General features: G+C 42.4%; 2 protein-coding genes and 1 long non-coding RNA gene across 30 annotated transcripts in view; 1 reads left to right on the top strand and 2 right to left on the bottom strand.

Moving 5' to 3' along the window:
• The window catches only part of BICD1 (BICD cargo adaptor 1), a 251762-nt gene extending 237278 nt beyond the window's left edge, over nucleotides 1–14484 (bottom strand). For all 10 annotated transcript variants that reach the window (XM_039707899.1, XM_039707891.1, XM_039707897.1 and 7 more), the window contains exon 1: nucleotides 14272–14484. In XM_039707899.1, coding sequence (XP_039563833.1) covers nucleotides 14272–14484 — 213 coding nt within the window. The remainder of the gene's footprint in view (nucleotides 1–14271) is intronic.
• A 16557-nt stretch (nucleotides 14485–31041) lies between these two features.
• RESF1 (retroelement silencing factor 1) lies at nucleotides 31042–67574 on the bottom strand. Of its 19 annotated transcripts, none has more exons than XM_039708272.1 (9): nucleotides 67224–67574; nucleotides 66879–66988; nucleotides 66605–66714; nucleotides 66287–66408; nucleotides 58726–58903; nucleotides 52554–52642; nucleotides 42560–47852; nucleotides 41736–41810; nucleotides 39408–40589 (listed from the first exon to the last, which is right to left on the bottom strand). In XM_039708272.1, the coding sequence occupies exons 7-9, from the start codon at nucleotides 47811–47813 to the stop codon at nucleotides 40447–40449; spliced, it is 5472 nt and encodes a 1823-aa protein (XP_039564206.1). In that variant the 5' UTR covers nucleotides 47814–47852; nucleotides 52554–52642; nucleotides 58726–58903; nucleotides 66287–66408; nucleotides 66605–66714; nucleotides 66879–66988; nucleotides 67224–67574; the 3' UTR covers nucleotides 39408–40446. The 19 variants fall into 19 exon arrangements, 17 of the variants coding, with proteins under 17 accessions (XP_039564206.1, XP_039564207.1, XP_039564216.1 ...); XM_039708273.1 differs by having other exon boundaries at nucleotides 66879–66968; XM_039708282.1 differs by lacking the exon at nucleotides 58726–58903.
• LOC120501688 lies at nucleotides 37280–40250 on the top strand. The gene is made up of 2 exons (XR_005627375.1): nucleotides 37280–38196; nucleotides 38244–40250. It is a non-coding gene; the product is annotated as an uncharacterized LOC120501688 (long non-coding RNA).
• Nucleotides 67575–72089: the final 4515 nt, after the last annotated feature.

The following is a 72089-nucleotide window of genomic DNA, read 5'->3' as shown; positions in this document are numbered from 1 at the left end:
GATTTAAATGAAGATTTCCCACGTGTTCCCATTGTAAAGGTCATCCCACATGCTGGATGTCACCACAGTAAAGCCTGTCACTTAACTTTTCCCCATGCAGCAATAGGAACAAGGGGTACTTTGTCGGGTGAGGCTACCCACAGACAGCAGGCACAGATGCATTCCTTGCAGGGAGAGGTGGCTGGAATTTAGTTTCTCCCACCAGCAATAGGTGTATGGAAAGAGCAAAGGAAAAGAAAAAATCCCAGCTGCTGGGATTAGTAAATGCTGATGTGAAAATCTCAGTCCCAGAAGAGAAGAGTTGTGGTTCAGGAAGAGATAAGTGGGAAGCAGTAGGAAGACAGTAACAAACTGTGAGATGGCAGCCAGGAGCAGTCAGCTTCCAAAGGGGGAAAGAGCAAAGCAGAAAGGGCAGCTCAGGGTGAGAGATGGGGACGTACTCCAGGACCCCACAGGGAATGGGATGCTCTGATGAGGTGCTGATGATCTCCAAGGGCTTTTGCCACTGAAACACTTCCAAATAATGAACTGAGAAACCGAAGAGGTTTATCTGAGTTTTTTTCATCCTCCTTTTTCCTTTAGCTTTGATTGTGATAAAGTAGCAAAACTACCATAACACCATTCCTAAATGGCCTTACTGGTCACCCTGGTACCAGTGGGAGACATTGCCAGTGCACAGCCTGGGCAGTGAGCACAGGGCACTTGATTGCCCTTGCTTGCTGTTTGACCAGCTTTTTTAAATGGAAGGATTTGGAAGATAAATTATTGGACTGAATCTGAGAAAAATCCATGCTTTCCTTGTGATTTAGTCACAGATTTCCTTTGAAATTATGGCTGAATAACCTATCCCACCACAGCTTCTGGACCTCTCTATTACTTATCTGTAAATCCCCCTTATTATTCCTTAATACCAAATCCCTGACAAAGTCCTGCTTCCACAGTAAAATCTCTATTCTTCTATTTATATACCTGCAACTCCTTGTGCCAGGCATTGCAGAATCCCCAGGTGTTACTGTCATGCAATAAATAACAATTTATCCCACCCTGCTGGGACTCAGCATGCCAAATGCTGCTCACTGAAGGAGCAGCGCTCTGAATTTTCAGCCTGTTTCCATTTTCCTGGAGTGCAGCCTGTGCTGTCACAGGGTAACAAAGAACTAGACCTGCTTACCAACAAAACCACCTTTGAACAACTACAACTGGCTTAAGTTGATGGTTTTCTGCACACTACTCTGTGTGCAAGTGACGCTTTTCAGACACACAGAAGTAGTGGTTAATTGTTGCAGCAGGTCTGATTTCACCAGTCTCCTTCCACTAAAGACCCCAACCAATGCCAGTGCCCCTGGAGGGCTGGATGTGATACTCTGGCAGCAGCCAAGGTCATGCTGACTCACTCCCTCTGGCTTTTCCCCGCGTCCATCCAGTGCCAGTGCTCTGGTAAGTGCCTGACTATTCATTACACTGCCACTTCCAAAGCTGCAATTCCTTCCTCCACAGACAGCACAAACCATCGGACTGCAGGCTCCTGAAAGTGTTGCTTATCAGATTTTGGACGCCTTTTCAAGGGGTAGATTACTTTCTGCAACAAAAATAACTGATGGCAGGAGAAGAATCTCTGCTGCTGGGTTTTGGGGCAGAATTCAGGATCCCCTTTCCCAAACCCGCTCCTTCCGACTGGAATATGTGACAAGCCCGTCCCTGAGTGATGGCAACAAAACAGCAGCTCTCAGTACCCAGCCCAGCATCAGCTGAGGGTGCCTACCTCAGGCTCTCACTTGTTCAGAAACCAGGGCCCACACTTCAAGAAACATCTTGCAACTGAGAAACCTTTATGGAATAAAAAGTGAGCACAGCATGCTCTCCACCTGCAACTCTGCCTGTTATACCCAGGAAAATGGTTATGTATACCCAAAACAAGGCTCATTTTAGGTTTAAATGTCTTCTCATCAGTCTAATCTGCTAGAAAAGCAAATTCAACAACCATAAAAACACGGGCATGACTCTGAGTGTCTCTAACATCAGCCCAGGAACCTGTGAGTCAAGTACTTTTCAAACACAAGTGCTAAAACTATAATCAAGGTAGCATTGCATTTTCTGTTCTTGAATAAATATCTCTCCTCAAGCAATTAGACAGAAAATACTTTAAATTATAAAACATGATGCAGTATTAAATAACTACAGCAAAAATATTTAAAGCCAGGAGCCTATGTATCACAACAATTACTCAGGTATGTGATTTGTAATTTCAAAGTATGTGGGCAAAAAGAAGTCTAGAAATATAGGTTTCAGTGCAAAGCTGCTCAGCCTGCTTCACAAAGCAAACCTAATGTTTTCCAATACAAATGAAATACAGACTTTGGGGACAAATTTCCAAATCTGGTCTAAACTTGATAATTCAGTTCTGTTACTTTAGTGTGGATTTTATTTTGTGAATACAAAGCATCTAAGAATCTACAGCACCACTGTAACATTAAATTCAGCACATTTGGAAAAAATGTTGTCCCTCAACTGTGTTGTTCCAGATTTGCTACTATTTTTACACAGCTGAGCTTACAGCATCTTAAGTGAAAGTTTTGTTATTACCAGATGGCAACCATCAGGCCTTATCTGGCAGAGAAATGAAAAGCTTACCTAATGCCCAAGAAATGGAATTACCTAATGCCCAAAGTAATGTACTCCTAACAATGCCATGAGACTCCATCTCCCTTATTGGTATACACAGACAATTACATTCCATCTAAATTCTGCTTCTCTTCTCTAATGTTATATATCATACACTTTATTTCACAGAGGAGTCCTTGGTACCATATCCTTACAATTTACTTTAAAATTTGTCACCAAGCACCCAGATTTATGACCAAGATTTTATGGATTAGTAATTGATCTAGTGCACATTTTTAGCTTACTGCAGATGGAAGATCCATGTCAGCTGAAAACTCCTTCCTTCAGATTTCTGCTGTGTTCTGTGTTTGGCTGTGGGTTTTTTTCACCTTGTTCTTACACTTTGGGGCTGGTCAAATGCATGCACATGAGCAGTCACAGAAGCTCAGCAGAGTTATGACAACTCATTTATCTACAAGAACAAAGATCATATGCTTGAGACACAATAATTATAATTATCCAAGTTATTCCCACTTTGGTGGGAAGAAATCTGAATTCTCAGTTTGTAACACATTTTATCCCTTGCATCTTGATGACAGTGTTGTTTGCCAATGTGTGGTAGGCAGAGATGCAACAATAAATCATTGCTTCCTTTTATCTTTGACTTACCCATGGAGACAGGTCTTCAGCATTGGTCTTGGAGCATTGGTCTGCTATAAATGAATTTTAGGCACAGCCCTGAATAGAAGGTATATTGTTAGAGGTAGCATTCTTCACATGGGATGCTTAAATCCAACCTTTCCGAACTGTTTGTAGGTGGGAATTACAAGCAGTTATCAAAGAGAGAAAGAACAATGCAAATGTTGCCTTCAACTAAACTCAGGTGAGATCTGCATGTTTCCCATTGCTGTGCAGTCATCTGGAATTATCCAGAACCAAGCAAGCATTTAATGCCTTGCAAAAACTCTATGATGCATTCAGGGTATGAGCAAAACTTTTCCTATTCACCAAAAAAAAAAAAAAAGCCCCACAAGCTTGTCTTTATTAATACTATTTATTATAGGAACTACAAGCTCCTGAGAGCCCATATTTAATAAAAAGAATCACAGATTCAAGCTGGACAATGCAGTTGTTAAGTGTCTTAGCCACCAAATTGAGAACCAGAGGCAATGACTACACAGGCACTTTAACCCAATTGTGAACTCTCCATCTGCCTCTAGACCAAAAGCTCCAATTCTCTTAACACTCAAATGCCAAAAGGTTGAGAGTTCTACCTTTCTGGGCAAGGCCAGGATTCAGTGCAGTTTGGCATCCTGCACCTTGCCTTGTGGGTGTGACTAGACAACACTCCAGTCCTGAGAAGACAAAATCCAAATCATGCTGTGTTCATGTTTGGCCAACAGCCAAGCTTTTATAAATTAATTGTTTCACCAAGGCACCTGTTCCCTTTGCCTGACCCAAATTCCTATCTTTATCCTTAAAAGTCTGCTTTTGTCTTCCTATCTGAGCTTTACAACTACTAGGAATTGGGTTTCCCCTTCTAAGTGTCCAAAACAGAAGTTAAAACTGCAGCTGCTAGCAGCTGATTCCGTGGGAATCAGTCATTAGCCAGTGATGACAAACAGCACTGTGCAGCTCATTCTCAGTACACTGACATTTAAATCCATCCAGAGTGACTAAGGCATCCAAGGAAAGCCTGTTTGGTGCTGACAGTCTTCCCAGAGTACAAATCAAATGCACAGCACTGCCCTTGCTACCTGTGAGTTCTGAGAGACCACAGAATTAAAAACAAACAAACACAGACGAAAAAACCCAAACCACCAGGAAGGAAAGTTTATATAATTTAGCTGAAACATCCCCAGAGGTGATTGACTGAAGTGAAAGATGACCAGCTCTGCTAACTGAGGATGTCTTTGATGCTTCCTGGCTCAGCACAGTTCCATCTCTATCAGCTGGAGAACTATTGGCTGTGTAGATGGGCTGAAGACAGTGCAGAGGAAACTGAGGTGTGATTCAGGGGAGCAAGGGTGTGGAGAAGGTATGGCAGCACCACGTGGATAATGAGCCCCATTCCCAGTACTAATCAAAAGGTCTGAGTGCATTATCTAACCTCACTGGGCATCAGCTGTCTTGTAATGGGCTTAAACAAATAATTCCAGAAACCATACTTTTTTTTTTTTTTTTAAGGGGGTTGAGTTTCCTAAAGCCCTATGGAAAGGTGTTCTTCCTTTGCACCCACACAGCCAACCTGATTTTGAAGCTGCCCTAAAAGTGATCTCTGCAAGGATGATTTTAATGGTGAGGCTGCTGCAAAGCAGAGTGGACAAATCCTTGGTTGTTTCATTTTCAGTCCATGCTGAAACAACATTTCAAAGCACTTTGAAACATTTCTAGGAGTCCCTCATGTCCTTACAATATCTGAGCATAGTATGGAAGGTCTAATTCTGCCAAAAATGGCCAGAATTTTTACATTCACACAATGACAAAAAGGCTCTTTAATATAAAAAATTCAGATCCACATCTTAGAGAGCAGCAAATGAACACCAAGTAGGATATAGGGCAAAGATTGAAAAAAATGTAAAAGTACATAAACCATCATGAGCAGGAGACAAGCACTGTACAAGAATAAGAATCAGGCTGCCGACAGAGAGGGAGGAACCCCAAGAGAGATGAAGAAAATGGGATTGGACACATTTCAGTCTTAGTGAAAGCCTTTTGGTGTCTCATAGGTCTGTCCCAAAACCATAGATTTAGGACAGTGGCCTGCTCCTTCTTTTAACTACCAAGTTAATTAAACTTTGATTGTGAAAGAAATTCAGAAGCATAAATATTATAATCCCAAAATTATTTTTAATACTACTGTCTGCAGAGAAGTAGAGACATCTACAAAACACTGATCTGTAACCAGGCTTAATTTCTACCTGCCAACCTCAGCTTCAGGTTCCTGCCCTTGCTCAGGCACATTTTTCACGTTCTGACCAGTCCCAAGTACTTCCATCTGTAGCTGGTCTGTATTCAGACTGCATTCACAGTACAGTACAAAAAATTGCTGGTTTCTCCTCATAATTATCTGCTGTGAGAGATGCAAGTGATAAAGGGACAAAGGGCATATTCATGTCTCTACATGCTATATCAATTCCTCTAAATTAGGCAAATACTCTCTCTCCTCCCACATAAAATGAGTGTTTTTGATTTCTCAAGGAAATGAGGAAAGAAGAAGGCTATGAAAATCACAATGAATGTAAGACAGTTCGGCAGGAATGAATGCATGCTTTTCAGTCTCTGCCATTATAATTTTAAATCATCCCTTCCCCCCCCCCCAAAAAAAAAAGTACAGTATAGAATTGTACTGAATTAAACATTACCCCCTCTGGTATGAGACAAAGAGGGAAGGGAAATCTATAACAGAGGCAAAAGGGAAGCAGGAGCAAGTGGTGATTTGAATTTTAATCTCATTGTCCGTATGGAGAAAACACTGATGCAGAAACATAAGAGGTACTGAAGAAAAACCACATTTAATCTCAAGAAGAAAGCTCTTCTTCTAGAAGCTCTCAATACAGCCAGAAAAACACATGATCTTGCATGTATTTTCCTCCAACTGCCAACTGCATAAGGTACACAAAAGTTGCCCAGGTGCAAATTCACTCTATCTGACTTTGAGAAAGCTCCTCATTTTACCATGATGAATGCTCACAAATTACTGTTTTAAGCCAAATGTTATTTTCTCCACCATTGTTTTGCCCCTCTTGCACTTTCAATGAAGCCAGGTGTTCGCCCTGAATGCTGTTGTGCACACAGACTGCACAGACATACCCTGAAAAATAAAATCCACTAGGCAACACAGAGGGGGAGGAAAAAGTATTTCACCTAAAGGAAGGTCAAAAGATGGTAGCAAATTATTTCTTTTCCAATCCACTATAAAAATACCTAATTCCGAACAGATGGGGACCTTCAGATTAAAATCTCTCCTGTGACCCCTAATTTTACATTTGTAAGCCTTACACAGGAAGTAGTTCATAATCATAATGTGTGGCTCACCCATTAACACCTCAATCAGTCATATTAGATTTGGTACTAATCCGATATTTACTAGCAAATCTATGGAAAATTTACTTTTCCATAGATTTGACATAAAATCTAGTTGTAACTTCCATTTATCTCTGAGGAGTTCAACCCAGATAACTGATTCAATCAGAATTGCTCAGATTATAAAGAGATTTATTTGATGAAAGAATAAAATGAAAAAAATAATTTAACTATTGGGAGAAAACAAACTGGAGATTTGGATTTATTTTGTGAAGATGTCAGCCCCCAGTGTTGAAGGCTGACCATCCCTGCTAAAGGGCTGGCTATCATAGGAGGACTAATATTGCATGTTCATCTGTACTGGCTGCTAAGGATAAAACACGATTACTGAGAGCAATTGGGAATACAGGTTCCTGGAAAAAAACCCAAAAGCTTCATCTGCATTTTTCTTTGCGTGCTGCCAAAGCTACAACAATAGTTCTAATTTCCCTTAACATGATTTCAGCTGCTTATGTTTTCTGTAGGCTAATGTACAGGATTCATTTCCTCTTGGAGGAAGCAATCCTGATGTAATTTGATGAGCATCTCTCTTAACATCAGTATCCCCCTCTTCCCTCTGCATTCACTCCTCTCCTCGTGCTGACTTTTAGGCAAAGGTAAAACAGCTCCCTGGGAGGTATTGTGAATCAGATGATGAAACCAATCTGGGTTACAGACAGCAAGAACCCCTCCTCAGTTATTTTTAACTGAGGCTAGATTCCTACCCTGCTGTGCCAGTATGAACAGTTGCACAGCTGAGAGCCAGAACAGGGGCAGGAATGGCAGAGGGAGATGCAGGATTGTCTTGCTGAGAGATGAGCACATCAAACCCCACCCTTAGTAACCCCAGGTCACTGCAGACTTAATAACAAGCAAGAGAAAATGAAATTCAAGCACAAAGTGAGGCTGTGAGCCTGCTGACAGTCACTGTTTCCAGGTAGGACATGACTGTGTACAGGGTAACTCACAGCAACACGCCACCAAATTTAATTGTGCACAGTGGGCACCCTTAAGAGACTTTGCCCCTTGCTGTCTGCCCCCTTTCTCCCCTAGTGCAACCTCCTCTCACAGCAGGACCAGCCCTGCACTCAGACCACGTTCCTGAGGGCTGTATGCAGCTGGGGCTTGAAAAGTTCCACGGAAAGAGACTGCATGGCCTCTCTGGGTAACCTGTGGGACTGCCCAAACAGATCTACCTTAAATTCAGTCTGAACCTGTGCAGTTTCAATTTATGTCAGTTATCTCTTGTCTTCCCACCCTTCACAAAATCACAGAATGGCTGCAGTTGGAAGGGACCACTGGAGGTCAGCTACTCCAACCTTCCTTCCTCCAGGGAAGGAGATTCCACAGCCATTCTGGGCAACCTCTTCCAGTGCTCAGCCACCTGTACAGCAAAATTCTCTCACATGTTAAGGTGGAACTTGCTGTGCAACAATTTCTGCCCATTGCCTCTTGTCCTGCTGTGCAATAATTTCTGCCCATTGCCTCTTGTCCTATTGCTCAGGACCCACCAGGAAGAACCTGGTCCATCCTCTTGACACCCTCCCTTTAGATACTACTGACACTGATAAGGTCCCCTCTCCTTTGTCTCTTCTCGAGGCTGAACAGACCCAGCTCTCTCAGCCCATCCTTGTAAGGATGCTCCAGTCCCTTCACCTTTGTCACCCTCTGCTGCACCCACTCCAGGAGTTCTGTCTTGTCCTGAGGATCCCAGAACCGGACACTGCACTCCAGATGAGCCTCACCAGGGCTGAGTAGAGGGGCAGGATTCCCCCCTCAACCTGCTGGCAATGCTCTTCCCAATGCACCCCAGGACACCACTGGCCTTTCTTGCCACAAGGACAGTATTCTGGCTCATGGACAGCTTGCTGTCCAGCAGGACCCCCAGGTCCTTCTCTACAGAGCTGCTTCCCTCTGCTGCAGGTCAGCACCCAGCCAGGTGCTTGGGGTTATCCCTCCCCAGGTAAATGATCCTTCACTTGCCTTTTCTGAATTTCAGGAGGTTCTCCTGTGCCCATCTTTCCCATCTCTGTCGAGGTCCTTCTGAAGGGCTCACAGCCCTCTGGTGGGGTATCAGCCACTCCTCCCAGGTTTGTGTCAGCAGTGAACTTGCTGAGGAGGCATCTGCCCCTCCATCTGAGTCACTGATGAGTAAATTAAAACAATCCTGGACCCAGTACCAACCCTTGACCTAGTGACAGGCCTCCAACTAGAGGTACAGGGCACTTCCACAAAACTCCTAACTCTGACCTCTCAATACACTTTGTGTCCATGGACAGGCTGGGTCCCTCACACCACTCTCCTTCCCAGGCTGAAGAAGCTCAGGCTCCTCAGCCTCTCCTCACAGGGCAAGTGCTTCAGCTCTTGACCATCTTGGTGGTCCTTTGCTGAATGCAGTCCAGTTTATCCGTGTCTTTCTTGGATTAAGGGCACCCAAACTGGAAGCTGTTTTCTGGATGTGGTTTAACAACTGCCCACTTGAAAGTGACAACCACTTCTCTCAACTTACCAGCTCTGCTTCTGCTACTAAAGGTCCAGGATGCTGATAGAATTCCCAGTGTCAGGACACACCACTGTCCAGCATTCAGCTACTGTCCTCGAGGACTCCCAAATCCTGTGCCACAGACCTGACCCCCAGTCAGTCAGTCAGTCCCCAGCCTGTAATAACTGAATGTCCTCATCTCTGAGCTGGGTGCTGGGCAGCACTGCCTTTCTGAGCGACACAACGTGAGCAGGCACCAAGGACAAAGTGGTGAGATCAGGATGAGATGCCGAAAATGTTTTGCCTCATCCAACACAAGCCCACAGACACTGCCACTGGAAGGAGGTGTAAAGATATACTGAGATGGCAGCAGTTCACAGCTCCCAAGTTCCACATTTGGAACACATTCAGCTTTGGGGAGAATTTAGAACATCTCAGTGTGATTTATGAGCTGCTTCACACTTTCCTAAGCATCCTGTGATGTAGACAGGCGTGTATAAGAACCCACATTTAAGAGGGCTGTATTTGGGATGCTTTTTGAGAGGAGCCTCCCTATCCTGCAGCCTTTTTGGATCCAGAGAAGTACCACCAAATTTACACTTCAAAGATGGAAGAGGCAGAGGTGATTCAAGCAGCAGGAGGGCAAGAGGTTTTGGAGAACAGTGGGGGAGCTGGAGGGGCAGCATCACTTCAGAAGAGGAGAGATGGAGATTGAGTCACCTGTGCTGAAATAGTGCGAGGAAGAGCAGAGCAGAAAATAAGCTGTCAGAGAGACCTTCAGCGCTACTCCTCAAAAAACTCCTCTCCTTCACACACAGACCAAGAATTACTCCTGGAAGCCCTATTAGTAAACTGAGTAAGCACTTCATAATCATTGATACAACATTTCTGTGAGGTACAGAAAACAAACACCTGCCAAGGACAGGGCTGCTCACCACTAGTCTCGTTTCCAAGTATTCACCATGGATAATTTGCTTTTAAATAAAGCAAGCACCAAACTGCCTGGAAATCAGATAGCCAGTGCCCTGTGCAAGCCAGAAGAGTTTGTCTCCACAGAATGAAATACATAAAAGCCAAGAAGCCAAGTGGGATATTGCCTAAATTAGTCAGTCAGACAGGGAGTCAAGGAGAGGAACAGCTGCCATGTTCATGATTTGATTCCCAAAGAAAAACCTCTGCTAGGATTTCCCAGGCCTAATTCTTGCAGAGTTGGACACCACAGCCTTCCATCCCCATTTAATTATGAGCAGATATGACTAATATTTCTCTGCTTTAAAAACTTTATGGAGCACCATAAAGTGTCCAGTAGCTGATCAGAGAATCATGGAATGGCTGAGGTTGGAAGGGACACCCATGCTAAAGCAGGGACAGCTACAGTAAACAGGCAAGATCATCAATATGAAGCCATTTTACACTTACATTAAAAGAAACAGAACTAACAACACACATTATTCTTACAGCAAATGCAATGTGAACATGTAAGACCAGATATAATAAAACCACTGGAAGATGCTTTACATAAAAGATGATGGCAATTAAACTCCCAACTCAGCAAGACAATGAAAACAAGCTACCTTCAATCCCATGGCTAACAGCAGCAAATCCTAGTCTCTGAATTTTTATGGACTGTAGATTAAAAGGCACATTTGCTAAAGTAACACTCATAACAGGGGCCCTAAAATGATAGTGTTTCACCAAAGATCCAAAATTCTACTAGACTGAGATGTAATTGACAGAGAAATATTGTTTTCACAATATTGAGAAGAAAAATAAGAAAAATAAGAAATATTGAGAAGAAAAAAAAGAAAAAAAAACCCCCAAACCTTATGAAAATTAATACAGCTTTAAATAATAACAGTGGTTTTGCAACATAAATTTCTCATGGCCCAAAACATCAAAATCTTGGGCTAAAGCAGAGACTTCTGAACACAGCAGAAGAAACATCAGAGGTTACCAAAATAATTCATATTGCAGGGTGGATAGCATATATCCTGTATACAAGTATTAATATTTAATGTAATATATTGTAATTTGCTTTTACTTCAACATCCTATAATGGCCTTAGTTTCCCATTTCACTCTCCAATGATGGAAATTACTGTATAGCAGAGGTATTGCCATTTATATGGAAAAGGACTGCTGAAGTCCAGTGGAGTTTTGGATTGCCAAGGAGGATGGGAGAAGACTTCAGATCCCAGTCTGCCAAACCACGGCTGAGTAAAGTTAAAGATAGGCAGCTCTTCAACTGAGTAATAAATGCAATGAGATCCTAACAACAGAACACAAGCAATCAATAGTAAAACTGTTAAAAAATTAAGACTTGTCTCAAAAAAAAGTCAAGCTCAGTAACTGAATCTATTCAGAGAAGGTCTGCAGAAGGAGAGGTAATTGTCCTAACATAATCCTGGCCACCCTCTTGCACCTACCATTCCTCAGGAATGGACAACTGTTTATTCTAGCACGTAACTGAATCTATTCAGAGAAGGTCTGCAGGAGAGGTAATTGTCCTAACAAAATCCTGGCCACCCTCTTGCACCTGCTATTCCTCAGGAATGGACAAACTGTTTATTCTAGCACAAATCTGAGGCCTAGATTCTATGCCCCAAGATGGCTTCAAAGAGGATGCAAATGCAGTGAAGGAGGAGCACAGCACAGATTCCTGAGTCAGTCAGTCAGTCTTGGCATTCAATGTCCTGCCATTGGGCAGAATGTTCTTTCAAGGGCCTGCCGGAAGAAAGACACAACAATTCTCCTCCACACATTTTGGATGGTGCTTTACTAAACCAAAAATGTGGTTTTGGACCTCTCTGCCCCCTTAAGAGCTTTCAGACAGAACCTTACAGCCCCACATCTACACTCCACAGGACAATTTGCCTGAACTACCTGAACTCTGCCTCACTGGTGTTGTCAGAGGCACCATTTGCTCATGCCTCACCATTACAGGTCTGACTTGTGCTGAGGGAACTATCATAATGAGGTGCTAGCACAGAAGTAGAAAACAGATTACAGCATGCCTCACCATTACAGGTCTGACTTGTGCTGAGGGAACTGTCCAATGAGGTGCTAACACAGAAGTAGAAAACAGATTACAGGAAGGGCTAAGAGAAAATTCTCCACTGCAGAGTGCATATGCAGTAAGAATCAGTGTAGTTTCTGCTATAAAGGTTAAAAGCAAGAAAACAATTGCTTGCAGCCTAGGTGGGGGATGGAAATGCCCTACCTGCTGCTAAGGAGAGCTTTGGAATTGAGAACCCTGGGTCTGGATTGGAAACTGGAGAAGCACCACTCCTGTTTGGCATCAGGCAAGCTATGGGGTTTCTCCTGCTCCTCCCTCTGTGAATATCCCTCAGTATCCATGCTGTGGCTGGCACAGCATGAAGGCATGGCCCCACAGGAGACATTCTGGGCTGCAGAGCATGCACTGACTTCAAGGAGAGGTAAACAGGAAGAGAGTTTGTTCCCATCTTTGATTTAAATTAATTGCATTGACTAATCCCTCCAGTTTCATAATTTCAACTCAATTCCTTGCACTAGCTCTTCTATCCACGGCCATGTGCACCCATGTGTTATTCTGGCTTCTCATCGGTCTTCTTTTGTACATGATTAAGGTGGGATAACTGCTAGCTGCAGCTTTGCTTACCTCCTTCTTCATTTTCTTCTTTTTTTCCCTAGAAACTGCATTGCATTTCCCCTTTTAATTCTGTTCCTCTGTTACTGTCAGGTCATTTCAAACAGCACTGCCTTCATATGCCAGTGGCAAGTCATGTATCTGTACCCCTCACTCTGTGATTACTGGCAGTCCTGAGCCTACTCCATAGGCTCAGGGGGGCAGGGAGGCAGAGATCAAGTTTAAGGAGACCATTAGGTTTTTCTGAAAAACAGCTTTATTCTTCATATTGAAAATAAAATGTTCTCAACTCTTCTGGACACTGAGCCATGTCTGTAGCTTAACTCATTTACCTGCAAGTAAAATGAAACCCTTATTTTATTAAAAACACTTCTAAAAGGGCATCAGTTAGTAGCCTAAAGAATATAAAGAGAAATAATTTAAGTTTTTTAAATGTATTTCCTCCATATGAAACATGTTCATGGTCTCTAATAGATATATCATGAATTCTAATAGAATTTCTTCACATTCTATATAGCAGGGGGTTTTTTGTTTTGGGTTGTTTTTTTTGTAGAACAAATAGATACATTGTAAATTTGGGAGAATATCTGTTTGATGCTTTAGCTTCTGTTTACAAAACCTAGTCAGTTACATTCTGAGACGGTATAAAAACAGCATGAGGTGCAGAGCTGCGAGTGCTGCATACGTGTGCACACACAGCCCTTCTGTAGCTCCCACGTACTGTTATCAGCCTCAAGTTACTTCCCTTAAGGATGAACAGAGGGAGGGTGATGATTTTTCGGAGTCAGAGTCATGTTTAGCAGAGCTGAAAGGCAAGGTGTAACACCCACCTACTTCATACTTTGAGTGTTACAAAAACACATTTGAAAGATAACCCCAAATCACTTCTCCAATCAAATATTTCACCCTTTCAGCATGACGCAGAAGTTTAATTTCCACTGATGGGTGACCTCGAGAGTGTTGTATACCCGCCCCCGCTCCCAATTGCAGCGGTTCCCCTCACTGGCAGACTAGAGCGGCTCTATAAATAACTTCAAAAGGAATTGTCTCTCTCCTCACGCACTGCAGACAGCTGTTTACAGAGATCCCGACTCCTTATGCACTGCGTTGGCCCAGCTCTCATCCCACTGTTTCCTTTGCTCTTCCCAGACCAGCCTCGGGCGATGCGGCGCAGGTAGGAGCGGGGGGACCCTCCCCTGCCGCAAACGCCTCTTCCCACAACTTGAGGCTGCCGGCGGCAGCAGCCGGAGCGCGGCCCCAGGAAATTTCTCAGGGCAAGGGGGCTGCGATCTCGTGTAATCCGTCCTTAAGCTCCACGGTCCCGGCTGATCCTCGGCCCCGGTAAACCCCTCCTCCCCGCCCCGGAGCGGAGCCCGCAGCCGCTCCGGGCCCGCGCCTCGCGTCCCCGCTCGCCCCCCGGCAGGGACACGCGTGGGGCGCCCGCACCTGCCCGCAACCCCGGCGGCGGCGCCAGACAAAAGCCCGGGCTGGCTCACCTCCTTCAGCTGCTCCAGCTCCTGCTTGAGGCCGTCATACTCCGCCTCCAGCTCATCGTACTGCTGCTTGAGGGTGAGCTTCTCCTCCAGCACCACCAGCCCATACTCCGCCGCCTGGATCTTCTCGTGGGTCGTCTCGGAGAGCTCCCGGGTCAGCCGCTCGATCTCGCTCTTGTAGTGGTCTGCGCCCTGCAGCACCTCCTCCGCAGCCATAGCCCCGCCGGCACTGCCGCGCCGCCGAGCAGGCGGCCAGGGGGCGGGCGCGGCCGAGGGGCGGCACCGGCACGGCCGGCCCGGGCCCGGCGCGCTGGAGGCCGGGGCGGCGAGCGGGGCGGCCGGGAGCGCGCCTTCGTGCGGCGGCTCCCGCGGAGATGCTGCTGCTGGCGCCCGCCTCCTCCCTCGCACACGGTCCCTCCCCTGCGCTCTTTAAGATGACAGCGTCCTCAGGTCTGGCATTGCCGCCGGGCGGGCGGGGAAGCGGCGCGGAGCCGGCCCCGGTGCGCCGGGATGTGAGCGCTGCGCCTGCGGGGCTGCTCCGCGCCGGGCCCCTCCGTGCCGTGTCAGCGCCTCCGGGCTCTGCGGGTATCAGTAGGAAGGGAGATGCAGCCCAGCAAACTGCGGGAGTGGGGGGGCGGCAGCAAGCATTGCCCTGCTATTTCGGGAAACTGGGAAAGCGGAGTTACCTCTGCTCCCTTCCCTGCTCCTGGTGAATGAGAGTGCTTGGCTCTGGTCGAGGCAACCTGAACGCGAAACAGCAGCGGGGTCGGGGCATTGGGCTAGGGCTGCTCTTCCATCACCATTAGCACAAGGTCTCGGTGCCACTGATTAGACAGCAGGACAAAACTGATTCAGCTCGGATGCGGTCACACCATTGTTTCTCTGTCAAATTAACCGGGGGACCTGATGCATAGATTATGTCAGTTTTCTGCTGGCTTTATGCTGACTGCAGAAAGACAGATGCGACTTGTCCAGCATAAAATTGGAGTGGTGCAGACAGACAGTAACTGATCTCTTACAAAGCCTGCCAGTAAAACGTTAACACACCAGATTAGACGCATTTTACATATTTGAACTGGAAGAGTGAGTTCATCCTGGCTCAATGTCATAGCCTTTTTTATATATTTGGAGTCTTTGACTCTAATTTACTGTTTCTTCAAACTATGGCATGCAAATACACTTGAATTGATGTTGGTCAATTTTTGCTCTAAGTAGTAGCAGGACCTGTTTTTCACGTTTTACAGACTTTTTTTTTACTTTTACATGTACTCCTTTAAAGGCTGGCGACTGAGTTAGAATTTCCAAATTGAGGTGTTTGTTTTAAATAGAAGTTCCCTGTAAGAAGATGGATGTCACTGCCCACCAATGCAGCACTGTATTGGAATCAAAGAGATTTCCTTTCTTGCTGACCTGATAATGTTGTTTTAAAGAAGCCACATTCCCTTTCTACCCTGTCTTCCCCATGACTAAAAAATAGATAAAAATTATAAGACTGCTCAGCAAACTTCTTTGAGATCTGCAAATGGAAGCACTAACACTAGTTATACAATATATGCATACAGTATATGGCATATATCAAGTTTATAAATACATGTGCATGCATACATAACTAATACATTGTAATCCAGCCTGCACAAACACTTCTTGTTGCCTAGAGAGCATTTGTGGAAGAAGCAAGCAAAATAATGAAAGTTCTGTCAATTTTTACCTTGAAAACCACTTCCAAAATGCACATTTTTAATAAATTCTACTGTCAAAGCAAGTGTGAATATTAATAGGAAAGAAACAAGTGTGAATATTAACATATGAGAGGAGTGAGTGGCTCTCATTGATGACTGAATGTCAAAAGAGAGCAGAACACCAGTATCCCAACTGTAATTCCCACTATACAGCTAACCTCAACACCCTTTTCTTAAAAGAGAATGAGATTCCACAAATCAGAAGAGAAAAAAAAAGCCCAAATCTCAAAGGAGAAGCAAAATGTTGTCTCAAGAGCTTTTACAAGTTCTAGTCTAGTTGCCTTTCTCAGCTTTGCACCTAGGCCACTGTGCATGGAAATGTTTATTGAGCACAGGAACGGATCAGAAAACAAACATCTTTGAGACCAGTGTTATAAATGAGTGGTTGGCTCAAGGATAGTGTGGAAACTGGCTGAAGTATCAGGATGCCTGTGAAGGTACCAGTTGTTGGTTTCTCTGAGTCTGGATTGAAGGCACTTGAGATGGTAGTTCATGTTCAGACTCAAGTGTTTATTAGTTCTTATCAGAAAAACAGTCTCACTACTATAAGTTCAGCAGCTTTTCATTAGAAGGCACAAAATGGCTAACAATCTCTTGTTACAAGGTCTTTTAAGACCAAACTATCCAATTAAGAACTGACACCTAGATTATTTTCCCTTTTAACCCAATAACTGATCCCAAAGAGCCCACAGTGCGGACTTTTCTGCCCAATTACAAAATGCCACCCAAACCCAAGAAGAAGCAGCATGAAGAAAAACCCAGGACAACGCCCTGTGCCCTCCATCTTGCTTCCATCCACAACCTACTAAAAATCCCAAAACCTACAATTCTCACCAAGTGATACACCTGTACTGCTCTCTATAATCTCTTTCACGCTTTAGTGGATTCTAGTCTATCTTGAAGTTTAGGAAACTTTCTCCATGAATGAGGGTCAAAGTCAGTGCTCCCCTGAGGGTCAGGACACCTCCGCGCAGACAGAGAAATATTCCCTGTGCTCTGGGCTTCCACAGATGCCTATAGCTAATCAAGCCTTGGTGTAACTCCACTTAGCATCATTTGGTTGACAATCTCACTCACAAGCCAAGGGCTATGGGATTTGCAAGGTGCCCCCAAGTGGGAAGAATGATGCACAGAACTCTATGATATCAGAAGGCTAATTAATTACTTTATTATACTATATTATACTATAACTATATTACACTAACAAGAACTATCACTAACGAACTAGAAAACCCATGACTCTCTCTCTGAGAGTCCCAACACACACATGTGGATCCAATTGGTCAATGAACCCAAAACACCATCACCAGAATCCAATCAAGCAATCAGCTCAGGTAAGCAGTCTCCAGAACACATTCCACATGGGTACAAACACAGGAGCAGCAAATGAGATAAGAATTGTTTCCATCATTCTTTTCTCTGCTTCTCTCACATCTTCCCTCAGGAGAAATCTGAGAAAGCTAAATCTCCCTCTGCTCAGAGGACATGTGAATACCACAAAGGGCAGCCTCACCTCTTCTAACATCTGCACCCCAGAGGGGAAATCTGGTGTTTTACAGTGTGTCAGCTTTTCTGCAACACCCCATTAGGAAGTGCAGTGTGAAAGGCAGGAGAGGTGCCCTGTGCAGCAGTGCACAGTGACAGTGAGGTTCTCAAGCTGCTCTGAATTGAAAACACAAAGATGCCCATGATTTTCTGTGACTAGTGCCCATTTATCCCTCCTCTTGCCTCCTAAATGTAAACAATATCAGACCTGGATTCTTTGGTGATATTTGTCTTTAAAAATCTACTTCTTTAAATGTTTTCTTTGAAAAGACCCCAGTTGTCAGGGGACTTTGGCTGTCACTTGTCACTTTCTCTGCACTGACTGTGCCTGGGCTGGGCAGCACACACATGGATACCTGCAGACATACATATTTAACTGAGTGAATCCCACCTTTCACTTCTCTATCTTTTCTTAGGCACCTACATTCTGTTGTCAAGATCCTCCATCTGTATGTATAATGGACTACCAAGGTAGTCCATTTACTGATGGATCTGGAAAATATTCAATCTCCTTTCTCTGTTACCAGGAGCTCTGATCTTGCCTCATTCCTGACTCTGTGGAGATGAGAAAAGATGGATGATCTTACAATATGAATAGCCTCTAAGTTTTAGCCAAAGTCTTCATTAAAGAAGGAGGTGCTGCAGCATGACCCAAAGGTGGTCATTCCCTAGGGATTATCTCATAACAGAGGCAGTGGGACCTCCTCTGATGGCGATCTCTGGCCTGGGATAAACTGTGGATTCAAGTTACTGTGCAGTGGTACCAGCAAAGCTCTGGTCTCAGTCACAGTTTTCCTTTAGGAGCTCACTCATCAGTGCAGATAGCCCTAAAACAACGATATTGGCATTTTAAATAATTCCTCTGGCCTGGTGTGATCACCTCATATTGGTTTAAGTCCTGCTGCAATGCTCTTAGGTTTTCTGCCTCCCCAGGTTCAAAAAGCATACCCTGGTCTTATTAAAGGCTGGCATATCACCCTGCATTGTTATCTCTCCTTCATTTTGCCCTGTGCACCACCTTCACATGAATATTTCAAACAAGTCTCAAGTAATTTCATCTACATTTCATTCCACATAGTTTAATAAAACAAGCTTCCTTCTGACTGCATCCATTTCATGGGCATGAAACTGAATTCCTTTGAATTCCTGACATGTGATACTAATAGATTCCTAAGGATAATAGGTTCCAGTACTGATTACACATTTTTTTAACCAATCATATATTCAAGGACAGGGAAAATTATACAATTCAAATCTTACTCAAGAGATTATTTAAATTTCAGATAATTTAAGAAGCATTTAATGACCTCTGTGAAATGGATTATTGGTTCTATGCCTTAGTGACAATGCAGCTGTAAAAGCAGCCTGTACTGTATGGCAGAAGGCTGAACCTGCACCTGCAGCATGCACAGACATCCCTGTGAGTCCATTTGTATGGAGCATCTCAGAGCACCAGAGCCCAAACCAACTAAGCAACTGCTAATTAGCAGTGTTTGGCAGGCTCACCAGAGTGGCCAAAGGGGGAAAAAAGAAAAAAAAAGAAAAAAAGAAAGAAAGGTATGAGGACCAATCTGTCATTGTTAATGAAAATGGCATTGATTTCCTGAATGGGAAAAAAAGGGAAAAGCACTGAGACAAGTCTCTATGGGAACTGTGCTGGGTCTGGTTTGGAAATAAACAAGTGGCTGTTACACTGCCAAAGCTTTATCTTTCTCCAGCACTGAATATAAACACCACCTTTGTAATGAATGGTCAGCCTAGAGATAAAAGGGAGACACTGGGAAGAAAATTAAATTTAAAAAGATATTACGAAATCCTAGTCCAATAGAAATGGTAATAGGTTTTAAGAAAATTAGTTTATGGAGAATGTTAGAGAAACTAAACACAGGAGCGAATAAACAATAATGCATATAATAAAAAGTAATTATGTTTCTCTGATTAATGAGTGTCAGCATTCAGAAGAGAGGCTTCCAAACAGCTGTGTCCTTGTGTGAGTCCTCTGTGAACTGCCTTTAAAGAATCTGCAAAGGTAAATACTTTTAATTTTTGTAAGCCTATTATCAGATGGAGTTAAATGTGATATACAGGAAACTGTAATTTCACCAGAATAATTTTGGGCTCCAGAAAGCTGGAGGCGAAAACCACTTCTGTAGAACATATGGAACCTGAAAGGAAAATGGAGTAAAACAGCAGACTTCAACAAGGAAATCAGGAAAAAGGGCTGCACAAAAATGGTTGGCAGGATGCTTTGTGTATAATGAGCAGGGGTTAGAGACTCAAAAATGAATTTTACAAGAAAACTACAAAAAAATTAAGTGTAAGAACATTTAGAAATTACAGTCAGCAATAACTAATAAGCAGCCAACTGATACTTGCACATAGAAAACTTACAGACTGCAGCAAAGAATGTGAATTATAACTGTTATGCTGAATAAATAATTTCAGCCTGAAATGGTGTTGCTTTCAGCGAGTGCTGCACATGGGTCTTGGTTCAGCTCCACAACTGTAAGCTGAGTCTTTTAATTGACAGCATTGCCCTCAGGCTTGAGATCCAGGACACTGCTCTTCCACTCTATGCAGAGACTCAGAACACAAATAAAAAATGGCTGAAAGGAGCACAGAAAGGATTATTATGCCTATTTAAACCACCATGCACTTTGCTGTGACACAAGGAAGACCTGCCCGCTAAGAATCTTTTGTCCAAACAACTTGTCAGCAATTTAGCCTAGATAAATCAGCATCACAGTGTTCCTTGCTGAACAGATGTAAACCTGGGAGGAGAAGGGAGAACACAGTTTATCTCAGATATACAGCAGAAATACTCCAAAAACAGCAAGAGTGCTCCTCGGGGCCTGCCTGCTGGCCACAGTCCCTGGCTCTCCCTGCTTTGCAATGGCCACTCCCTCCCTCTTCATCTGCTCTCAGTCCCCATCAGCCCACCCCAGCCTGGGGGCTCTGCCCCACTGCCATCCCCCAGAGCAGCGATCTGAGCACCTGGGGGCTGCCAAATTGCCCCCCTGCTCCCCAGCACCCTGGGTGCAGCTGTCACACTGGGGCCAAGCTCTCAGCAAGGACCCTCCTGAGGCAGGTGCAGCACCTGTGGGGATGACCAAGGGAGTTTTCTGTCTGGAACATCTGGTCCTTCCACAGAGCAGAGGCTTTTTGCACCAGCAGAGATGCCCAAAGCCTCTCATGGCTGCTTACACCCCCAGCCAGCTGCTGTCCTCAGTGCCAAAAGGCACAGAACAATGCCCTCTTTTCTTGGCACTTCTGTTCTGGCACTTTTCAAACCCTCTGGTTTGTTGTGTTTTTCCCAGACTCTCACAAATCAATTTCTCAGTCATCTTTAGTGTGTTTCTGGGAAGTGAAATGAGGTTATACATTATTCCTCCAGTCTCCTTTTTCCTTTTATTATGTCAAGTCACCACCAACAGCTTTGGAGTGGATGTGCAGAGCTGCTCAGCTTCCTCCTATCACCAGAGCATGGGCAAAAACAGCTGCCAAAACCAGAATAATAGGTAGATCCCACATTTGAAATGTGATCTGACTGTAAAATAAGAACCAGACTGCAGGTGATGATCCCATTTTGACTAGATTTTCTCCTCGGAAGTCATTAGTGTGGTAGAACAAATTTCTGTATGACAATGTGCCTTGTCTTGAAATTGACAGCCTAGAATCTGCTGTGCACCTATTAAATATAGCTTCAAAAGGCACTTAGTTCTGCTAAAGCTAGCATTTGCCTTACATTCCTTATCGTGCACCAATGACTAAAAACATTTACAGACAGTGATCACTGAGAAAGAAACTGAAATTTTTATGTGGAATCTTATTTTAATGCTGTGTTGATAATGTGAAGAAAATTTGATTCAGATACTATAAAAAGCATATGATTTAGTGATGTTTTTCAAGTGCTCTAAGCTAATATTTCATCACTCAGCTTCTAAAAACACATTACAGTGAATGCAGAACGCACAAAGAAAATTACATTACATTTCTATTAAGTGAGTGTGGCATTTGGGAAAGTTGCCAGATTTATGACACTATCCTATAAACTTGGATTTTGTTAGGTTTGTATCAAAGTATCTAATACAGAATGGGTGGTGTGTATTCAAAGCACTAAAACAATGGATTACAAGCAAGGCATCTGGATCAAAGCTACAATTATTTTCCTCAGCTAAGAGAGGAGTCAAAGTCTATTTAGGAGATTAAGATCTTGAACTGGAGACTGACTTCCGTGGGAATTTTCTCAATCATTTTTGGTACATCTTGGATTAACTGATTGTTCTATCACAAAGCAGGGTACTGCAAATTTAACTGGTTTAAAATCCTCTCTAGAACTTTTCTCAATAATTGCATTTATACTATAAATGCTTCTTCTTGTAATAATCACATTATTCAACCTGCAGACATGGATTGCAATAGCTGAAACAGGTACTACATAAAATTATTTAATGTGAATTCTGTATTGTGAAATCTAACCCTTAAAAAAATTGAATCCCATAAAACTTTCTAAGGGTATGTTCTTCATGGTTTGTTTTGCTGTAATATTTTGGGCTATTTTCATTTGTCTTATGCTTTCTGAGCCAGATCAAGACTGGCTGGTACTTTGTTCCAGATTTCCTTACAATCAAGAGCTTTGTACTTACAAAACAAAACAACACAACAACAACAACAACAACACAACCAAAAAAAGATAAAAAAATACAGATTATCGAATGAACTTATGAACTTTTGAGGTCCAGGAGAGATGGACTATAACTAAACCTGCAAGTTAGAAAAACATGAGCATGGAGCATTTCCAACCCTCACCTTAGAGTCCTCAGAACATGACTGAATTCTTAGAGGTCTCCTGGAGGAGAACATGGTAAGGTTTTTTGTGGGTGAAACGTTTTTCTTTCTCAAGAAAGTCTCATCAATGCAGATATGTAGGAAGGTTGTGTTGTACTTTAACAACAGCTATCTGAATGTATCTGGCTGGGAAACATTAATACAGTGTAAGATGAGAGTAAACCAATCCTATAGTGCCGGAGCCTTTCCTGATTTGGGAGAGGGATGAAGGTAATTGGGAGTTTCTTTGAGGTTGTCTTGCTAGGCTTTTTTTATTCCTTCTCAATGATCTTCTGAAGGCACAGCAGATGGAGCTTGGTGTGGGGAGTAGATGAAGTGGGGATACAGCCTCCTTTGGGTGCTGGGTGCTACCCTTGCCCACAGCAGTTCCTGGTACAAGCAGGGGGAAAGGCAAGAGGCATGCTGCTATTTGCCAACCTTTGTTTGCCCAACTGGGCAGCAGAGGATCAAGGGAGAATAGGAGAAACAGTCAAATTCTTGCCAGCAGTGCACAAAATTGAGAAGAGGAATAACAGATGGCAATTCCTTTGATGCAAGGAACCCATCTGCTACTGCTCCCCCTTATGAGCTGCTGGAGATACTGTGTGGAAAAGCTTCAGAAGCAGGCTGTGAGAGGCAAATGTGAGTGTGGGTTGCATGGGAAAAGATGGAAGAGAGAGTAGCTCTGCTTGTGGAAGGGGACATTACAAGAAGAGAGCTGTCCTTCTGCTCAGCTCTTGGTAAGTCCCAAAATAGGCTTGTGAAAAGCTGAAGCAACTCAGTTATATAGGACACCATGCAAAGCAGCTGCTCCCTGATGTCCCACATTGAAGACACGAGTGAGAGTAGCTTGGCTGCAAGGGAAGTCCACACGAAGCTCACGCAGTAGCTGTGGCAGCAGGCTGCACAGTCCTGCAGAGCAGCTCACCCCTGCTACTGACATCATCTCTGATCACCTCTCACTCTTGCCTGCTTTGATGAGCAGAGGTAATATATCTTGATATTACATAACATTGATGCCTGACAACTACCATTTATTATTCCTTTTAAAATTAATAAGTTCATGGATCTTTCTGCTTTTCAGGCTGTCTGAGAACACAGGCAGCTGCTATCATCACATTTGTCTGTGTGTGGGATATGAATGGAACAATGTCTGCAAATATGGGGACGTCAACTTCCCTTTAAGAAAGATGGTCATCTGGAGCATTCAGTACAATAGAAAAATAAATGTGGGCACCTGATTGCCTTCCTGCTTCTTCCTGACTGACAGCTGCTGTGCTGTCAGCTGCAGATCACCCAAGGCTGTCACTGACAGGCAACTGAAGAAATAGGAAACGCCTTCCATAAGAAGACTCACCACCATGGAGAAGGCAACACAAGTGCCCGGCTAAAAGGAGAAAATCAAATACTAACCCTCCCCTCCTCCTTACTTTTCTTTAAAAGCAATCCCTCTCCTTAATATTGTAAGAAAATGGCAGCACTACATTTTAAGGAATTTGACAATATACTGATAGATGCAGAGGGGAAACTTGATTTGCAAGCTTGTCACAGATTCTCACTGCAAGAGAGAGAGTCACGTCAGAGTAGAAACGTGTTTTGAAAGTGAATGAGCAGGATTAGGGAATTGTTTTGAACATTGGAATGGTCAGGGCAGTCAAGTCTCTTGAACAACTCTGTGGCCCATAGCTGGCATCCTTAGACATCAATCCACAGAAAGCTGGAACAGACATGCACACACATACACTTCAGGGTTATCCAAAGAAAAGGGCAAGCAGAATATTTTTTTCATTGTCTTTTACAAAAAGCAGTTGAGATGTGGTGTTAAGTAAATATAAAACAAGACTTAAACACCCACAGGCAAACATTTATTTATACACCTGTTTATAAATACTGATATTACAGGAGAATCATGACTTTGCCTTGATCAAGGGTTGAGTTACCGAGCATCATGGGCTGTGGTTGGTAGGATAATACAAATACAGTGAGCTGAGCCTTTTAATGGGCCATGGATCAAAAAGCCACTGAAGAACAATCTGGGAAGGTGGTATCATGGGGAGATTTGCTGGTGGCCTATGTTGACATCCAGCCAGAAGTCCCCGAGTAGTGCACATTCCATTGCTCTGAAAACATCCAACATCTCATGGAAGCAGATTTCTCCAGGTGGTACATGTTGGCACTGAGGTGCTGCCCATCACCCAACACAGAGACAGGGCAGGGCAATTTCATGTTCCTCCAGCACTGCCTGTGCCAGCTTGTGGCCACAGCTCTCTTCACAGAGAGCAGCAGGCACAACTTCCCAAGGATTTTTCCAGGGGAAGGCAGTGAGAACCTCAGAGAAGAAGAGAAAACAATTCTCATCTCTATTCACTGCTCCTGTTTTTGCACATGTGGAATGTGTTATGGAGATTGTTTACCCAAAGTGAGTTGGTTATTGGACACGGATGAAAGTTGTTTTGAGCGATTAGCCAATCACTCAAAGCTGTGTCTGGCTGTCTCAGACAGTTATGGGTTTTCTTTAGTGTATTATAGTATAGTATCTCTTTAGTATAGTTATAATATAGTATTAATGTGATATAGTGTAGTTTTAATAAAGCAATTGTTCAGCATTCTGAATCATGGAGGCAGAGCACGTTATTCCCTACGTTGGGGTCGCCCAGCATCGATACCAGCTCGCTGTGCATGGTGAAGAGCCTGGAAAATTCTCATGTGTGAGCCCTGTATATGCTGTTTTTCCCTGTGCAGCTTGTCCCTTGCTTGGGGAGCTAAGTAGGTTGAGCTTGACAGTATCATGTTGGTGTTTCTCTTCCACCTGTGGTAGATGGGAACTAGAAAAACAGGGTGAGAGAGGGGGGAAGAGAAAGAGGGATGGAAGGAGGTCTTTGTCAATATGACAATAAGAAAAAAAACCAAAATCAGTGTATAGGAAATGTGTGAGGCTTCAGTGTCTGGCTAAGAATTGTCAGTGGATCAGAGACAGAACCAAGGGTGAAGGGAATTGTCCTCAGAGATGGCAATCTGCCATCTGATCCTTGTCAGTAATGTCTGGGGATATGACCACACAGTGAAACAGGTCCTCCCTTCCTGTCCCAACATGCCAACAGTACCTTGCTGCTACCATACTCATGGGAAATGGGTGTCAGGAAAGGAGCTGCTAGGGATGACAAGCCGGCTGCCTGCTCCCCTGTGCAGCTCTCTCTTCAGTCTGGGTCTGTGTGTGCTCCAGATTCTCCTGTCTTGATAGAGGAGCTTGAACAAAAATATCAGAAGAAAACTTACGTGGGTGACTAAGCACTAAAAAATGAAGTAAAAGACTTATTATAGCCAGCCTGATAGATGAAATTATGTTGAAAAATTAGATTATATACAGGGAAGCTGTTGGCAGCCTAAGGGGAAAAGAAACCTCACTATTAAGCAAAGTTTCTTTTCAATTATTGCTATTAATAAGCTGTAGTTATAATGATTGGATACAATAAATGTAGGTAGAGGTTACATTAGCTGCTCTGAGACTCCTGATTTTCCTTCTAACCAGTGATCTGCTTAAAGAGAAAAGCAAAATGTATTACAGGTGCCCAAAATTTGCTGGTGGATTACTTCCCTGACCCTATTCAGTGCACAGCAATGCAGCTGCCAGGATGGCTCAGGGAGCTGGGAGGATGGGGATGCTGGGACACTGGGATCAGGCAGTGCCCGAGGCACAGCTCCCCAGACACCCTCCCACCTAAACTGACAGGCTGTCCCAATTCTGGATTAGTTTGAGCATGGCTAAACCTCTTCCTCTGACTGCAGTTAACCTCTACATGAATAAATGCTTCAATCTTTGGAGCGTGAGGTACTGACTGTCGGTGCAAATTTTAAAAAAAACCTTCAAAGATAAAGGTCTCTGCAGTCTTTTGTTTCATTTTCTGCACATCACGCAGATCTGATGTTTTCAGTGAATGCCTCTGAATTAATGGTGTTTATTCCTTGAGTTAGGAATGAGATCTGGAATAAATGAGTATGTCTCTAAACAATCCTTCATGCTGAATGTTGCAGACCTGCCAATATTGTGGAAAATCACATTTACCTGCTCCACAGACTATTTCATCATCTTAAGCACTCACACAGCCCCACGCTGACACACAGGCACAGCAGAGCTGTGCAGTGCCCAGGGTGTTTGGTATCTCAAATGGCCAGGGCAGGTTTCTGTGGTAATTCCACACGTGTTCCTGCACTTCCCACTGCATCACTTGCAGACATTTCTGAACAGCAGGGAGCAGCAGGCAGCGCCAGCTCACTCCTACTGCAAGAATTATTTGCCATAGGCTTGGATGTTCTACATTTCTGCTCTCTGTTCTTCCTCACAGGTTTATATGTCAGTAGCTGCAATTGGTTCCCTGGGAGTCAAAAAAAAATCTTTTTTGGTCTTTGAGTAGCTTTGTTTTTCTTAAATCAATCTTCAACACTATGTAGCACTCTGTTCTGCATATTCCTCTTCTTTTTGTCCTCTCTCCATTCCCCTTTATATTCTCTGCTTTCCTCAGGTTTCTCCTGCCACCTTACCACTGATACTATGAAGGTGTACAACAAAAGCTACACTTCTTTACAAGATTTAATTTCATATTAATACTGCATAGAAGACAAGAAGTCCTGCAAAGCCATTAATAAAGTGAAAATTCACAGCATATCTATATATAAACTCTAATCTAAATAATACTGACATTGCTGCTGGGTTCAGCTGCCACATGCTGACAGAGCACTGATAAAATACATGTGATGTATCTCCATCCTTAAAAACACATATAAAAGAGCTATATACCAATGAGACCAATTATTGTTCACTCTGTATTATGAAATGAGCCAAAGCCAGCAAGCACTCATTGTGAACAAATCGATCCCATGTCTCAGCTTTTCTGGCTGCAGCATCAGAGGAGTTCCAGACAGATCTCCCACTCCCAGCAGTTATTCTGCCATTCCTTGCAGCTGTCTTTAAAGCCTGGTCTTGAAAATTTTACTCATGGAGACTCCACAAGTAGATCAGGGAACATACCTGTATCCTCTGCCTGCAGTTTGTAACTGAAGGAAATGGTTTGCCTGAAAATCTGGAAGGCAAAGTATGTTGGGGAAAAAAAGAACTCTTATGTTTATTTTTGTTTCTTTCACTCTAGGGTGCTGAACAACTGGAAGCAAACAGAAGGGCAGCAACAAAAAAAAACCAAAAAAACCCAAACAAACAAAACCTTCAAAGAGATGTGGCATGTAAACCTCTGTCATTTCTGGGGTTGGGGTTTTTTTTCATCCAAGAGGGCTAATGCTTCAGAGCAACAGCATTTAACTTGTTAGCCAGGAATTACAAAAAGATCTGGCAGGACTGCCCAGCTAACAAAGCAGCAAGAGAAGAGCAGCACAGATGAATGCAGAGCAGTGCACACGGTGAAGTGACCTTAATTCTACGTTCTCAACAGCTTTTGTCACCCGGTGTTCTCCTACGTCATTGCAGACAGCGTTTGCAGGATGAAGCTTTCTATCCCCTGAGCAGCAAAAAGACCAGCAAGGGAATTTAAACTTTCTTTTGGTACTCCACAAGGCTATGGTCTAGCTGGTCTTCTGAGAGGCTCTGGCCACTGCAACAATGAGATTTTCCAACTAGAAAGGATACAGATAAGGGGAGTCAGATTGTTTCCTATTTCTGACTCATCTCTGCTATAGAAGAAAGCAAAAAGATTTGTTTTCCTCATTTTGAAAAAATAGATTAACTGAGGACATGATAGGGGTCTAGAAAAACATAACTGACATGGAGCAGGTAGTGAGGGAATGATTAGTCTTTATTTTTCATGAGACTGGAACCACGGGGCACTCAATGAAACCATCAAGCAGCAGGGCGAAGACGAATGAAAAAAAATACTACTGGCACATGTAGTGCCTAATTGTATTGCAGGACATAACATCCTGTTATTTTATAAAATCCTGATTTGTTTGGATGCCCAAAGTGTAAATAAATTCTGAAACCTACTAGATGGCTTCCTAGAGGAAAGGTCTGTTAAGGACAGTTAGACAACATTACGTAGATAAAATTTCTAGATGAGAAAGTTTTTAAACTAAAACTTGCTGGAAATTGGAGAAGTATCATGGAAAAAATATGAATCCAAGATTGGTTTTATGACTTTTTCTTTCCTACCAGTGCTGTAGTAGACAACAGATCAGATGGGGTATATGTATATAGTACAGCTGTTTGTCTTCTGTTTCATCAGAATGACTAGTTACAAAAGCTATATATAGTCAGAAATGGGAAATTATATTAGAGTAATAAGTACTGCTTGTTTCCATGACAACATCAAACACACAAAAACAACACTACTTCTCCCATAAAGAAAATCTATGTATCTTGAATCATAAAGTTCAAAGTTTTGAAGTTGGAGATGATAGGTACTGATTGTTTCCATGACAACATCAAACACACAAAAACAACACTACTTCTCCCATAAAGAACATCTATGTATCTTGAATCGTAAAGAAAGTTCAAAGTTTTGAAGTTGGAGATATGGAGACATGAGAACAATAGAAATTTATACTAGTGAGGGAAAAAAATGGCGAACACAATGAAGTAGCCCTCCTGTGAGGTTCATATCTGATCTCCAGTAAAATTGTGAGTTTTTCTGTTGTTTCATGCACATTGTTTTCATGTGCAGGATTAAATTTTGCAAGAAGTCCACAGGGCAAAATGATGACATTTTCATATCTGTCATTTTTCTCCTTCATCAGGTGTAGGAGGAAAAACTAGACTTTTTTTCCAAAAGTTGATTGAACTCAGAATTTGGTAGTCAAATCATATAAACTCAGGAAATGCAGAGAAATAAGAAGAAGAATAAAGAATGGAGCACCCATGTACAACCAGTTATTTTTCTTTACATTTTTTCTACAGGTGATGCCAAGAAATTTCAGACAGGCTTAAATCAAAGTGTTGCCTTAAGCATCAGCATTTAATTTCCTTCCAGCTCACATCCCAGCCAGTGCCAAAGACAGATTGGGAATCTGATCAACAAGAGACCTGATTTCCATTTTGATAAGGAACTATAATTACTAGAACCATCTTGACAGATAGGTACTGTAAGAAATTAGTATTGCTGGAAGAGAAATTTCTTTCTTCAGCTACGATAATGAACTGGTTTTACTGGCTATAGAGGCACTGGTTACCTCAGTGCCTCTTTAACAGATTTTGAGAAAAGACTCTCCAAATTAAACATGCCCAGGAAAGATGATAATGTTCATCTCCAATCACAGGACAACTAGATTAATTATTTCAACCTAAAAATTATTGCAGATTATTCAGCTACATACTAGAGATTCTTTATATCCCCACTGAGTCTTGCAACTTTAGAATGTTTTTGTTTAAAGGTGATTTTTGGTATTACACATCTCACTGAAATTTAAATCACATTACCAGATATGAAGATCTAAGTGGTGTTTCAATACAATGCAACATCAAATTAATTGGCCCAGATACAAAGGACAGTTTTGCTTCCTTTTCATGTCTGTGTATCTTTAAATCTTTTCAGAGTCTAAAACTCAGGCATAGGGGCAGATATTTTATTTGTGTTTCTTTCAGCATATTTCAACTGAAATGTTTCAGATTTTTTTGGAGATGGGTCATGTATACCTTTTTTTTTCTTTTTTTTCTTTTTTTTTTTCCAAGAAGGAATCCTAATAAATTCCATCAGCATTTTTTTCATGGGATTTTTTTGCCCCCAAAGACCTGTATCCTGGTGTCTGTGTCCAGAGAGAAGGGTGTATGTATATACTCCTTGGAAAAGGAAGAAGTTCTTCTAAAATAATTTTTTTCAGCTGAATTTCTCTATACTCTTGTGTTTTGCATTGTTATCAGACCTCACTCATGTCAGAAAAGCAGGAGGAATAGCTTTTATTTTCCAGCAGAAATTTCCATATGGGTCAGCCTTTTTGATTTTGTAATATTCTGCAGCACTGGAGAACAAACTCAGACAAATTATCATCAACACATGGAAGCTGGAGATAGATGACTGGAAGTTTTTTGGCCCCATTTTTTCTCTTATTCAGCCCAAACTACTTTATTTTTAGATTCTGCTACTTTGTACCCTTCCATAAATATTCCACTCTTCCCTTTGATTGCAAGTTCATAATTAATTTATATTAACACATTTAAATCCAGAACAGGCACTCATATAATAATTTGCAGATTTTAATAGTTCTTTGCCATCTCCCGTCTCTTCCTCCATTGAATATCTACCCCACTATTTCTTACCAGAATTAATAAACTTTAATCCAATTGGTAAAGATAAGATTCATGTGCAAAAGTTACAGTGCTGAGCACAAACTTCCTTTTTCTTGTATCTTGTGCTAACAGGGTTCATGAGTCCTGTGTCCTTCAGATCCAGTGGTCTCAGTTCCTAAGCCAAATAAATGCTCTGCAGACACCAATTTGATGTATTTCATTTGCCTGACCTAGAAAGCAACTCCTGGCTCATCCATATCCTACCTGCAGTTTCTGTGAACACAGGCTGGGTCCAGTTCTCTTGTTCAGGAGGGATGTGATCGAACAAGTTGCTCACAGAACCTTCAGAGGAGTGTCTAAACACCAGATTTACTCTAAAAACTGATCAGGAAATATAGAAAGCTGAGGCTTGCTAACAGCAAGGCCTGCAAGCCATTCCTCTCCTCAGCATTTTTCCACATTCCACTCCTCCAGTCATCAAGGCAGGCAGCTTCAGCTTTGTTCCACCCAGTTCCAGGCCAGATCTCCACCTTCTCACTCTCTCCAGAAACTGGTCATCCAACAACTCCTTTAAAAAAAAAAAAAAAGAACAAAAAACTGCTTTCTTCTACCAGTTGGCTTTCCTTGAGGATTTCCATGCCTTGCCAGGTAATGCAAAGCTTGTTACCTGCTCCCCAAATAGGAGACAAAGTTATTCAGACTACTTTAACTAGATCTTTGTTTATTTTCTCCACGGAAAATATTAAAGCACCACCCAAAGATCTAAGGTTCCAGTCAAAAGTAATTTATTACAACCCTTTCTGCTTTTGCAGGTATGTATTTTTCCTCAAGCACCATCAAAGTGGTAATTAATGCATTTCTGCCCTTTTTTGGCCCAGCAGAGCAGCACAGTTACTACATGCTAGTTTCCAAACCCAGATGCATCACTTTGTCATTCCTTACTTTGATTTTTCCTGCTCACATGAAGAAGTCACTTTTGATAACTGGGTCAACAGGAGGACAACATTTAATTACAGTTCAGAGTAGTCTTGATCATGTGTTTCCTCCTTTTTGATGAAACCCAAATAAGATCAAAGACTACAGGTCTTCTTTTCTGCCATATGGACGCTGCACTGGACAGTTGATTAAAAGTCTTTTTGGCATTAAACAGTTGGCTCCTTTCCGAATATAAAAACAGGTTTTGCAGAATCAAAATTTTAAACTAAGAAAACTTTCTGTTTACAATTAGAACAACTGAAATATTATCTTCATTGTACTCAATGAAGAATATACTGAAGTTCAACTTCTTCCAAGTTACCCAAAATGTTTCATTCTGAAGGACTTTTACAATTAACTGCCAATTACAGTGTCTTGTATGACACAAATTAAGAGTGTCAATCTCCGTTCTTTCTTAATGTCTTGATAGCCATGACACAATGCAGTGCATTATTTATTTAAAAAACATGAATGTTTCATTGTGAGAGCCACAGGATTTTCACAGTGTTATGGAAAATGTTCCTGACCAGAAAATTCTGCTTTATAATGAGCATCAGGTTATTCAAAAGCAACATCCAAGATGCAATGCACAATGTTGGAAAAGCTTCATGTGACAAATCACTCTGAAGTATTTTTAAAATTAAGAATTATTTTTCAGATAATATGACTTGGTCCTATGAAGTTATTAATATGATTATTGCACAGTGCAGCAGTGTTCACTGGTTATAGAATCAAGTTCTGTTAGTAGTCACAACAAATTGCTTCCAAGTGGGGCTGCACTACCTCATTTAAAACCAAAATTTGGTCTGTGTTACCGTAGATTCATGGGAAGTTAGAGCAAACTGTGTTTCCCTGGCTCAATGTCAAGCTGCTTTGTTTTCACACAAATATTTAGCACTTCCAGAACAAAATCTTGAAGGGAAATCAATTCATATTTGTATTTTTAGAAGTGCCTAAAACTTGTATAAAGATCTGATGTAAATTTAATATGAATATTTTTCTATGAGAAGTAGAAATTAGATATTTCTTTCAAAATCAGGATTTTCCTGGTTACTTATTTAACTCTTTGTTCTGCTGGCCAATTACAAGTTGTTTTGGCAGCATCACGTAGTCAAGTATTTGTAAGTTTATACTGCATCACAGTGTAAGTTTTTTTGTGCAAGTACCCAAATTAAGCACTTGCACATTCAGGAAGTACTTACCATGGTAATTCTTAATCCATAAGTACCAAGAGATTTTACATCATGGAATTTTCTTCTGTTAAAGGGCCAGATTCTGTCCCTGCCTACAAACCACTGAGGTATGTGTGGTACCAAGATTGGCCCTGCTGAACTGCTGTGACTGGTGCACTGAAAAATAAAAGCAGATAAATTTGATTATCAAGGTGATGAGATGTTTGTGTGATCCCTGGACAGGTGAGCTTTTGCCCTTGACTTTAGGAACGGGCTACCCAAGAAAGTGACTGGGTCACCATCCCTGGAGATATTTAAAAGTCATATAGATGTGACACCCGGGGATGTGGTTTTGTGGTGGGCTGGCAGTGCTAGGTTCATCATTGGAGTCCATGATCTTAAAGGTCTTTTCCAACCTAAATGAAGCCCTGATTCTGTGAATTCAGATCTCTGATGTACAAACCACCCTCCACTCTGTGCCCAGCACAATTTTAAATGTCTCTCTCGCGGCATCCCTCGATTTCTGCTTCACCAAGGTAAGACTAGGCTAGCTGAGAGAAGACAAACATTTTTCCTGAAGTATCCACCATAACCTCATCCTCTCCAACAATGACTTTCATCATCACTTCAACTGTGATATCTTGTAAAGTGTCTTCTGCTGCTCCATAGTTTTACATGACAGGCAGAATCTCACATGCATCGCTGCTAGCATCAGCAATGGCTGTCCCGGGGCCTGACACCTTCCCTGTGCACTCCATTGACAAAATGAATGATTTTACAGCATAGGCATTTGCAGACATCTCCCTGGAAAATTAGGAAAAGGGAGCCAGCCATGTGACAAACCCATCAGAGAAGCTGCCCCAGTCCCAGGCTGTCCATCATCCCTTCCAGAAGGAAGCAGTGCCACTCCAGAGGATTGTTTTCGGCTTTGTTGGGCTGGCATCAGAAGCTCCCCGCCCTTCTGAGTTTCAGGGTTGCAGAAGCAAAGCCCAAACGTTTGACAATTTATAAAAACAAGGTTACTTTGTTTTCCATCCTAATTTTTCATTGCCTCGGCTGCTCTGCTGGCAGGCAATTTCATGAAGATACGGTCTGATAAACTGACTTTGAACACTGAATCAATTGTGTGATTTAAAGCAAGAGCCCAAACTCAGCCAGCAAGTCATAAAGCAAAAAATTCATTAGAAAGGGAGCTGCAGTAAGCCACTCTAATAAGGGGCATCCTAATACTTTTATGTTCAAAGCATCCTATAATGATAAACAATACTGTGTTTGAGATGTAAAGAGACTGAAATAATTGTTTATGAAATTGGAATATATGGTTAATTTAGAAGAAAAGAAAGATTCACAGACATGCTGATTTTTAATTCCTTTTCCACATAGCTGCCTGATACAAAGGCCATGAAAGACTGGTTGTTATTAAGTGAGATCACTCATGGCATTTCTTTTCCACTTTCTAGCCACAGAAAAGGCAGTAAGGAAAATTAGACTGACAAATCTTCCCCTAGATGGAAAGAAAAAGCAGAGCAAAAGAAAATCCATGTGTTCTCACTTGTGGAATTTCATGTTATCCCATATAAGGCCAAGTTTATGCAGCATGTGTATCAAAAATTCTAAAACCCTGGGTGTTATAAAATCACCAGGACAACTGCCAAATGCCAGTTTCAAGGCATCTGTAAGAGGCTAAGACAAAATTCAGGGCACTTTGGGATTCCAGTGCATGGTAAGCTGCACTAGAATAAATGGCACAACAGATTAATATTTCATGTCTCTCAAACTAAGTCATCTTTTTTAATAGGGGAGAGACCCAGCAGAAGGGAAGGGCTGATCAGCTGAGCCTCACTGCTGGCAGTGGGATGGTTTAGTGCCCTCTGACCAGTGTGTGCCCCCCACAACATTCCTGCCCTGGCTAGGCACCACATGAAGACCAGGAGGCTCAGCCCCATCCAACCTGACCCTGAATGTTTCCAAGGATGGGGCATTCACTAGCTCTTTGGGGAGCCTATGCAAACACCCTTACCTTTTCCTTTTATCTTGTCTGAATCTACCCTTTCCTATTTTAAGTCTATTGCCCCTTGTCATGTCACAACAAGCTCTGCTAAAAAGTCTGTCCCCTCCATGCCTGGTTGCAAGGCACAGCACAGAGATGGCAGGTGTCCCTCTATCCTTCAGACCACTTTCCACTACCACTGCCCAAATCCAAGTCCCCAGACCTTTAGGCTTTGGAAAAAACAGCCAGTGCCAGAGAAATGACGATCAATTCTTTCATGCCAGTGTTATAGTACTGACCAAGACAACCTTCTCTCTGCTGACAGGGGTGAAGCCCCTGGCTGGGAGCAGAGGCACACTGCAAACTTTGGGTTTCTAGCAGTGAGAAAATGGCAAGCCCTTAAAGAACAGACAGATGTTGCTGTAGTGCTGAATGCAGTCTCCACACTGTCATCTAGTGGATTTAGTGGTGATAGCCAGAGCCCAGTTTAATACTACTCTGTAATTTCACTGAACGTAACTGCAGCTTAAATTTTTTTTTTCCTGTACACTTTCTGCCTTTTCTCACCCAGTTCTCTTGGGACATCTCTTTTCTGAATCCTCCTTTTACAATAATTTTCTTCTCAAAATTTTAAACCTTTAATACAACAATGCCCTTTTCTTTGGGTTATTGCAATTCCCAGGCAAGCTATTTCCCCAGCGCAGTGGCTGCAGAATGTATTTCCCTTTCCTTTAGGAGAATGTATTTTCCTTTTCCTTAAATTAGAGTAGAAATAAGTTTCTTGTGTGGGCAGGACAGAATAAATGCCCTTAGAGATTTATTATGAGTGATGTAAGTGCCCTCTGATACCCCTCCAGGCTTCAAAGACAGCTCTACAGGCTGAGCACACAGGGTGTCTGTAGGTGAACAGTGACTCTGCCTCTCCAGGCTCCAGCCCCACAGCTTGTAGGCTCCTGCTCTGAAAAATTGCCAGATAAATTCAAGTACTACAAACACAAGGAAAACAAAATTATGCCAGCTATGTTTGCCTAAACCTAACAATTATGGAACTATGATAAACCTAGCAGTGTGTGGGTATGATAAATATTAGCAAAGTGGAGTATGACAAGCACCCCAAAATCCTGAGCTCTTCCAGTTCAAGAGGGTCTGCAAGATGCAGCTGTTGGGTCCAAGCTCATGAGGGGTGTCCCACCTCATGTGTCAAGGTGCTGTGGAGGTGTTTGTAGCTGTGGATTCACAGACAGTGGGATTCTCTGATGCTATCCTATTTTGCTATCTGATGCTGATCCTATTTTGCTAAGCCTACCTATTGATAATTGATTTTTCCTTTCATCCTCTAGGTTGTAGTGACCTGAGACCTTCTATACTTGCTCATTTATGGAGCCAGATTGCTCCTCATTCCTGGGGAGTCAGCTCTGAGCCTGTCCCAGGGGCAGCCCACCATTCCATCCACATCCCACAGCTGCCTTCCTGAGGAGTCAGCTCCCCAGGGTCACCCAGAGACAACTGACCTCTTCTCTCTCGCTCTGCAGCTGGTTCAAGCACTGGGATTTTGCAACATCAACCCTATGGGCTTACCAGATGTTAAATCAGCAATTAGCTAAATATATTATCTCCAGGTCAGCAATTCTCTCACTGTTTTGCAGGTATAGTAAGTCTGTGATTTGGCCAGTTTCTGTCCTACAGAAGAAATGATAAATATGTTTGTGCTGCTTTGGCAATTTTGTCACTGGCCCGTCTCAGCTCAGTGGCCCCTTTTCTGTGACCCTCCACTGCCTGCAGCTTCTCTTACAAAAAATGAGAGAAGGGAAAAGGATTTGTCAGAAGTTGTAAACAAAGGATATGAGGCCACTGACGTGCAGCAGAAAAGAGAAATGCAACTTTAAACATTCAGTATAACAGTTTACAAACCACGCTCCAGAACAGCTTTTCTTCTCTGCATCTGTGCTTCTGGATTCAGAGGCTCTATCAAAAACCTCTTGGATGAGTGCAGAGGCTATTTTTAATAACAAATTTCAGTTTAATAATTATTTTAATGAGCCTCTGGGGAAAAAAAAAAATATATGTATCTTCCACAGGCCACAGTATTGATCTATCAGGGAAAGAAGCCCATTGCCACATTCATGGCTGACTCCTAAATAAAAGCTGGGAGTGCAGGAATCAGTCAACTCCTCTAGAGAAACCCAGATTGGCTCCTTCAGCAATTAATTTTCAAGCATTGAGATTGACTCAGATGATGATAAACAAATGAAGAAGGACATGACACAAAAAGGACAAAGAATTAGGAGCTAACAACAACTGCTGGAAATCAAGTCTGTGTTAGACCTTGCTAACAGGTGGCCACTCTCTGGGAGATGACAGCTAATCCACCCTGTCACCAAGCTTTTAACAGAAACCTGTCCCTGTTGAAAGGGCTACGGGAGTAACAGAGGCCAGGACAGGAGAACAGTTATTTCAGAACAGAATGCCCCTTCTGTATCTTATCATGAATACATAGACTAAGTCTCCCAAGTAAGGCAAGTAGCTATACTTACTTTGGTACTGGTGCTTAAGCTCATTTTTGGGGGGAAGCAATGCGACACCCTGTTCTGCATTCACCACTGACAGCTCTCCAAATAGGTTTGAGTTGTTTTACTCCCAGTCCAGGCAGAGCATCCTGCTACAGGATGAGACTTGTCTCAAGGAATTTTTAAGTTAATTAATTTCCAATTATTAAAAACATTTGAGTAGTGATTTGGATTTTTCTTTAAAAAAAAAAAACATGCACAGGTAACCCTTTTCCTTCCCCCATTCCAGGTCCAGCGTCTCTCCATCACCCCAGGCACCTCTCCTCCCCCTCTTGCAATCACTGCAGGGTGCAATACACTCAGTTCATTCATTGAGGCAATGGACAGAGCAGGGCTACAAAAAGACAAAGGGATTTCTTCCGCTGGAATCCCAGGAAGACCTCTGACCAGCTTCACACAGAAAAGAGTACTTGCAGGTATAGATAGCATCCATGTCTAATCCTCATTAACTATAGATTTGGCCCTTCTCCTGTTCCCATCACACAGAACAATGGAGTGAGTGAGGTTCTCATCAAAACACTGTGGAACAGCTCTCTGCAGTTTCTTATCTCCCTTGCCACAAAGCCTCCCAGGAGTACAGAATAGCTGAAAGCCCCTTGCACTAACCCAGAAGAGTGCCTCCCTCCCAGGCAGCAGTGGGGCTTCTCATCTTACTGCACTTTCTAACCCCCAGAGACTATGCTGTGTATGGAAACTTGTCATCACAGCACTAAATGAGTACAAGTCCACAAAACCAGTGAAGTTCACAGAACCATTAAACCTTAATAATTTACAGTGTGTATTGAATAGCCACTTCCAAATATTAAACACGTCAATTTCCTCCTGTGCTCTCTTTCCCACACTCTTTCTATAAAATCTATATTTTTGTCATAATGTTTTAAAATTTAAGGTTTAGGGACTCATGCATCAGAACAGGTTCAACCATTAAAATTTAAGGTTTAGGGACTCATGCATCTTGTCTGTAGTTGTTTACGGTCTTATCAGGGGAGAAATTTGCATTGGATGTACTTGCACATCAGAACAGGTTCAACCACAGTTAGTTAGCTGCATGAGATGAAGAGCAGAAATGCTGAGCAGCAGCATCAGGCTTCCCTATGGAAAGTTTTTCTTGTTGGCTCCTGTGACTGCCCATTTATCTTGTAGTTGCTGGAGATGCCCACAGGTGAAACAGGCAGTGTTAGAGACAGTTGTATCTGCTCTGTATCTGTCTGTCAAGCCAGCAGGACCACGGTAAAGTCTGGTGTTTACATGTGACATTTGTGCACATATCCACAGTGCTCATCCTGTGGAGCAGATGGTCTCCAGGCTTTTCTCTGTAGGTACTCCTTGCAGCCCTACCACTGCTCCTTACAGATGTTTTCCTTCCAGCAGCTGTCTGAATGGATAGTGGCCAACTTATGAGCCACAGCAATTTACCAGAGATTCCAATATCAGCAAAAAGTCTATCCCAAAGATCCCAGCCATACCAAATCAGAGCAGGCACAAGTCACAATGTCACGCTGTCACAATGTAAATATTGTCCCAGAGCCAAGCTGCACTTCTTGTACAAGAGAGGAAGGAGACACAGCTGCATCATCCACTGGGACTCAAAACTGGCATTCTTGCTTATTGGATGCACAAGATCAGTGAGACAACTTCTCCAAATATTTAGAACATAAACATCATGGGTCACTGGATCAAATAATTTTCTATTGAAAAGCATTCACTCAAGCATTTATGTCAGCTTCATGTATCATTGTGCAGAACAAAACTCAGATTCCTGACAGGAATTCTGTTTTGTTTGTACTGGGTACACTTAAGGCTGCAATAAATCTTCTTTCATGCAGGCAGTATAATACAGGTAACTAAACTCTCAAGAAAATAAAAAACCTTTTCAGAGTTGACAACATTACTACAAAATCCTCCAGTGGCAACATTCCCCATAGACTTAGTTTGGCATCCAGAGAGAGAAACTAATAAACTTGCAACTACTTCCTTTTAACAAGGAAGATCCATCATTTATTTTAAAGCTGCATTTCATCTGCAGGAGTATCTTCAATTCCTATTTAACTAACTGCAGTAAGCACAACTTCATATTTTTAGGAAAAAAAAGACAAGGTGTAGTCCTCAAAAGTTTATTTCAAGTATAAAAACTGTTCAGTAAGGTATCTACAGGGTTTTTGTTCAGCATAAAGGTTTAATAAGATAGAAAGAATCAAGTACCAAATCTCTGTAAAAATACGATTTGATTTTAAATTTTGAGTAACAGTGAAAAGGCACTTAAACAAAAGACAGCTAATGACAAATACAACTGTTATGTCACAGTGAATGTGTAAGCAAACATAATCTAACACTTTATAAACAAAAAAATTAATCACAGTCTAGCTGAACTCAGCAACATAATCCAGACAAGAGTAAATTCGAACTCCCTGCACTTCAACAATAGAAGTGGCAAAGAAAGAGAACGAGAAAAGCAAGAGAAGTCTCCAGTAAACTAACAGTCTGCAGCACTGTGTTCAAACTATGAACTCAAAGTTCCGTTCATCCAAGCTCCACAAAAAGAAATTTAACAAAACTGGGTAGCAGCATGAATACTTCATAAATGCCCCTGATCTGTATGCTTGCATTGAGGGGTTTGTATTTCTAATCCCAGTTTAGAAAAAAAAGTTTCTACAGAAACAGAAGCAAAACCATCAGACTACCCTACGTGGGAAACAGAAGTGTAATGCTAGGGAATCCACTGCAGTCCCTTTGCAGCAGAAGTATTTTTCCACTGCCAGCAATGGAAAGTATAATAAGTAGATGTTTTTGAGAATCAGGAAAGAAAACAGGCTATGACAGTTTAAATGAGTTTGTTATTTTTTGGTCAAGATTCAATGAGCTATTCTATCTTTATAAAAAAAAAAAAAAGAAAAAAGGCAAAAGAAGCAATACGTTTAAAACAGCATTTACAGCACCAAAGAATATCTGGACAATAAATACAGAATAAGATGGTAATTATTCACAGATATGAGGAACAGGGGAAGGAAATTTTCAACACCCACCAGAAAACTGTGGGCTTTTACAATTATTCAGCAACATGAAGTAAACAGAAAAAAAATCATTTTAGTGTTGGCATTTTTTTCTTAGTGATAGTGAGACCTTTGATACAGGAGTCCTATCAAGATTTTTGCATCTTTTTTTCCAGATACATTTTCCTGTAGGTCTGAAAAATCTCTTTTGAGTCTTTGACAGGAATGTGAAGAGTCTCTCCATCTCCTTCCAGGATCTGTATAGCTGTATCAAGGGGAATACTGTCCTCAGCTGCAAGACAGACAAGCACGTTAAAGCAAGAGTCTCAAAGGACTCCACTCCTTATACATGTGGTACCTAAGACCTTCCAGTGTCAAAAAGGATGCCACAAACTTCCATCCTAAAGCACCAGGCACTTCAGATTTAAAACAATCTCCAATGCATCTTTAAGCACAAAATGGCTATTTGGGTGTCTTCACGGGAGTGATTTCTGGAGATATTAAGAAAGGTATGACAGGAAACATGCATTTGTGAAAGGAAGAGAAGAAGCAAGAGGAAGGGCCAAAATGATGGCAGATACCAAAGCCCAAGGACACAGGCAACAGCAACAAAAGATGCAAAGGTTGCAAACGATGTTACTTGCAACACCACAACACAAGTACCACATGCAAGCCCTCTGTTCTAAAGCGAAGAAGCAGACAGCAACAAGGCTACAGAATGCATTCTGTTTCCTGTTAGACCACAAGAAAAACAAAATGAGAGCTAGAGAGGTACCTAAAGCAAAGAAACAAGGACAGCTGGGAGCAACCTCACCCCAAGATTTACAAAGGATGGAACAAACAAGATCCTGAGATGAAAGTTGCCACTGTTGTGACAGTTGATTCCTAGAGGGTATAAAAGACCATCCAAAAAGCAATTTGCCATTCAAGAGAAATGAGGAAGATGTAATAGTGGCCCCACTTTTCCTCTGGGTATCATACAGATTATTTTTTCCAGACTACTGGAACACACAGATCCCGGAACTTGTGAGCACAGGTGGTATGTGTGGACATCAGCAACATACTGTGAAAGCCAGATTTATTTTAAAAATCACTTTCTGTTTTTGTACTAGGTTCTGCTACATGACTTTCTATATTTTAAAGCATGAAAGAGTCTTTATATACAATTGAAAACTGTATTTCAATGTTACTAGTGCTACATCCAAGTTAATGGCACAGGAAAATCTCAACATTTCCAACAACATATTCATAAAGCAATAAAAAGCTATACAAATCTTTGAGACTTGTAAGTCTATTCTATGGTATCCATTTAATCAGGAGAATGAGTAAATAATAATTTTAAATGCTTTATTAAGGTTTACTACTGTAAAGGAACATTTAAACCACGCAAAGAGGATTTAACTTGTATTTCAAATGGGACATTCAGAAGTCACTTCACCTGTAGAGATCTCTTCCAGTTTCTTTTGCTTCACTGGTTCACATTTTAACCAATCTTCTTTTTTACTCTTGACACCTAAAAATAAAATTTTCAAAAAAATGTTTCTGAGGTTCCTTTGTCACAAGTTTTGTCCTCTATTCAGCATTAAATTCTAACAGATATTAGCACACGCAAAAGAAAATTTCCTTTGGGTATGAAAATTACTCCAAGCGCTGATATATACAGCTTAAGAAAAATAAAATACAACATTTGACATAAATATGCTTCAGAATGCACCATGTAAAACGTTGAAAAGGGGGCTAAGGAAGAGAAGGAAAAATGGATGCTTGAAGCAAAGATGGCAAAGATTATGGGGACTATGGGCAGAATACGTCTGCCCTAAGCCCACTCTATTCCTCAATGTCACAAAGATCGCTCCCCCTCTGCCCAGCCAGACTGATGCACAAGCAGGAGAACAGTGAACACAGACCAGATCACCTTTGATCAGATCACCCTCACTACGCCAAGGGAATCTACTTTCTACAACCAAGCCAAGCTAACTTCTACAAGTACTTTAGAAAGCTGCCTCCCAAAGTTACTTGAAACTGCCATGCTCTAAAGTATTCTAATTTCATTCTCTAAGACTTACAGATAATTGAAGGAAAACTCCCATGTTCTTTTTCAGCTGAAGACACACCTGTGGTCTATCAGAGAGCAAGTTAGGATATCTCAGCTTTCAGCCTCCACAGTCCCATGTTTTCACTGTCTGTAGCTTTGTGCAACATGAATTTTAAAATGAATACATAGTTTTTACTTACAAATTAATATTTAAGAGACCATCATACCTTCTACAACGACTTTATCTCTTTCTGGAGAATTCTTTGCAGCTAAGCTTTCTTCGCCAGGGGCCGGATTTCTGAACAGTATCTCTGGATACAGCTTGAACTCAAGGACTTCCTGTTTGCATGATTTCTCAACTGTCGAGACAGACACATCTTTTTTTGAGCTGCTGCCTTGTGACATTTTGGTGGTTCTATGCCAGACAGGTCTGACAGGTGATGTCTCCAATTTTGTCAGAGAGATGCGCTCCTGTGCTGTACGTTTAAATGCCACTCTGTTCAGGTAGTGTTTTTTGGGTTCCTTTTGAAGATGCAGCTTTAGTCTGTTATTTCTTCTGTTTAGGTAGAGAAGATTTTTATCAGGAAACATTTTCTCAGAGCACTTGTCTTTATTTTGACCATCGAGATGTCTTTCTTTGCTAGAAAAGAAGTTTTTAGACATGCTAGAAGATCGAGCCCTTTTTCTCTGCAGTTTAAGCACAGAGCAATCTGCTAAGGAACTCCTTGGCTTCCAACCATTTTCTCCATTCAGTTTTTTAGCTTTGTCAGCATTTAGCAAACAATTGTGTGCAAGCTGCTTAGAACTCTTTCCTTCGGATTGTTTCAGTCCTTCCTCTTCCAGCTTTGCTTTCTTAAATTCTCTCTTCCCAACCATATTTTCCTTCATCTTCCGTTTGTATGACTGCTCTTGCAAAGAATGAACTTTCAGAGATTTATGCTGAGAATATTTTGTGTGTCTTGATTTGAAGTCTACAGTGCTACTATCGGAGAATTTTACAGCATCAGCTCGATAACTATTCAATTTTTTATGTTTTATTTCTGCTGGCAATTTTGCTTGCTCTTTGACACTAATTCCTACGTCTTGCCTAAGCACTTCCTTTTGTTCCCTGCAGCTTTGTTCTTCAGCGGAGTTCTCTTCACAAGTTGTTTTTTTTAGTCCTTGACTGACTTCCGATTGCTTAATTTCAACAGTTTCTGACTTCACAGTTTGATTAATGTCTGTTTTGGATTTCATGGTCAGGCTTGGTTTGGTTGTATCTTTTGAAAGGGACTCAGTTTTGAAAACTCCCTCCTTCTTTACAGGCAACTTCGCCATGTTGTCTGCATATGTATGATCAGTTTTTTCTGGTAACTCTTCAGAAGCTGTCTGGTGCTCTTTTTTGAAAGAATTCAATTCTTTACTTGACACTTGGGTTCCTTTGTCAATTTGCAGATGTTCCTTCAAACTGCCGCTTTTGCATTTATCAGCATCCTGGTTTTCAAAAGAATTAACTGGTCCAATTTTTTCCTGCCTTGTTGTAGGCAGTTTGTATTCATCATCCACCTTCAGCCTAGGTTTCTTGCTCATTTCAGAGGTGTATTTGCAAGTATCTTTATTTTTGCTAATATTGTCTGGGATTTTTTCAGATATTGTCAGGTCTCCTCCCACTATACAGTTTCCCTTTTTCAAGGCATCAGATTGACTGTTGCTTTCTTCTGTCTCTGCAGAGTCAGTATTTTCAGCTTTTGAAAGTTGACAATCATTTTTGTCTGAACCAGATGTTTCTAACTGAGAGGGACAATGTGGTATTTTATATGCTACAGATACACCCCCTGATAAAGAGCCATCTTCATTTTTTTCACTGGGGTTAGAAGTTTCTTGTGGGGTTTTTTCCTTCTCACATAGATCCTGACTAGGCTGGACACTGCTTTCAAGGTTGTTCTTGTCAGCTGAAGCCTTTTCTGACTGTTGCCTCACTTCTCTCTTGCTGTCACTATAGGGACACTGGTTGTGCACAGGAGACAGTTCTTGAACCTGATCAGATCTTAACACTGCAATTTTAGTCTGATTTACTGGGTCCTTCAAATGAGAATTCTTGTCACAAATTTTAACCTCTTTTTGAGACTGATTCTCTGCCCCTTCAGCCACTGAACGATTTTGTGCTGCTTCTTTTGTTAGCATATCAACACCTTCAATGCCATATGGAAACTCTTTCACTAGAGCAAGCAGCTGATCTTTTAGATATTTACTAGGTTTTGCTCCAAGGAAGTTCACCTCCTTTTCCGTACTATTTTTACTGGGCGTGGAATTTTGTTTACTGCAGTCTCCTGGAACAGTGGGTGCATTTGTTTTAGCAGTTATGCTGATAGAGGAATCCAGTGAATTTTGAGCTAACTTTTGTTTTGTATTAGGAGGACTTTCTAAGGAATTTTCAGGATGCTTGGAAGATGTCTTGAATGACGTGTTTTGTTCAGAGGTAGGAACTGCTTTAGGAGGATTGCCACTGCTTTCCTTCTCCAAATGACTTGATGATTCTTCCAACATCTTTAGCAGCAAGCTCTCTCTTTGGGCAGTGTTATTGCTCAGCTCAGTTTTATTCAAGTCCGAATGTTGTTCCTTTTGCTTTGTACCAGATGCATTTCCTTCTGATTCCAGTGTCTCATAGACTGATTTGAACATGCCTGCTATTTGTGGGTTATAAAACTTATCACCTTCAACAAGTGAGCAAACACTAGAAATACAGAGCATGTCATTTTCCAGCACAGCTGTAGATGTATCTTCTGCCTCTAACACAGCTTGCTTGTCTTCATGGTCTCTTGTACCTTCTTGAGAGATCTGACTACAAAAATTTGTGCCTGATTCAGGAAGAGGAGCCTTGTTTTGTAATCCAAACTGCAGATTTCCTCTTGCATCTTGTGCAGATTGACTAACTTTCCTTTGGTTTTCATCACCTACTTTCATCTGTTGCAAATCTGAATCCACTTTTTCTTCCAGAACACAATCACTGGGTGATGACCAAGCATTTTCTATTGTTCCTTTGGCAGTACTTGCCACATTTAAACCATTTTCCCCCTCTTCTTGCAAGCTACCTGTGCTCCCCAAGTTGACTGCTGGATAGGTTTTACCTTCAGATGTTGGGATCTTGCCTGCCTGCTCACTTAGTGTTCTTTGTTCACAAAGCACTAAAGGAGAGACAACTGCAACTTGAGGTTCAAAATTTTTTATCAAATTGGAAGTCAGTGTATCAAGTTTTTGTCCCACAGAGGTAGTTGTTACAGGCAAAACAGCCTCATCCATGCTATCCAGCACATTATTTTTTTCTCCCTTCTTCGTGTTTTGGTCAGAGGATGAAACCTGACTGGCTGTGGTGCTTTCATTTGACTGTTTATTTTCCACACTTACAGATTCTGGTGGATACTTCCCCCACAAGCGCAGGCATGCAACCAGCTCTTCCATAGAGTAATTACAATTGCTCTGGCTACAGGATGCATTTTCAGTAAATGGTGTTTTTTTCTGAGCTACCTCAGTCTGCAATTGAGCATCACCAGATGCAGTTGTTTCTGATGCAGGAGAGTTTGTGTGAGCCACAGATGCCTGCTCCCCTTTCAGACTTTCTACATTCTTCTCACTAGTGTCTTTTAGCAAGCTTCCACCCGAGACAGATGTATCAAGCAGTGGTTTTTCACTACACAGGAGATTCGTCAGTATTTTATCAGCAGTAGCACCAGCTGTCTTCTCTTTCAGCACGTTTGTGCTGCTCAATACAAACTGAAGAAATGATGAGTTCTCAGGGCCAATTTGCAGAGTCTTTGATGCAGTCCTGACAGAGCTCCCCGCTTGAGTAAAACACGAAGCATTGTTCGAGGAAGTCACAGTTCCTTGAGAAGAGGCCAAAGCATGCACATCCCTTTGTTCCAAGATGCTCTCAGGATTATTAAATTGAGCTGGGACTTTGCTCTGAGAGGGAATAGCAGTGAAGCTTGATGAAAGACTTCCCTGCTTCACCTGAGGGTTACTTTGAGTCACCTCTAATCTTCTGTTATCAGCACTGGCTAGGTTTTTATCATTTCTTTCTTCATGTGAAACCATGAGCGTGGGCCTCTCTGTCCTCACTGCTTCAGATGGGGGAGGCTGCACATTTTGTTTGGGCACACATGGAAGACAATTAGGAGAACATGGATAACTAGGAGGAAGAGAATGAGTATTTTTTTCATGATAGATTTTTTTTTTATAATTATGAACCGTTTCAAGCAGGACAACCCTTTTTTTAAGACATTTCAGCTTTTCAGCTTCCCAAGCTAGTCTCTCCTTTGTAATTCCTACTCCATGCGTTGCTGCCACTGAAGAAATCTGAGCATTAACAGGCCCATTCATCAAACTACTAGTCTGGCTCTCTGGAACTGAAGCAGGATCACTCAGTGGCTTTGAAGAAAGAGCTTCTATTTCTTTCACAACATCAAGCAGTTCTTTGGGAATGCCAGGGGATGACACAGAACTTTCACTAAAAGACCGACTGGCTGTCACACTTCCACTTGGATTACAGACATTCCTGATGGATTGACTAACTTCTCCAGATTGCTGCTTCTGACAGTGTTGCTGAATACTGTTAAACCCAGGAGCATTTTTTGGATCCAGTGAGCACCTCTGCTGGTTTATGTTGTATCCATTAGGTACATTTTGCATTTCCTGTGGTACACCCATTGAAGATTGTGCTGCAGGCCTTGAAACACAGTTGGCAGGCAACAAAGATGGTGCAGAACATCCTCTAGGAGCTTCTGATCCCATCTGACTCTGCTGAAATTGTGGCAGCTGTACATTTGTCCCAGTATTTTGATTCGCTGAATACAAAACTTTACACTGATTATTGGAATTAAATATTTGGGGTTGGACATGTTGCCCGGAAGTACCAAGAGGAAAAGAATTATTCTGGGGATGAATGCCACCTTGATGTAGTGTTGCAAGTCTCAGGGAATTATGCTGCAGCATTTCTGGCTGCATGGTGTAAGTGTTGGTATTGCTGTACTGGGGCTCTCCAAGCACATTCCTTACATTATTCCCTGTGTTCACTTGAGAGGACAGAGGGGGTACATTTCTGCAGGGATAACTGTAGGGATTAGAGACTGGCCAAGAAGTCGGAGTCATCTCTGGCCGCAAAGGGGAATTCTGAATGGGAGGTTTTAGAGCTGTTACGTACATCTGTTGATTCCTTTTAACTGAGTATTTTGACATAAAAAAATTATTACCAGTTACTGATGCTCCTGGTGAGGTTTGATCTGAAGTTTTGAATCCTTCAGCATTTACAGCAGGGAAGGCAACATTGATAGTTGGCATATACACGATTTGGTTATTGTCAGCATGAGTGAATGCATTTTTAGAGGAGTTGGCATTTGTCTGAGGAAAGGCATGTCCATTAGGAAGTAACTGAGTGAAACATGCTCCTTCACTTTGCAGGTTTGTATTTGCATCAGCATTCTGGACTGGCCTTATATTCCAGTCCATCTTTTCTTGTTTTCTTTTTCTTCAGGCAAAACCAAGATGCTAAAAAAAAAATTTTACAAAAATTACAACCTTTTCATGAAGACCTATTTCACTTACTAAGAAGTGATTTAGAATGCATCATGAACAGAACTGTTGAACCTAAATTGCTGGGTAGGAGAGCAACCCCACTAGCACAATCTGTAAATATTAATGCTGTCAATGTCAAGTCGCACAAATTGTTTCCCAGAACACATTAAAGTATAAAAGGAGAAGCGACTAAAAACTCAACTCACTATCTAATTACTAACAAAACCTTCACATTATTCTGCTAATTCTAATAACAATAGACTGCTGTATTTGCTGCCTTCATCCAAAAACAATGGGAAAAAACTCCAAGGCACATGTATAACACAACACAACACAACACAACACAACACAATAAAAAGTACTGAAGAGCTGAACACAAGAAACACCTATAGAATAAAATACAAGCCAGGGTTTTCAGACAGGAAGACTCAATTTCAAATACACCTTTAAATACAACAAAATAAATGGAAAAATTAATTCAGGTTTAGTAAAAATCTCTCATAATAATGTGGCTCACCAGTTTAATTTTGAGAAATGCCTCTAGTGAGCTACAAGCAAAGAGCCCCTAATTCTGTTGGCATCATTAACTTACTCAGCTGGGAGAAGGCATGAAGCACAGAGATGACAGCAACACTTCTGCAGTACTTACACCTTCAGAAGCTGACAAAGGCGCACATCCCTAAGTCTTCATGCACTGTATTCCAGCACGCACATGGATTCCCAAGTGTAGGATATGGGGTATAATTATCAGAGTGGGTAAGGCTCACGCTCACCAGAAAGCCCCGTGGGAGAGGCACAGCTGCAGGCCGGACAGCTGGAAGCCGATGGAGGAGCCAGAGGCAGCGAGGAGCGAGGAGAGGGAGTAAATAACAGTTGGGAGCGAGATTGGGATTGGCTGGAGGAACACGTGGACAGCATATGAGCAGGAAGCTGATTGGCTGATGCAACGCATGGACAGCACATGAGCAGGAAGCTGATTGGATGATAGAACACGTGGACAGCAGCATGGCAGCTGAGCCAGCCAACGGGTGCCTTCTTTCTGTTAAGTTCCGTTAGGTTTGGTTTCAGTTATGTCAGGTAGAGATTAAACGTATAAAAACGGTGCGATTTCTACAATAAACTGATCTCCTTCAGATGCTTAAGGCAGTCCTGTCGCTTTGTTCCCCAGTGCTACAAATGCCTGGATGCAGGGTGTGCAGATCACTCCAGTACTAACTCCCATTAGGTCAAGGAACCGACCAGGAAGAGTCCGGAAAAGGATGCAGGGAAGGATCTGGGAAGAGTTCGGGAAGGAGCTCAGGAATTTAAAAGTGGGCACACCTCACCTGGAGGGCAAATTGACCAGTGGGAGCAAATATGGGAGGTGGAATATCCCTGGAACAAAGCAAGAGCTTGGGTCAGGTAGGGTGGCTCCTACATCAGCAATCTATTAAAATGGCTGATGTGAAACTAAGCACCCTGCTGGACTGGGTGTCTAATCAACTAAAGATTTTCCCTTTAATGGACCCCCTCAATCAGAAACCTGACAAGCAGCAGGACAGACTTTTCACTACATGGGGGACAATCACAACAGCCATTAAAGGAAGTCACGGGAATGTTGGCCATTACACAGCTTTGGAAGCTGAGCCCCTTGAATCCATATATGACCCCAAGATTGACCCAAACCCCGCAGAATTTCCCAAGATTAACCCAAGCCCTGCAGAACTGCCTAACTCTGATAAAAATCCCTGCATAGCTGGCCCTTTCAGTACGGAATTCCCACATCACAAGCAGGCAGCAGGCTTACTCCCTGCCCAAGACAGCGACACTGTAGTCCAGTTTTCCTGGCAAAAATGCCAGGAAGCCACCATGAAGGAGGGCGAATTGGCAGTCACTACAGCCTGCCCAGTAATATATGTGCCAAACCAACACCCAGCATACTGAGAGCTGGACTATAAAGTGATTAAAGAACTGAGGGTGCCAGTAAAAGAAAGCGTCTTATCCTCCTATCCATCATGCTAAACTGCCTAGAATCCATCAGCTCTGCGTACGTCCTCACACCCCACAACTGGAAGAGCATAATGAAACTGTGACACATGGATGTGAGTCATGCTAAAGAAAGTGTAATTATATCAATATTTTGGGAAAATAATTGGAAAAATGTAAGTGATTCGTGAAGCAGGTGGGTTTCTTTGGAGATGACACATGTGAGAAACAGGATATAAGAGTTGGATTCAGCCTTGGGAATGGATGAAATCAGGAAGACTCCCAAACCAAAACTGGCATCAACTGAAGTTAAGACAACTCCCAGAGCAGAGACCGACCTTGAATATGATCAAAGTTGGGACAATTCCAGACAGGGAGTCTAAAATAGTGGTCTTATCTATGAAATAAATAAGGCTTAATTGGAGCATAGTGCTTTCTTATATAACACCAAGCTTAATGCGCATGTGCCACCTGCCAGGTTATTCAAAGGACAGTGAAGAAGATGATGAGCCTTCCTCTGAAAAGACCATCAAAGAGCCAGAAGACCCCTTGGAAACAAGTGGAGCATGCAGTGTGTAGTATAGTGACATGATATTAGGAATTGAAAATAGGAGGAGATTTACAGAAAGTACTAATGAATATGTATTAGCATACAGTATATAAGTAGCGTTTGGATCTTTTTACCTTTTGTACGTGAGGCAGGGTGGGAAGCCCTCCCCGTATCCTGATCAATTGGTTTTGCTTATGCTTTATCCAAACCACAGCCAAATTTCTTTTTGTAACTACTGGATTATATTTGATCGTATTATTTTATCTCAATTAAAACTGCTACTAAATTTTAAGTTTGTAGTTTATTAAATTAGACACGTGGGACCTCATTCATAACAAAACTGATTCTAACAGCAGTTAGACACAGTTAGCTCACCAATTACCTGGCTCACCAATCACTGAGAGCTGTGTGCAGCCCAGGCAGAAGCGCTGCAGGACAGCAATCCACCAATCACCGATGTGCAGCTGATGGAGAGAGCTGTCACAGTCCCTGCAGTGCAGGCAGGCTCCCCCCACGCTGTACGTGATATCGTCGCTCGCCCAGCCCTGCAGGCCCTGCGGCAGCTCCTGGGAAGGGGTATCAATCCTAATCTTCTTTTGCTAAGATTTTACAGGGTCCAGCAGAGTAGTTTGTGCAATTCCTGGACAGACTGCAAGCCACACTCTCCGGACAAGTCAACAGTGATGAGGCCAGAACTATTCTGTTGCAGCAGCTTGCTTTCATAAACACGAATGAAGATTGTAGAAAAGCACTGCTCGCTGTTCATAACCCACATGCTTGTGACATAGCAGATACTGGTTAGAGCATGCCAAAATGTGGGAACTGCTGCTTATAACACTAGCTCTCTGGCAGGGGCTTTAGGTTCTGGAACCCATGCTCTTTGGGTTCCAAACATGCAGGCAGGGAATGGGACAAGTGGGGGTCAATTGGCAGTGCCCGGCTTGCTGCAGGTGGCTCCGCAGCGGAGCCCCCCCAGGCGAGCCTCTGCTGCAGGCCTCCCCCCATGGCAGCACAGCCACAGGCACAGCCACAGGCACATCGGGACCGCCAGCCCGTCAAGTATGGCAACATCACGCACAAAGCGTGGCCTGGTGACAACAGCATGGCTGGCCGGGTGGCTGTCACCAGAATGTTCGTCTCACACATCCACCCGGAATCGGCAGCCAGAGGACGGGGCCACAAGGCCAAGCCATGCTGTTCCAAGGCGCGGGGCGCCGGGAGCAGCAGCCACACTGCACAGCTCCCCCAGCGCAGGCACCGCCACACCAGGGCCGGGCCAAGCAGGGGGGACATCACTGCCACGGCAGCTGAGTGACAGCTGGGAGCGAGATTGGGATTGGCTGGAGGAAGGCACCGACGGCATTTGAGCAGGAAGCTGATTGGATGACAGGATGCATGGACAGCACATGAGCAGGAAGCTGATTGGATGATAGGACGCGTGGACAGCAGCATGGCAGCTGAGCCAGCCAATGGGTGCCTTCTTTCTGTTAAGTTCGGTTAGGTCTGGGTTTGGTTTCAGTTATGGCAGATAGAGATTAAAGGTATAAAAAGGGTGTGACTTCTACAATAAATTGAACTCCTTCAGATGCTTAAGGCGGTCCATGTCGCTTGTCCCCCATTGCTACAACTAACAAACCCAAATGGGTGAGCATGTTACTCTGTAAAGTTTTTAGAGACAGTGTTTTCAAAGCCAAACACTATTTCAGCCTTCAAAAATGCACAAAAAAGCATAAAAACCCACATGAGAAAATACAAGAATGAATGCTTGTCTGCATCTTGACAAGCTCTTCTCAGTACGGTCACACCCAGCTTGCTTTGTGCAAGGTGTTAGGCAGCCTCAAAACAGAATGTTTCATGCCATTTCTCCCAAAACACAAGGGCTCCTGACTTTCCTTCATGGGCTCTTTTAGATTTTAAGATTCCTCTGATTTCAAATTTGAGAATGAAAACTATCACTCATATCTAGCCTATAAAAAATAAAAGGCCCAGTGTTATAATTTCATAGGTGCTATTTTTAAGATTCAAAGACAGCTCTATCTTTCTTCACTCTTTTACTTTCTCTGCTCTCATAAGACACCAATAACAAAAGAAGACAGGAAAACAAAGTGGCATACAAAATTCCTAAAAATCATCACCATCAGTGTCCAGGCAATACTTACAGTGATTGATGCAACAATCTTTGCAAAGAAAACAGGCTTTTGCATCCAAGGTAAAGCTTTCAGGCTGCTGATGTTTCACTGGGTATTTCCTGAAAAAAAATGATAGGGGATAAAACAAAATCACATCCTTGAATTAGACAAATGCTAAAGAAATTTAAGATATTTACATTTTCTGGGAATGTAACTATGAGAGAGGCAAACAAGACTAAGATACCAACCATTAGTAACTGTAAAATCCTTGCTAGAGGAGGAACTTTGACTACATGCAGCACACAACTTCACAAAGACTAAAATCCAATCACTGTCACTGTAAAGACCAAAAAAAATTAGGAAATTAGGAACGCCTTGCTGAAGCCAGGCTGGAGACAAGGCGAGGGGTTCATTGCAATGTTAAATCCTATAAGCTGTCCCAACAGGACCAAGGGTGGAGGTCGCAATGCAACGGATATACCTTGAAATTCTTGTAAGCCGTGATTTGAGTTATGTGTTACAGGAATTGCTATTAGAGGAACCACGCAGGACCATCCCCAAGAATCACCTGTTGTTTTGAGATAAACTACACTAACATATGCTCAAAGATAAAAGCCTTGAGATGATGACCAAGGTCACCTGACTATTTCCTGGGCAGTCCCACAATTTGGGATTAAACACAAGTAGGCTGGTTATCAATCATTCTTTAGATGAAGCCCATGTGCCAGATGAAGTCCTATGAGTTTGTCTTTCATCTGAGACCCAGCAGCACCCAGTAGTTAAGAGTCCTGACTCACTCAGAGCCCACTAACATGGTGCCCAGCACCACAGCTTGTCACTATGGCCTTGAGTTAGAGACAAGAATGAGACAGACAAGACGCTCATTCCTTCGAGCAGAATAGCTGAATTTTCATTGCACACAGCTCATTTTATATGGTATCAGATGGCACCATGTTGGAATCTAGGTCAGAAAATCATTGAAACTCAGTTCATGGCTTGGTAATGGCTAGTGTATATGTCCATCAAACTTTTTGCTTTCTAGATATGTTTACATTTTTTCTTCACGGACTCTCACGGGATAGACTCCTTATTTTTGCAGGTGCAAACTGTTCTCTCACAAAAACAGATCGTTATGCAAACTGATTCTCATTCTTATGATTCTTTTCTCATGATAACTCAATGGGCCAGCTTAGCCAGAATAGCAAGGCCTAAACCATGTTTTACAAGGCCTTTCTTTTATAAGGTTTTACCTATATGTACCACCAACTATTTTCTGCTATCCTCGTTCTGTCATCCTGCCTCCTCTGTCAGGATGCAAGCCACAGTTACTACCAAACCCCTTGTGTCAGTGTAGTTAAAAACCTCCTTAAGCCTGTGCTAAAGGTCCTGACCCAAGGAATCTTGAAAGCTTCTTTAGACCCAGGTATTCCAAACAGGCAGCACACACAGCTCCAACACTTGTTTCACCAGCTTTTGCCAACAAGCCCCTATGCTGAACCTTGTCCCACCACGGCTTGAGCAAGGGCCCTGGTGCCCCTCCCATCACTTCATCAAATGGAAACCCCGCAGCCCTTGGTTTCACAGATTTATCAGACGTACAGTTAGCACCCCAGACAGAACCTGATGATCCTTCTCAGGTGCCATGGAGGGTGCAGCTTACTGAGACTTCCCATTTGGAGGTAGATGCCACCATCAATGGCATCATCATCTGTGTGTCCTCATGGACAGTCAAAATTCTGCCTTCAGCTGATCACAAGGGAGGGGAACACTTTTCTCACCCTCTGCGGTAGACCACAGGTTACAGAAGCCCCTTCAACCCTTCCCAAAGAGCCAGCCAGGCTGAGGATCTGGTTTTGAGAGGTTCTAATCTCCGCTGTGGAGTAATTCCTATACAATTCTAGTCAGGTCTGCACAGCAGCAGTTTATCACTGCATGTAGCTGCAGAGCTATGCACCACAAAAAGCAGGCAAGTAACAGCCTCTGCTGAGTTGAACCTTGCCCAGCGGGGTCAGTGACAGAGTTTATATTTATATACCTCTGTGTTACATGCCTTGTTTTTCACGGGACTACAGGTACACGTCAGATAAGCAAGATGCAGTAAGCTACCAGAAGGAACAGTAACTTACAGATTGCTTCAGATAAGCTCCAGACAGTACGTCCTTTTACAAGTATTCCACTCCAATAATTTGGCCACTCTTACTCAGTGAGGCCATGCTGCAGATATTTCTAACTAGAAAGGCCTACAAAGGCATTAGCTTTTTTACTTACACAGACAGAACCACTCATAGACCAGACCTTCCATGATGCTCCAGGGAAGGCACAATCTCCTGGTACTTCTGAATCAAACTCCCCCTACCTTGAGGACACTGAGAAGCATCTCCCCTACCTCCAGTGACCCATGCTGTTAACACTCTGTGATCCTGCAAGCCCCAAAATTCATCATGTCTCTTTTCAGAGAAGTGAAAAAACAGTGAGTTGCACCCACTTCCCCTTTTAACAGCCCCAGCCAGTCAGCTCACAAGTCCAGTGGGTCCTGGCACCTGACCAGGGCTACTGGAGCAGGACACTCTGCCTCCGTGGGGTAAAGCAGCTCAAACAATACCCTGACTGTAAAAGTTGTCAGTGATGGATGGAGAAAGGGGATCATGCTGCACTTGGTGCAGAACAATGCTGAGACCAACCTGATTCAATAACCCCAAAGTTGAACATTCTGAGGATGTGAGGAACAATGTTTCCTAGCAGAAATTGGCACGGGTGAGAATGTAAAAAAAGTTCCTAATAAAGCAACCAAGAAGTAACAGTATTGATAATTCACCTGACACTGCTGAGCTAAAGGCTGCTGAGCTGATTCAGTTGGCCCAGAAACATCTGACTGACAGTGGATCACTATAAAATCTCAGTCCCCATTTTTAACAGCAGAGACTTGCTACTAATAACTAAAGGCCAGGCACTGGGTGCTCCAATAGTCTATTTGCATTCAAAAGAACCAACCAGGTTCACAAGTACTATGGTTTACTTAATGCAACAGACATGGCTCTTTTGGAGTGCTCTTTTGGAGCAGAGTCTGCATAAACTGCAGAGAAGCTAAATATAGCCCTGACAATAAAATGGCAATCACAAGCTCAATTTCTCACTTCAAAAGACTCAGCACAGCCGAGGACACAAGTCTTATCAAAAGGTGCCCCTTCTGCAGAGGGTGAGGAAAATGTGTCCCTACAATTTTCATGTCAAATTCTCATCCCCCAGCTAAACACAAAATCAGAGTCCTTTTATACCTTATTAGCCATTATTGTGCAGAGTGCTGTGGGTAGTCAAATTTTCTGTTCTTAGTGGTTGCGTCGTATGCAGTATTTCTTGGTAGGAGGTATACCTGGTAGCAGTTGTACAAAACATTTCCTGGTATTGAGACTGCACTGCTCCTTTCCCACTTTAAATTCCTACCCGATGCCATGGCAACAGAAACCTCCATCAGGTTTCCATGTCTGCTCTGATCACTGATGTTCTGATGCGTGGGCTCTGTCTCATATTGAGCTTTGCTATTTTCTTCACTGTTTTATGCTTCCCACACTCTTAACATACCCCCTTCTAGAAGTGTGTGTGGAGATTCCTCCTTTGAGTGGGGATACCTCCAAGGTTATTTCCCAAGGCTGAATTAAAGAACTATGCCTACAGACATTGGTAGGAGTGAGCAACATCAATCTCTACTTGATTATTTTGCCAGCTTTATTGTCTCTGTAATTATAGTTAACTATCTATACTGTGTAGTAATTAATTCTGATTAAGGTCCTTTAGTCCAACTAGTATTATGATCAATATCATCAGTATTAGCACCGTATAAATAAATAATTTTTTCATATTGGTTTGCCTTCCTTTATCCTGTGGGACGAAGTCGTATAAAGATTCAAATACACCTGTAGAATTATTTAGACGTTAACCTTTAAGTCTTTGAGCTAGGACTGGATCCAGCCACACCCAGACTCCTCTCTGAGGAGTTTAGAAAGCAACAGGATCCTTTCTGCACCCTGTGACTCAACAGGAGGGTGTATGTGATAAACCTTGGGTGAAACTTCCATTCTGCTTGTGACAGCTACCTAGGCATACATTTTGCCCCCCCTCTGCCTCATACTGCAGTGGCAAAAGCTGCCAAAACCATCAATGCCATTTATCTTTGTCTTATATACGCAGTCAGTTTGGACATTAAAGGTGTCCCACCCACCAGGCCTATCAAGCTCACTTTGCTTGTACTGGGAATGGCATTAATTATACCTTTACTAATTTACCTGCAGGCTATGGCTATAGTCCTGCCATTGATGCAAAGGTAGCTCAAGCAGTATTAGCTGAAATTTCTCCCACTCTTGATGTCTCTCATCACCACTGTCTTGCTGACTTTCCTACCACATATAGATGGCAATCTTACACAAGAAATTATTCCAAATTTCAGCCCTCAAAGAACACCTGGAAGCTTTTATCTTCCTGGTAAATGCCAGGGTCCTGCCCAGAATGTGAAGTGTTGGGGTAATTTTTAAAGGAATCTTTTTGCATGCCAGTACCAAAGGTATTTCTGAAATTGTCTTGAAGTCTTTTTTTTTACCCAATCTACTCCCTCCTCCAAATGCAAATATCAAATCTTCTAGGTTCTAAATCTTTGTCATGAAAGGCCCAGGTTTTAGACAGCTGGACTATTCTCTCTATTCTTTGCTGGGCACATATTGCACCTGGGACTGGAGTATGAGCCACAAACACTTCCAACCCTTCTAAAAATATTCATTGATATCAGTATCTGTTTATACAATGGTATATAACAAGCATTAAGTATAATTATTAAGCTAAGCAACTCATCAAATAACTGTACCTTCACCAATTATGTGCAGTGCAACACACACTGATGACAGAGGCAAGAGATAATTGTATTACCACTCTTAGAGTCAATAAAGTGGATTGACTTAGGAAAGTAGTCATAACTCAACTCCTTGACCAAATTATAGACAGTTTGGCTCAGGCTTACAAGGAAGTAAAGGCCTAGGCCATGACCAGGTCAAGGACTTTTCTAGTTCCAACCTATTCTTTGAAAACCCACATAGAACAGGGAGACACAAAGAGCTTTGATGCGTAAGAGTTGGGAACACCAGCCAAGTGAGTAAGACATCAATAGCAGGTAGTTCTTCCAGAACTAATGAGTAAGGAACAAATTAAGTTGTGGGTGCAAGGAATTTCATGCAAATTCCATGGCATTTCATTTGACTGCAAGCCAACCACTTTATTCCACAAATATGAAAGCCCAGGTGAGCTTTTTTTTCATCTCTCCCAGCTGCAGTGTTGTAAACTGTCCTTGAGCTGGGTCACCTCAAAGTTTCTCCTGGAGGAGAAATTTAGATCTCACGTGAGTGATATTGTGCATAACTTTGTATCACAGAGCATTAAGATAATGTATTAACACTTTTGAGTTATTATTATTGTTACTGTATCTGTACAGTAAGGTTAAAGCTGACCAGGGTACTCTCTTAAGCCTCACTTGTACATCATTTTACTTCAATAAAACCACTTTTCCAGCTATCCGTGCCAGTGTTTCTTTAAGAGGTCTAAATCTCTGCAACACGTGTAACTGAGGCACTCACAATAGCTCTAAAATATTCTTATTGATTGCTAAAAGCTCCCTTTAACAGAGTCAAAACGCTATAAACATATGCATTTCAGTGCCAGCCACTGTGATCACAGCTATTTCGTACCTCTGCAAAACATAGTTCAGCAAATAGAAGATTCTAAGAACTGAAAGGACAAAAGTCCAGCTGCAGTCCAGCAAAATTTTACTCTTGTTTCTGCTTCTGGACTTGTAGTGGCATGTCTCATTTTACCTAAAGTATTTAAGTCTGATTTATGGTGTTATAGAAAAACAGTCTGAAGCAACTAAACGCACACAAAGAAAGGAGTACATAAACACCCATAATTTTCATTTTCCTCTCTTTATAACTGTATTTTAGATACATATTAGACATTTTAGATGTCACAACAGCACCGGCACACAGTTTTCCTGCCCCAAAATTCTTTGCAGTTACATGGGAGGTAATTTGTTGGAAATTGCCTTAATCTCAGATTGCCAATCACAGAATGCTTACAGTAAACTTGAAACACACATAGACTAGTAGTCACTTTTTTTTACAAATTCCAATTCCACCACTTCCAACAGTGTATTTCCCCCTTTTACCTATCCACTTCTGACAAATCCTGATGGGGTTCATCCAATAGTCTTTAAAGAGCTGCTGATGTCATCACAAAGTCTCTCTTGATGGTTTTTGAGTGATCTTGGGAGTCTGGAGAAGTCCCAGCTGACTGGAAGCTGGCAAACGTTGCCCCAGTTTTCAAGAAGAGCAAGAAGGAGGACCCTGGAAAGTAGAGGACTGTCAGTGTCACTTCAGTGTCTAGTAAAATCATTGAAAACATTTTTCTGAAAGGTACTGAAAAACACTGAGGACAACAATCATCAGTCACAGCCAGCACAGCTTTATGAAGGGAAAGTCAGCTTGTCACACCTGACTTCCTTCTACAACAGGGTAACCCACCTTGCTGATCCAGGAAAGCCAGTACATGAATTTTTTTGGACTTCAGTAAAATGTTTATAGGATGTTATGTTTTACTCCTGTAGCCCTCATGTTGCATCAGGCTGTCCTTCCCAGCCTTCCTTTTTGTTTTTAGCATTATCTCCTCCCAACACCAGGACTCTTAATGTGATTTTATTCAGTGTTAACCCATACTGAATAGACAGTATTTCTCAGTTTGCTAGTGGGGTTTTTTGTTTGGAGATAAAGTGAATACACTTAATTCCCACAGTCTTTAAAAGCTGAGGGGCTCAGGTGGAGCTTTCTCTTGCCTTTGGCATACCTTTTGGTTCCACTGGCAACAGTGGCAACTCGAGAAGCGACATTTCCCAATCAAAAACTATTTCAGAGTGAATTATGCAACACCTGCCTGCAGCCATGCTGTTGAGCCCAGAAAAGCAGAGCAGCCCAGCTCCCTGTGTGTGCCAGGACATCCCTCCCTACCACAGATGGCTGCTGCACATGGAAGAGATAACCCAGGCACAGGCAGAAGCCTGGCAGGAGGTCATTGCTGGTGCCAGAAGGGCTGAGACCCCCAACTAAGAATCAACATCTTGGTCCGGAGAGAAGATGTGGGAAGAGATTAAGAAAAGTAAATGTCATTGACCAAAAGACACTGCTCTTTACGATGATAAAAGCCACACAAATTATTACGGAGATGGAAACCTCTCACACACTCCCTGGAAATGTGTAGGGTGGCTTCTCCTATGAAGCTTGGACGCATCTTTGTAGGTACTTTTCCAGAAATTGAGAGGAAAGATTTTATGTAAGATTCAATGTATCTCACCATCCAATCCATCAGCAATTGGATGGTAAAATACATTGAATCTTAATCTATATTATTTCTTCGCTAGCTGTAATATAGGTACCTCAATCACACAGTATTGCCTATCTACTAGTAGTGTCTCTTTGTTTATCCTGTGTGGAAAGAAGTCTGGTTTAAGTCTTATGTCTGCATTCCTTGGTCTATTCAATAAATCTTTAAATAACCTAATCAGCCATTTTTAAGAACTTGTGAAACGAGAGTGAGTTTTGGGATGTTGGCCACCTCAATTAAGTTAGTGTCTACTGCCAAGGGCCTGGGCAGAGGCAGGGCCTGGTTTAAACTCCCCTCTCCATGGTAACAGCGTGGTGACCCCAGCCCACCAGCAGTGCCTGGCTGGGGCCAGGAGGTTCCGAGTCACACCAGCCCAGAGGCTTTGCCTTGCTGTCTTCTGCTGAGGAGAATGCAAAGTCCCTCCACAAGTTCTAGCCCTTGACCGAGTACCAGCCACCAGAGATAAAAGGAGAGAAGGGGGCTGCTGCCATTTTCCCTTGTCTGCCCCATGGCAGGCACCATCTTGGGGAAGCTGTCACTCTGACGTTTTTAGTTTCTCTTTGTTCTCTGGGAGTCTGGAAGATTTCAGCAACTTCCAAAAAAACTGGTGCTCTTACTGATATGTTTTGCCTATTGCTATTTTGGAGATTTTTTAGTAAACTTATTTTTCCACTTATATCTCCTCTACATGTTTTTCCTTATTGGTGGAAAGGGATTGGTTAAAACTAAGGGGAAGTAACTCATTTTAGAGTGTTCCCCTAAATTGTCTTAAACCAAGGTTTGTCAAGCAGGACCTGCCTTTCATGAGCTCATGCTGGCTGGGCCTGATTCCCTGGTTGTCCTGTAGGTGCCATGTGATGTCATTCAAGATGATCTGCTCCATGACCTGCCTCAGCACAAAAGGCTGTAACTGGTATTATAGTGCACTATTTATTAAATTGGTATTTTCAAAACTAGCTTAATAATTGTCAATAAGAGATTGGTTTTGGTCACCCACACTCATGATCATGGGCAAATCTCTTTCACTCAGCCTCAAGGAGTTACCACAAGAAGCATCCGCACTTTAAGGAAGAATCTCCATGCACTCTCCTAAAAAGAATGTGCTAGAAATCCCTATCATAAAAAAGAGAGCTTGGGCTTTTATATGATAACGTGATTGACTGTCATGACCTACATGTTAGCTCAGCAGAACATAATTCATTTAAAATACATGGATTAGTACTACCACTCATGGGTTCCTTTTATCAGGAAACATCTGTCTCCCACATCCATGCCACTGCCAGCTCCTATCAGGAAACACCAGTTTCTAAACATCCTCATATTGTTTAATTTTGAGGTGTTTCAGTCAGGCTGATATCAGCATTCTTCAACATCACAAACAACATGGCCACCCTCCCTCCATCACTGCGTGATTTTTGCAAGTAGGGTGAAGTCCAAGCTGTTTCACCCCCAGTTAAACAAAAAGAACAACCTGGTATGCTCAAAAATTTTCAATTTCAGTATTTATGTCAACAAGTTTTGAAATTCCATTTCAATAAGGATGTTTGATGCAGGACTACAGCTGCAGATTTCTACTTATTATACTTCATGGTAACAACAGCAAAATGCTGAAGTACTAAGGCCTGAACAACAGATCTTGGGCCAAAGTTGACCTCTAGGTAAACCTTTCAACCAAATGTTATATGTATCTGCTCAGTGGCAAAACATAGTTTTAGTATTTAGAACCCAGGCAAGGCCAAATCTAGCTTTGGTTGGGAGTGTAGGATCAAAGACAACTCCCTTGGTTCGTCCTTGAGCCCTGGCCAGGCTTTGGAAGAAATCCAGTAGGAGATAGAAACCAGATGTTCCCGCACCAGAAGCTATGGTAGCTTGTTTATTTAACAGGATAAAAATGGGACTCTCTCACAGCTAAGTCGGAAGCCTCATTTCCTGTGGGTGGAAACACCTGCAGGATTTCCCAGTCCTTTGCTGTGATAGTAGCTTTCCCCAGCTGATGCTTATCCTATCTTATCTTTTTGTAATTCTTCGCAGTTTCATATATTAAATTACCCTCATTCCTTAAGTTGGTGTCTGTGTCTTTTCGGACCCTGCCCATGGCAAAACAAATTTAGAAAAACAACAAAATGAGCATCAATCTCTGAATGTGCCTTAAATCTTAGTGGGAACTCAGAAATTCTGCAGTTGAGAAATTACAATTTTGTAATTGCATTTTAGGACTTTTTCAAGGGATAGTACAAAAATAAAAAATCAAGGAAAAGGCATGCCATGGCATCTGGCAATGGTCCCAGTCCACTGTCCTAAAGCTACTAATTGCACCCAGCAACACTGTCATAAGTGTCATGGGAACTGTGGTCATAGTCAACAGGTCAAGAATAAAGAAGTCATTCTTCTCACCACAAATGAGCTAATGCAGATAAACACCATTCCACATATCAACAACCAGAAGCACTAGATACAGAAAAATTGGAATTTGTCAAAAGCAACACCTCTTCTGCAAGCACTATGGACACATCAGGGATTTGGAGGAACCATGCTTTACAAGGAATTTTAACATCCTAGTTCTCCAAGGTACCAAGCAACACATCAACACCAGCAAAAGTGATGCCATTGTTCAGAAGAAAATTAAAACTTCAAGACTGTATTTGATTGCTTCATTGTATCGACCAAGCATTTATTGCTTTTGAATAATAGCTGTAAGCCTGAGAAAGCAATTTTCAACAGAAAAGATTTGTGGGGAAAAGGCATTAATAACAGGGACTGGATTCATTAGACAAATTGACATCACCAAATATTCCATTCAGAATCCTGCAAATGAAAGCTTTTGTAATGGCAGCATCAGACTCCTTTATACAGGAATATCCATGCCTCTGCAGAAAAGTTCATGTATATAACTGAAACACTGTACTTATAGCTGTATTATCTACAGCTCATGCTTTTCTAGTTGTGAATATTACTATGATGGAAGAAGGTCAGCTAAAGATGAAGCAGAGTCCTAAGCTGCGTTTTCTTGGATGGAACAACATTTTTAGAAAATGCCTACCCCTACAGTTCAACTGCAAATTTCTATTTACCATCACGCTGGTCTGCCAGTGGACTTGGTCAGCACAGAAGACACAAAACACCAACTTTAAGAAATAAGGTAATTTACTATAGTTTTAAACAGCAAAGAATTACAAAAAGATAAGCTAAGCAATACACATAATCACTACTACAGAAGATTGCCTATAGTAATTAAGAAAGGTACATCACCTAATATTTTATTATCATCCAGATCTGCACTTCAGCTGGGGAGCTCCAGCCACAGCAAAGGACTGGAGAGCCTCTCCTGGTAACTGGGAAATTCTTCAGGCGCATCCAGCCGCAGGTGAGCTCTCCATCCTCGCTGTGAGAGGGTCCAGCTTTTATGCTGGTGAATAAACAAGCTTCCATACTTTCTCTGCAGGTACATCTGGTTTCATTCTCCTCCTGGTTTCCACCCAAAGCCTGGCCATGGCTCAAGGGGGAACCAAGGGATTTGGCTTTGACCGTGACCCCCAAACAAGGCCAGGTATCTCATTTCATGGCCGTGACTGGCCTCTAAACACAGGAAGAAATACATTGTTATCACACTTCATGTTTCACTAATGACCCTGCATCTTTCAGTAATAAGTGGATACAAATATTATACAATGTTTGGTTGGAAGGTTCATTGAGAGTCAACTTCAGCTCAGGGCCTATTGTTCAGGCCTCAGTACTGCACAGAAACAAGTGAAATGCAGAGAAACCATGAACATGTTTCAGCCACCGAGGAATTTCCAAATTCCTTTCAAGTTTCAATGCACATTTAAAGCACTGTCTTACCTCCCCAGTAGTTGTAGACCTCTAGAAGTATTGTTCCCTAATCATCCAACGACTAATGACCACTCATTGGAGACAAGCTTGCAAACTATGTACAGGATACTGACTGAAGTGCAAATTAAGAAGTTAACTGAATTTCAGTCACTGAAATCTTTCACAAGCACATACCAGAAGAGCTCTTTGGCATATCTGCATTTTATGGAGACCATTTATATCCAGCATGAAGGCATAGCACTACCTTCAAGGTCACAGGAGTATTTTTAAAAAGATTGGTGAAGTATCTTCTGATTGGTGAAGTTTCCTGCCTGCTATAGGTTATAATATCAATCCTTCCATTAAATTAGCTTCCTTGAAATTCCTCCAAGTATAAATTCATACAGGATTTTTGCTCTACATTTCCACGGCCCTATGCAGTTTTGAAACTCCTGAGAACTTTAATTGCTTGTGTTTATCAAGAAGACAAATAATAGTCAGAAACATGATAGTAGTGTCTAGCAAATGTGTGAAAAAAATAAAAATCCATTCCCTGTCAGCAATGGGAAATTACTACAGTTCTTTGAAAAACTGCATGTAGCAGTATTGAATATGGCTTAGAAATGCTTTGAGTAACAAAGACAGGTTGGTAAGTTTGTATTTTCCTTAACCCTATTTTCTTCTCCATTTCTACCTCTTCAGTTGCACTGATGCTGCCACTTGTGATGCTTCAGGATGAACCAAAGTAGATAATAAAATGGCATCCACAATTTCACTTTAAAAAGAAAAAAAAAAGATCACTTCAGCAATCTTGTGTGTCTCTTCAGACAGGTGTGGAGCTCTCACTGGAGGAACAGGAGCTCCTCACTGGTCTTAGCTCCTAGAAGGGACAACAGTCAATAAGCTTCAAGTGCTGCTTTTACCAAAGGAGCAATGACCCATACCAACAATACCACCAGAGTCTCCTATGTCCTGATGACCAGTGATATATCAAAAGATCCCCTGGCAGATTTTGTATTCCAATTTCCAGTACAGCACCAGTCTCCTTTTATCAGTGCACTTTTTTAAACAGTTTGAAAAGGCAAAGAATAGCATTACTTAATGCTAAAAAGCATAATGGGTATTTTCACCATTTTTCCTTGCTTTTCTTTTTTCTTTCCTTTTAAGTCACCAGCAGGCTCTAAGGTTTTTCACAAGCTCTCATAGCTATGCTTAGCAAAGCAGGAGCTCCTCTAGGAATCAAGAGAATTGAACTGCACCTTCTTTGCTTTCTGCTCCCTCTTTTACTCCTTCTCCCATGCCTTCATCCATGCCTTTTAATTTATGGGGTGGAGAGTACTGCTCTGCCTCTGACAACTGTTAATCTTCAACACAAAGAAGAAAGGCTCAACATCAAACTAACAGGTTAATTATTACAAGACCACAAATGCTATGACAGTTTCACATCCCCAACCCACTGATATGTTGTTCATGGCTGCAGCAAATGAAACCGAACAAAAAAGGTAAATAAAACAGTTGGGAAAGGCTGATTTGTATAAATTTTAGAAACACATAAAAATATTCTCCTACCAAAACACCTTAGCCTGCAGAAAACAATCCAAGTCAGTAATTTGTGTGCTTCTAAAGAGTATGTTTGAGGGACAGCATCCTGCAAATCAAGAGTATTTTACTGATTTACAACTATTTTTTTGAAGATTAGTAGGAAGGGGAAAGAGCAAAAAAAAGCATCTGTGTTTTAAATAGAAATCAGAACCATAACAATAAAAATAAAACTTCTAAAAATTCTAGCAGACCAATGGACTGGAGAAAGTTTTAGCTTTTATTTAGAAGGAAACCAAAACACTCCATAACAGAGTTGACATAAAGCATGCTGTAATCTTTTTTGTCTTCTGCCAAGACATCAGACAATATATTATTTCCTGGGGAAAAATACTATTTAAGCTTAAACTACAAAGAGAGCTGGATTCTTATACTCTGCCTCCCAACTCACTGCAGCGAGCCACACACACACTGAACTAATGGGTCCTGGTAAACATCTTGGGAATCACAGCAGTAAATTTTCCAAGATCTTGCACCTTGAGACCCAGGGGAACTTTTATGCTAGCACAGGCATCAAGAGTAAAGGATTTAATTTTGTGGACAACAATATAAGAGCAATCATTATCACAACTCTGTTTTCTCTGCCAGGAATATCTGTTTGAATGTTTTGGAACATCAGTTGGCCAGTTCAAGGGAACAGGGTGATAACAGCCCAGTTAGGAGATTTTGATGTTTGTAACAAGTTTTACTCCCATCATTCTCAGATGAGTATTTTCTCAGGAGAAAATATTTACCAGGAGTCATGATGACTTGGGTTTGTTTTATTCTATTTTTAAGTTGTCCCAGGAGGCTAGTTAAGAGCAGGGAAATGCCCAAAGTTACCACAGAGCTCCTAGAAAGAGTTGAGTCAGCCTCTAACAACTTCTAGGAAAACAACTGCCAGCATTCCTATGGGCTTCTGAAACACATCCAGTGCTCCAGCAGAAAATCTGCTCAGGTTCTACCTGATGCCTCCGGTTTTCATTGATGCCACCGGTTTTCATTGATGCCACGGACAAGCAAAGCACATCTTCCAAAGCACAGGAAGGAACTTGCTACACATTGATGAGGTACTCGCACTTTGCCTCTGCAGACGGAATAAATAAGTTAATTCTATCAGCTACACTACTCAGACAACCCAAAGCAGAAACAGCGAGCTTATACCTCTTTAACTACGTTCTGGGTTTTTTTTTTCTTTAATAGTATAAGCAGTTTTATCAGTTATACCATAACACACGACTGCAGGTGTCCCTCTTACACAAAGCAGAGCACCGGCTCCTTACCGCACAGCTTGCGATGTCTATCTGAGAGGCTGAAGCAACAAAAATCACTAACGCTGGGCTTTCATCGCAGAATTTAAACACAGGACACTCGAAACAGCCAGTCTTCAACCCTGACAGTAATTACATTCTCTTTTCAGTTTTGTTTCGGGAAGGGCGGGGGAGACGAGACGAATCTCCCCATCTCCCCGTTTGTTGTTGTTCTGGGTGTTTTCAGTATCTTTCAACCGCATCTCCCTGCATTGTCACAGCCTACGGAGCAATACTGCGAACAAACCTCTGCCTCCTTAAGGCGATCGGGCCGAGGGATGCGTTCCGGAGCCTGCGCATCGCATTGTCCTTGTTCAGGCACCCGCAGGACTCTTTACTAATTGACGGTAATTGCTTCTGCGAGACGAGCAGCGGACTAGCGGCCGGGCCCGGCCGGGACCCGCTACTGCTGCGGCCCCGCGGCCTCCCCGCTCCCGGGGGCCGGCAGCTCCTGGGGAGCGGCTCCTGGCAGCCTCGGGGGCCGGCCCCGCGGCCGGAGGGGAAGGGAGGACAGGACGGCACGGCCCCGCCGCCCCCCGCCCGCCTGCTCCCTCCCTCCCTCCCTTCTCGCCGCCGCAGCGCACGTCCTCACCGAGCCCAGCCAGCGACTCGTCCGGACTGCCGGCCCCGGTGGGAGACGGAAGGAGAGCCCGGCTCGGGGCGGCGCGTCCTGCCCGCCCGGCGCGGGGTGCGGGGCCGGGGCCGCCGGCGGAGCCTCCCCGGCGGACAGCGGCGATAGACCGAGCCTCCTGCTCCGCGGATCCCTCCAGGCTAAGCCCCTCCTCCCTGCCCCTTTCCCTGCCTCCCTTCCTGCCTTCTCGGCTCTCCGGAGAACTCCCACAGCTCCCTGCTTCGAGCGCGTCACGTTTTTTTAAGAAGAATAGAGTGGTCCTTTCACATTCCCCCCACGGACCGAGGACCAACTGAGACTTCAGCTAGAAGAAATGTTATAAATATTCTGATAAAAGAATCGATTTAATAATATAAAAAGGTGGTTATGATTATGTAATAAATAGGTATGATTCGTGCTTGTGATAAACAAGTCCACTGAATTTAAGGATCATATAATTATCTTTATTATTTTTGCAAGCAAGAATAAGCAAGGACAGCGCTGGGCGGCCCGGAGTCTCCGCTCTGCTTTGGCTCGCCCAGCACTCTCCTTACTTATTCTTGCTTGCAAAAATAATAAAGATAATTATATGATCCTTAAATTCAGTGGACTTGTTTATCACAATTTGGTGCTGAAACCCAGGAGTTCTAAGTAAGGCATCCCATAAAGCATTTCAAAAGGAGAGATTCCCACATCCATTCTAGGTTGGGTTCTAATGTTTAGCAATGCCATGGGTAAACATCTGACCCATGACATTTTAGTTTCTACCATGAGCTTGGTGAGTTGCTTCTTGATTTCTCCGTTTGCCCTTTCCACCCTCCCTGAGCTTTGAGGGTGCCAAGGAGTGTGATATTGCCATTTAGTGCCTAAGGCCATGGTTACTTCTCTCAGTACTTTGTTTGCAAAATGGGGACCTCTGTCAGAGTCTAATATTTCTACTAGTCCATACCTAGGGATTGTTTCTTCCAGCAGCGTTTTAATCACCACATTTGCAGTAGCCCATGATGTACAATATGCTTCTACAAAGTGGGTTAGATGATCTACCAGTACCAATAAGTACTTGTATCTCCCTACTTTCGGTAGCTCGATGAAATCTATTTGTACATGTGAAAAAGGTCAGTGTGCTAATTCCCTTCCTCCTGGAATCCTTTCTCGAGCTTGATGTCTATTAACTCTTTGACATGTTATACATCCCCTAACTACTTGCTTCGCTGTATTGTAAATTCCTATACACATATACTTAATAGTGAACTGATCTACTAAAGCTTGGGTTCCCCAATGAGTCTGATTGTGCAGCTGTTGCACTATTCTTCGGGCCATAGACTTTGGCAGTACCTCCCTATCGTCTGGCAATTTTCAAATACCCTCATTCTCTTTTATTCACATTTTGTCTAATTTCTCCTTTTCCTGGGCTGTGAAGCTCAGGACACAAACTTTCTCATTACCTCCTGTTCTCCTTATCCCCTGATCTTGCAATTTTCAAAAAGCAGCTTTCTTTGCTTCTCTGTCTGCCACATTATTCCCTCTGATCAGATGGGAGAGACCCTTTTGATGTCCTTTAACATGTACTATTGCTATTTTCTTTGGGCCTCTTAAAGCTTGTAGTACCTGAGTAATTAGGTACAACAATTCCTGATGTATTAATTCTCTTCCTCGGGAGTTTATTAACCCTCTTTCTTCCCAAATTTTTCCAAAAGTATGCACCACTCCAAAGGCGTATTTTGAATCTGTGTAGATGGTCCCAACCTTAGCTTCCAAGAATTTTAGAGCCTGCAATACTGCATATAGCTCACAGGCCTGGGCTGACCAGCTAGGACTCAAAGGTTCAGATTCTATTATTTCTAAATTTTCGCCTCCCACAATCGCGTATCCAGAGATTCGCTTTCCCTCAACAACTCTAGAGGACCCATCCACAAATAATCTTTCTCCCCCTTCCAGTTCTTCCTCTTCAAGGTCCAGCCTAACTTTTGTTTGTTTTTCTCTGCTAGGTAAGCAATCATGAGTTAAATTCCCCTGTGGATCCCCAAACAAGAACTCAGCGGGGTTTTGCAGAGAGGTGGTTTCAAGTATCAACCGAGGGGATGACAGTAAAATGCCCTCGTATTTCAAAAGTCTTGAGTCTGTTATCCATTTTTCTGCCTTTTGTTGCAATACTGCCCGTATGTTATGGGGGGTAAAGACTTTCAGTTCTCCTCCATTGGTAATTTTGAGAGCTTCTTCCACTAAGAGGGCTGTTGCCACTATAATCTGCAAGCATGTTGGCCATCCTCTACTTACAGGGTCTAGTAATTTAGAAATAAATGCTACTGGTTTTCGCCTGCTGGACCAGTCTTGAGCCAGTACCCCAAATGGTATTCCTGCCTCAGTGTTAACGAACAAATAAAAAGGTCTCCTCACATCTGTAAGGCTTAGCACCAGAGCATTAGCCAATTCCTCTTTTAATTGTTCTAATGATTTCATCCTTCTCAGTCCATTTCATCAAACCTTCAGCAGTTTGTTTTTCATACAAAAATTTTACTTTGCCACTAAAGTTTTCAACCCATTGTCTGCAGTATCCTACAAGACCCAATAATTGCCTGATTTGTCTTTTATTTCTTGGGGGAGGAAGGGAGAGTATTCCATTAACCCTCTCTGGGTCTAGTGTTTTTGTTCCTTTACTAAGTTGATGTCCTAGGTACTTCACTTTTTCTTCTACGAATTGCAATTTACTTTTGGACACCTTCAGCCCCTGGATGGTTCGGGGTATAGGATTTCACGCGCTTTCTTCTCTAACTGTTTCCTCTCTTTTTCCAGCAATTAACAGGTCATCTACATATTGAACAATGGTTATTCCCTGGTTCAGGGTATAGGATTTCATTATTTGCTCTAGTGCCTGCCCAAACAAATTCAGGGATTTGACAAATCCTTGTGGGAGCACGGTCCACCTTAGTTGTTGTTTTCGATGGGTATCAGGATCTTCCCATTCAAATGCAAATAATCTCTACATTCTTCTTTCAAGGGGCACGCCCAAAAGGCATCTTTCAAATCTATAACACTATACCAGTGATCATCAGGTTTCAATTGACTGAACAATGTATGGGGGTTTGCTACCACAGGGAACCAGGCAATGGTTCTCTTCTACATTCTTCTTTCAAGGGGCACGCCCAAAAGGCATCTTTCAAATCTATAACACTATACCAGTGATCATCAGGTTTCAATTGACCGAACAATGTATGGGGGTTTACTACCACAGGGAACCGGGCAATGGTTCTCTTATTTATTTCCCTTAGATCATGTACTAATCAGTATTTTCCATCTGGTTTCTTTACAGGTAAGATGGGGGTGTTGAAGGGAGACATGCAAGGTTCCAAGAGCCCTTGTTGTATTAACCGCTCTACCTCTGGTTTTAGTCCCCTTCGCCCCTCATCTGATATGGGATATTGTTTTATCCTTACTGGGATTTCTGGGTTTTGAATGTTGACTGTGAAGGGCTCTATATTCAGTCTTCCTGCTGTATCAGGGGTATACCAGACTTCTGGGTTGATTTTCTCTTCGTCAGTGACCCGTAAGGAGCACAACCTGACTTTCAGCTGTTTTTCTTCAATATTTATATTTATCCCTAATTCCACCATTAAATCTCTTCCTAATAAATTGCAGTCGTCTTCAGGGACCAGTAACAGTGATCCTATCCCTATTTTCTTTTCTGATTCTATTAAGACATCTTTAATTACAGCAACCTTGAAGGGTTCTCCTTTTGCCCCAATAACCTGTACTGTAGAAGGTGAAATCTTACATCCCGGGGGCAAAGATTGAACTGTTGATCTCTCGGCCCCTGTATCTACAAGGAAGGTTATGGGGGTTTGCTGGGGACCCACCTTAAGTTTTACCAAGGGCTCAGATGACATTTGGGTCCCCAATAGATAGAGCCCTCAACCCCCCTATTCCTCTTCTAACATCTTCTTATCCCTAAGCCTCTTTCGACATTCCCTCCTCATGTGTCCTTTTCCACCACAATAATAGCATACTACTCCTTCTCTCCCTCCAGTTGGAGGTCCTCCTAAATCCCGGGGACCTCTCCTCATGCCATTTCTTTCCCGTGGTGGAGGGTTGTTTCACTGTCCCTCCCTGACTGCCGCCACCATCATCAAACTTGTCTTTTGTGTGCCTGATCCTCCCATCTAACATATACCTTCTGTGCCATTTCTTTCCCGTGGTGGAGGGTTGTTTCACTGTCCCTCCCTGACTACTGCCACCATCATCCGAACTTGTCTTTTGTGTGCCTCATCCTGCCGTCTAACATATACCTTCTCAGCCTCCCTAAGCAATTCATCGAGTCCTTTATCCTGCCAATCCTCTAACTTTTCTAATTTCTTTCAAACATCCTCCCATGATGTAGGGAGGATGTTCGAAAAACTGTGTTTTAAGGAGTGCTTGCCCCATTGGCGTCTCTGGATCCACCCCTGAGTATAACTGAAAACTCCTCCTTAATCTTTCCAACCATTCAGTGGGGGTCTCATCTTTTCCTTGGCACTCTTTGAATGCCCTACTTATATTTTGTCCCCGGGGCACAGCTTCTTGTATACCCTGGATTATGATGGTTCTTAAGCCCTGCATATGACCACGATGGTTGGAGTCTTGATTATTCCAGTTGGGATTTTGCAAGGGCCATTTCACATCAGCTGAGGGACCTTGAACATGTTGGGTGTCCCAAATCCTCATCCCTGCCCTTCTAATCATCCCTCTCTCCTCTGTTGTAAATAGGATGCCTAAAATGGACTGCATCTCTACCCAAGTATATATGTTTGGCCCCAGGAACTGATCCACTCTTTCTGCTACTCCTATAGGGTCTTCTAATAATTTTCCCATCTC

Source organism: Passer montanus, unplaced genomic scaffold (assembly GCF_014805655.1).
Source record: "Passer montanus isolate IOZ18808 unplaced genomic scaffold, ASM1480565v1 scaffold20, whole genome shotgun sequence".
In the NCBI taxonomy this organism is placed as follows: Eukaryota; Metazoa; Chordata; class Aves; order Passeriformes; family Passeridae; genus Passer; species Passer montanus.
The sequence above is the reverse complement of the archived record's forward strand: the minus strand, read 5'-3'. Positions and strand labels throughout refer to the sequence as shown.

Bases quoted from the DNA above. Each gene is read 5' to 3' on its own strand.
- RESF1 (XM_039708272.1), bottom strand. From the start codon at position 47,813: ATGGACTGGAATATAAGGCCAGTCCAGAATGCTGATGCAAATACAAAC. The intron at 41,811-42,559 runs GTATGATGGTCT...TTTTATTTTTAG, and splicing joins AGATAAAGTCGTTGTAGAAG to GTGTCAAGAGTAAAAAAGAA. The intron at 40,590-41,735 runs GTGAAGTGACTT...TCTGTCTTGCAG, and splicing joins ACTGGAAGAGATCTCTACAG to CTGAGGACAGTATTCCCCTT.